Below are 69,163 nucleotides of genomic sequence, written 5' to 3'. Positions count from 1 at the left end.
ATTTCATTATATATATATATATAAATTTATTATTACCTTATTATATATATATGCATATACATATATACTCACACACATATATGTGTATCTGTTAAAAATTTTAAAATAAGGGAATATATGTATATTCCCTTATTTTATATATATATACGCATATATATATACTCATATACACATATATATGTGTGTGCATATATATATAATATAATATATATATATATATACACACACAAGTTATATACTACAACTATATACTGTAGTCATGGTTTCAGGAGTAGAATTTAGTGATTCATCACTTACATATAACAGCCAGTGCTCACCCCAACAAGTACCCTCCTTAATGCCCATCACTGATTTAGCCCATCCCCCCCCACCTCCATTCCAGCAACCCTGTTTGTTCTCTTAATTAAGAGTCTCTTTTTAAAAAATATTTATTTATTTGAGGGTGAGAGTGAGAGAGAGAAAGAGAGAGCAGGGGGAGGAACAGAGGCAAAGGAGGAGAGAATCTCCAGCAGACTCTGCACTGAGCACAGACCCAAGGCAGAGCTCGATCCCAGGACCCTGAGATCATGACCTGAGCCGAAACCAAGAGTCAGACACTTAACAGACTGAGCCACCCAGGCGCCCCGGTATTTAAGAGTCTCTTATAGTTTGCCTCCCTCTCTGCTTTTATCTCATCTTATTCTTCCTTCCCTTCCCCTATATGCATCTGTTTTGTTTCTTAAATTCCACATGTGAGTGAAATCATATATTTGTCTTTCTCTGACTGACTTATTTAGCTTACGATAATACACTCTAGTTCCATCCATGTTGTTGCATTGTGTATGTATGTGTGTGTGTATATGTATACAACACATCTTCTTTATCCATTCATCAGTTGATGGACATTTGGGTTCTTGCCATAATTTGGGTATTGTTGATAGTGCTGCCATAAACATTGGGGTGCATGTGTCCCCTAGAATCAGCATTTTTGTATCCTTTGGATAAGTATCTAGTAGCGCAATTGCCGGGTCATAGGGTAGTTCTATTTTTAACTTTCTGAAGAATCTCCAAACTGTTTTCCAGTGTGGCTGTACCAGTTTGCATTCCCACCAACAAGGCAAAAGTTTTCCCCCTTTCTCTGCATCCTCACCAATGTCTGTTGTTTCCTGAGTTGTTGATTTTAGCCATTCTGACAGGTATGAAGTGGTATCTCATTATGGTTTTGATTTGTATTTCCCTGATGATGAGTGACGTTGAACATCTTTTCATATGTCTGTTAGCCATCTAGATGTTTTTGTTGGGAAAGTGTCTATGCATGTCTTCTGCCCATTTCTTAAGTGGATTATTTGATTTTGGGGTGTTATACATTTTGGATACTAACCCTTTACCCGATATGTCATTTGCAAATATCTTCTCCCATTCCCTCCGTGGTCTTTTAGTTCTGTTGATTGTTTCCTTTGCTGTGCAGAAGCTTTTTATCTTGATGAAGCCCCAATAGTTCATTTTTGCTTTTGTTTCCCAAGCCTCTGGAGACATGCCTAGTAAGAAGTTGCTGCAAAGTGCATCCAAGGTGCTCACTTGGTTAAGCAGCTGCCTTCCTCTTGGGTCATGATCCCGGAGTCCTGGGATCAAGCCCTGCATTTGTCTCCTTGCTCAGAGGGGAGGCTGCTTCTCCCTCTGTACCTCCCCTGCTTATATGCTCTCTCTCTCTCTCAAATAAATAAATAAAATCTTTTTAAAAGAGAAGAAAAAGTGGCTGCAGCCTAGATCAAAGAGGTTGCTGCCTGTTTTCCCTTAGTCGAAACTCCTGAGGACAGAGATACTCTTTGTGCCATCAACATCAGCAGAGTTCCCTCAATTGCATGGGTCTCAGTCTAGAGATTCTAATTACTATGCTCTCTAATGTGCTGGCCTGAAGAGCTAAGGTGTTTTGCTTTTAGGGAAAGACCAGGCCATGCAGACTTACCTGGAGGCATTTCTTGTGTGGAGAGGCAGCCTGTGCTTCACGTTGCCATAGAAACCAGAAGTCAGCCTTGCAGTTGTGCTGACTTTTTGTGGAGACAGATGTGCTTGGCGAGGATTGCAGGGTCCAGCCTTCAGGTGTTTGGGTCTCAGCTGAGGGTGTGGGTCCCCAGGGCTCGGCTGAATCTCCCTGTGGTGTGGGGAGACAAAGGTATCCAGATCCAAGTTGCCTCTTTCCAGCTGTGGGGCTCAGTGTCCAGGCAGTCTTGTAGGTAAAGCCATCGGGGTCTTGCCCTGCCCTGGTGAGTGTGGATTCTCCTCCGGGGGTGTCCTGGAGCTGCTTTTGTCTAAAGGCAGGGCCCAGGAGGGAAGACAGGTAATGGCCTCTTCTGAGACCTAGTTAGCCCCCCTGTACAATGGGGGATGAGAATGCTTCATCACTGGATCGCTGAGAAGAGTCAGATACACAGAGCAAGCCCACGGTCCAGCGGTTAAGGTGGGATTGTGAATGTCTGCATGAATTCAGGCCACTTCTTACTCCTTTTCAACTTTGTTGTTTGAAGATACATGAGGCAAGGAGAAGAAAGGCGTCAGGTGAGAAGTCCATTATAACATGTGATTGTTATGATCTTGACCAGTTGTATCTGTGTCACCGTCACTGATTTAGTGCCCAGCATGGTTGCTGGGCATATAGCTACACCAGAAAAGGAGAGTGCCTTCTGGATCCGTCTGTCCTTTTGCAGCTCTTCATGCTAGTGGCCCGGCTCATATCAAGTACCTGAAAGAGGCAGGTTCTGAGGACCTGTGTCTTGCTGGCTCCTGAAACTTTGACTCCAGATTCAAGGGCAACCGTCCTCAGGAGCCTCCAGCGCCTCACATCCCTGGCTGGATATGAGTCCCGGCTCTAGTGAGTGCGTAGATCTGAACAAAAGCGTGATGTTGATGTGGAATAGCTCCTTCCAGGTTCATCAACTAGTCTAAAATTTAAAAAGCTGCTCTGATCTTGTCATGGGAGAAGAGGTTTGGCAGGTGGAATTTCATTCCATCAGCAGCTACATGCTGTGCAGTAGCCCTTAAGGCCCATTTTCGCGGTGCCTTTGATTGCTGGAATGTAATAAACTGTCCAGTTTGACCACGTAGTAGGTCTTTAATAGCCATTTGCATAAATAAACTTAAATTGTTCTCACTGTAGAGATAATAATCAGCGATTCCCATGTATCTCCTAGGTGGGTGTGGAAATGTGCGGTTGTTAGACCTTCCTAACAATTTGATATTACAAGGTAAGTTCTTCCCTGGTGCCCACGATTCTTTCCACAATATAATAAAAAACTTTAAGGGTCCAGAACCCCTCCAAATGTTAGTTTGAAATGACTAGAATTTAATATTTTGTTTTCAATGAAGTAGAGTTGACACACAAAGTTACATTAGTTTCTGGTGTACAGCATAGTGTTTGGAAAACTCTGTCTGCTGTGCTGTGCTCACAACAAGTGTAGCTGACATCTGTCAACACACAATGCTATTACCACACCATTGACTATATTCATTATACTGCACTTTTCATCCCTATGTCTCAGTCAGTCCACACCCGGAAGCCTGTACCTCCCACTCCCCTGAAAATTGAATATTTCAAAAAAAAAAATGAATACCCCAGGATTTGCTCAATTATAATGACACTCCGCCTCTTTCCACAAAATAACCAGGTCTCTTAAATATCATTAGGATTGTTTTTTTAAATATAATATTTTTATTTCTGTACTTCAGAAGGAAAGGAAAATCAACTTTCTCTAAATATTTGAATCCATTTAATTGGAAATGACAATTTCTACTTTGGTTCTATGTAGTGTGAACCAGTTGATTAGATATGGTGTGTGTCTGGTCATGCTATAAAAACATAATCATATGAATACTCCAGACAATTATGAATATATAAATGTCAAATACTTCACCGAGGTACAGTCGATATACAATACACTACCTATTTAAAGGATATGCTCTAAAGGCTTTGGTATGTGTGTGCTCCCGTCAATCCAGTACTACAGTCAAGATGATGAACATATCCATCCCCTGAAAAGCCTCTTTGTGCCCCTGCCTAATGGCCACAGCCCCCTCACTCCAGCCTCCCTCTCCACATCACCCGACCTCATTCTCAGGCAACCACTGATCTCTCACTATGGAGACGTTTTCTTCTCCTATAATTTTAGGTGAGTGGAAACCTACAATGTGTATTCCTTTTTTGTCAGTCTTCTTTCCTTCAACCTAATTATCTCTAGATTTACCCATTTGTTGCCTGTATGAATATTTCCTTTTTTTTTTTTAATCATTGACTAATATTCCAACATGTGGATGTGTCACTGGTCTTTCATTTGCCTGGTAATGGCTGTTTGGGTTGTTTCTAATTTGGGGCTCTTGTAAATTCAGGTGCGATGAACACTTAGGTGTAAGTTTTTGCTTGGACCTATGCTTTCTTTCTCTAATACTTAAGTGTATTTACTGAGAGGAATTATAAAATTAACTTTCTTAGAAACTGACTGTTTTCCTCAGCGGTCACACCATTATTCATTGCCACCAACAGCGTATGAGACTTCCATCCTCTACACCTTGCCACGACTTGGTATGGACAGTCTTTTTATTTTAGCTGTTCTCAGGGATACAGTGGTATTACATTTAATGACTGATGATGTTCAGTATCTTTTCTTGTGTATTTCACATTTGTATATCTTCTTTAGTGGACTATCTTTTCAAATACACTGCCCACTTATTTGTTGGAGTGTTGGTTTTCTTTTAATTGACCTTTGTGAGATTTTTTTATTCTGGGTACAAGTCCTTTATCAGATATATTATTTAGAAACATTTTCTCCAAGTCAGTGGCTTGTCTTTTAATTCCCTCAACAAGTCTATGGAAGAACAAAACGTTGTTCTGTTGTTGTTATTTTTAAATTTTGAGGAAATTGAGTTTTTGATTTGCTTATCATTTATGGTTTGATTTTGCATATCTACAAAATATTCAGGTAAGCTAGGGTCATAAGGATTTTTTCTGGTGTTTTCCTTTAGAAGTATACTTTTAGCTTTTCTATTTAGGTCCGTGATTCATATTTAGCTGACTTTTTAAATACGGTGTGATATGTGGATCCCAGTTGATGTTTGTGCATATGGAAACCTCCTTGCCCCAGCACCATTTGTTGAAAAGACCGTACTTTCTGCATTGAACTGCCTTTGTAGCTTTGTCAAAAATCAGTTGTCTGTATATGTGTGGGTCCATTTCTGGATTCTTCATGTCGTTCTTCTGATATACATTTCTACCTTCATCCCCATCCCACCCTGTCTTGGTTACTGTAAATTTATATTTAGTTTGGAAATAAGGCAGTGCTTATCCTCCAACTTTATTCTTCTTTTTCAAAGTTATTTTAATAGTGTAGGCCCTTTGCATTTTCAGGTGACTTTTACAATAAGCTTGTCAGATTCTTTTAAAATATGTGTGTGTCTATATATATATATATATATGCTAAAATTTTTACTGGGATGAGGTTGAATGTATAGATGGATTTGGGAAGAATAGTCTACGTAACAATACTGAGTCTTCTGACCTCTGAAGACAGTAGGTTCTGCCATTTATTTAGGCCTTATTTCCTTCAGTGATGTTTTGCAGTATTCAGAATACAGGCCTTGCACATCTGTGGGATACAGGCCTTGCACATCTGTGCATAGTTTACCTCTGTGTCATTCATACTTTTTATGCTGTTGTCAATGACAGGAATTTTTGTTACAGTTTTCGGGTATCATATTTTCACTGAAATGTCGGGAGCCAAATGTTGTTGGGGAATCTTTTTGTTTGAAAACGCAAGTTAGTCTAGTATAGTAAAGACGCTTGCTGCTTAATACCTGTATTAGTCAGTGTTCTCCAGAGAAACAGAACGAAGAAGATGTTGGCATATAGATAGAGATTAATTTTAAAAAATTGACTCAGGATTGTGGAGGGTTGGCAGTATCTGATGGGGGAGGCTGGCAGTTTGAAGACTCGGGAAAGAGTTACAGTTGGACTCTGAAAACTGTCTGCCAGAGAAACAAAAGGTGCAGATGTTGTCATGAAGTCAAAGGCACTCCACTTGAAAAATTCCCTTTGGCTCAAGGAAGATAATCTTTCCTTTCTAAGGAGAACTTCACCTGATGAGATGAGGCCCACCCACAGAGAGCTAACTGCTTTCCTCAGAGTTGACCCATTTCAGTGTAAGTTTCATTCGAAAACACACACAGAAACATCCAGAAAAGTATTTGTTTGAATATGTGGCCACCATGGCCTCACCAAGTTGACACCTGAAATTGTTGATCACAAGATTCATTTGCCAAGACTTTCATAGTAGCTTTTAGATATGATTAGCAACGTGCTGAATCTAGGGAGTAAAATGATCTACAGAAAATTCTACAGGTCATCCTCAGAAAATTATTCACTAGTATGAAATAGTTGAGTAGCTTTCCACTTTGTGTGATTAGAATGGAGTTATGGATTTTTCCTTAAACAAATGCACCAGGATGGATTCCAGAGTTTTTTGGTGTTAAGAAAAAGAGCAAGAGAGCATGCATGAGTGTGCGTGTGTGTGTGTGTGTGTGTGTGTGTGTGTGTGTGTGTCTGTGTCCCTGTGTGTGTGTCTGTGTTGGTGAAGCTGTGAGGAGTATTTCTTGTGAGGAATGTGTGAGGTGAATTACTGTGGGTTCTGTCTGTCCTCAGTTCCACGCACATGCTAGGAGACAAGGCAGGATGGTTGCTGTTTGTTTTCTCTCAGCTTTCCTGAGCCAGCATGATTACCATGGTGACTCCGTGACTGCTGTGAAACTTGGTACAAACTGAAAATTCATTTATGATTCTTGCCTGACTCACTCATTATTCTGATAATTGTTACATGTTGCCTTTATAATGCTGTCATTCCTTCTAGATTTAAAACCTGACATTCAAATATTGAGTAGAGCTTTTTGCTTCTCCCAGGTCATTTACTTATTTTTTCCTTTCAGTATTTATCTTATTGGTGTGATGCTTGGATTCCTATTTTGCTCAAAGATTTAGCATCTGACATTATGCTTATGTATTTTGATGCTCAAATTGTCCCAGAATTAGCCAGCATTAGCGCCTTCAGATTGGCATCTGTGTCTATTACCTCCCATGAATTCTCTATGCATGTACTTTGCTCTTTGAGCCTGAGTATCCCCCAATCTGTAGCAAGAAAGTACTGTTGCAAACTTCAGAGCAATGCTTTGAAGATTTAAAGAGGAGAAGTCTGAAAACAGCAATCTACACGGTGTGGCATACAGAAAGCCCTCAACAGGTTAGTTGCCCATTCCAGCTTTGGCTCCTTCATTGTCAATGTGCTGCCTTGGACATGAACATTCCACCATGACTGCTAGAGAGAATACCTGGACATGGAGCAACACGCAGGCATGATCCCACATTTCCGTGATGTGAGAGCTGCGGTGTCACTGCTGTGTGCGGGAGGGGGCTGTGTGATGGAGCTGGGGAAGAGCACAGCGTCACTGCCCAGCTTCCAGTGACCTGAGTGGGACAGGCAAGCACATGCTCGTCTTCCCCTGTGTTTCATGCGCTCTGGCTATCCCTTTCCTCTCTATCCCATGTGCTGGCTGACCCCCTGACTCTGACTTCTAGTGAAACAGCAGAGAGGGTGTGGACTCTGAGCCCCAGGAATTGGAGCTGATAGAGAAAAATCGAGTACGATGTCCAGTATGATGTGCTAGACAATTTCCTGGAGCGAGAGTGAGGATATCAGGGTCCCTTCACTGGGACACTTTTGTTACGTCATTGCCAGTTTTTTCCAGTGTCTTTTTTTACAACAGGATAACAATACACAATTCTGCAACAACACGGGGATATTGTGGAATTTAATTGTGAATCCGTGTGGGAACGCAATCTGTGGTCATAGTTGGGAGGAATATTTATACTAACAGACACACCCCATATATCACAGAATTCTGCATGGTAGACATTACATTAATGATACACAAATGCACGCCCGATGTTTAGGTCGTGAGTTTTACACGCGTGGTTCCTGGGCTACCTCATCATAATCAGCAGGAAGTGCACATCGAAATAGTGGCTACACGGGCCACCCTGGGTCTGCCATATCCCACACTGAGAAATCAGGTTGGCCGTGTCTACAGTTGGAATAATTTCTCCTTCGTGTTTTGGTGTTGATGCAAGTTTGAAAAGCACTGCTGTGAACTTGTAACAAGCTATTCTTAAAACTTTGAATCCTCTCATGTCTTCTAGTGGTGTCGGTTTCTCCTGTAACTCAGTTTTCACTACCTGTATCTGCTCCCAGAGGAGCCAAAAGGGAACAATTCTTACTCTTCAGTCATACTTACTCAGTGCTTGGTATGAGAAAGGGCTGAAGTAGCTTCCTAAGGTCCCATAACAAAGTACCACGAACTGCGTGGCTTAAACAATAGAAATTTATCATCTCACATTTCTGGAGGCTGAAAGCCCGAAATCCACGTATTGTTAAGGCTGTGCTCCCTCAGAATCCTTTCAGGGTATCTATCCCTGCTTTTCCGTAGCTCCTGGTGGTTTGCTGGCAATCTCTGCATTTCTGGCTTACAGCTGTGTGATTGCGACGTCTGCACTCGTCGTCACATTGCGTTACCCGTGTTCTGTCTTCACATGGCTGTCTTATAAGGACACTAGTCACATTGGTTTAGGGACTGACCCTACTCCAGGATGACCTTGTCTTAACTAATTACATCTGCCTTAACCATACTTCCAGTCAGGTTACTTTCTGCAGTACTAGGCTAAGACTTCAAGACATCTTTTTTGGGGTGATTCAGTTCAACCCGTAACAGCTGCTGAACTAGTTGCTGGAGCCACAACACAGCACACAAGACAAGGTATCGTCCCTGGTGCTTTGTTTCTAGCTGGGAAAACTGGCAGTAAGCAGGTGAGCCAGCCAGTAAGCGGGACAGTGTATATGGGAATGAGTACTTTACAGAAAGTAAATCAATCCGTTGAGTGGGAAATGATAGGGCCTGGGATTTTTATAAATGGGGTTGCCCGTGACACTCTTTCTCATGAAGTGACACTTGAGCTGAGTCCTGATGACCTAGAGAAAACCAGGCTTGGGCTGGCCTTTTGGCTTGTGATGTGCATGGTACCAGTCATTCCAGGAACAGACAACAAGCTGAAGTGGCTGGAGCCTGGTAAGACAAAATGCAGATGGTAGGGCATGATATTGCAGGACAGGCAGGAGCCACACCATTTGGGCCGTGTAAGGAGATGGGGTCCTTCTGAAGGTGGAGGGTTACAGTACGAGAGTGACGTGATCAGATTCACGTGCTCAGAAGGTGACTCTGGCCGCTGTGTGGAGACCAGACTGGACAGAGACAAGATGGCTGTGGGGATAAGCATTGGGAGAATCTTCCAGAAGTCAAGGGAGGGATGAGGGTGGGTTGTCTCAATACAGCAGCAGGGTGCGGGGGGCAAGGCTGGTCTTGGACTGAGCCTGCTGGAGATAGGACATGCAGGTCCGGCAGTGGCTGTGGCCAGGGGTTTGTGGGCACGAGGCTGAATCCCGGATGAGCCCTTGGATGTTGTTTACTCAAGTGCAGAGATGCTGGTGGTCTTTCCCAAGACTAGTTGTTCCAAGTGCTGCCGAGATGTTCTCATACTTAGTTAGGTATCCATCAGTGATTATAGTGGAAGTTAGTGATTTGAAATATGCCTCAGTTGATGAATAGGATTCAGTTGTAAAATTGTTAAGCCTTATTAAAGACACATGAAAATTGGGACACCTGGGTGGTGCTGTTGGTTGAGTGCTGAGGTTTTGGTTTTGGCTCAGGTCTGATCTCAGGGTCATGGGACCGAGCCCCGTGTTGGGCTCCACACTCAGCACAGAATCTGCTTGCATTTCTCTCTCCCTCTGCCCCTACCCTCCCCCAGCGTGCTCTCTCTCTCTAAAATAAGTAAATTTTATTTTTTATTTTTTTATTTTTTTTTTGTAAAGATTTTATTTATTTATTTGACAGAGATAAAGACAGGCAGCGAGAGAGGGAACACAAGCAGGGGGAATGGGAGAGGAAGAAGCAGGCTCATAGTGGAGGATCCTGATGTGGGGCTCGATCCCATAACGCTGTGATCATGCCCTGAGCCGAAGCCAGACGCTTAACTGCTGTGCCACCCAGGCGCCCCATAAGTAAATTTTAAAAACACATGAAAACATTTTATAAAACTATCAAAACTAAAAGAACCTGACCTTGCATATATCTATAAAAACATCTGACATTTATTTATTTTTTTATAGTTGAATTGGTAATTCTTTACTAAGCTACAGGTTTCCCCTCCTTGAGTAACAGAACTCAGTTTTTAGCTGAATACACAAACTCCCAGAATAATTATTTTCCAGCCTCCCCTGTAGTTATAGTACCAATGTGTTAATAGTCTCAATATTTGTGTCCTCCTGACACAAAAATTAATATATTGACATCCTTTTTTTTTCCAGTTTCTGTGCTCTTTCTTACAGACTGGTTTCCAGCCATTGCACTACTGGGTATTTACCCTAAAGATACAGACGTAGTGAAGAGAAGGGCCATATGCACCCCAATGTTCATAGCAGCATTGTCCACAATAGCTAAATCGTGGAAGGAGCCGAGATGCCCTTCAACAGATGACTGGATTAGGAAGATGTCGTCCATTTATACATGGAATATTACTCAGCTATCAGAAGGAACGAGTTCTCAACATTTGCTGCAACATGGACGGCACTGGAGGAGATAATGCTAAGTGAAATAAGTCAAGCAGAGAAAGACAATTATCCTATGGTTTCTCTCATCTATGGAATATAAGAACTAGGAAGATCGGTAGGAGATGAAAGGGATAAAGAAAGGGGGGGTAATCAGAAGGGGGAGTGAAGCATGAGAGACTATGGACTCTGAGAAACAAACTGAGGGCTTCAGAGGGGAGGGGGTGGGGGAATGGGATAGGCTGGTGATGGGTAGTAAGGAGGGCACGTATTTCATGGTGCACTGGGTGTTATACGCAACTAATGAATCATCGAACTTTACATCAAAAAAAATTAAAATTAAAAAAAAATAATGGATACTCCATGTAGTTGAAGAAAATTCATAACAACAAAAAAACATCTGACATTTATTGAGCCAGTACGGTGTGCCCTGCTGTGTTTTAAGCGTGTTCGTGTATTAATCCAATCGGTTCTCAAAACTGCAACCCAAGAAAAGGGTCCAGTCACTTTCCCTATTTTACTGAAGGAACTGAGGCACAGAGAAGTTCTTTCACTCTTCCAGGGTTCAGAGAGAGCCAGCTATCCCAATGTCTCTGCAGTAGCATTTTAAAAATGATGCAATTCCTCACCATTCATCCTTGTAAAAATCAAAACACAAGCATACGTTGTTTTTTCTTTTAAGATTTTATTTATTTATTTGACAGAGATAGAGACAGCCAGCGAGAGAGGGAACACAAGCAGGGGGAGTGGGAGAGGAAGAAGCAGGCTCATAGCGGAGGAGCCTGATGTGGGGCTCTCCCATAACGCTGGGATCACGCCCTGAGCCGAAGGCAGACGCTTAACCGCTGTGCCACCCAGGCGCCCCATACGTTTTTGTTTTAAACAGTTTTCTTCTGTAGTCATTACTGCGTAAGTGCAATTTTACAGTTTAGGCCATTGAGTTAGTGTAAGGGGAAAGAAAAGTTAAGCAAACTCACACCGTTTCCAAGTGGAGAACTAGGCTTTAGGCCTTGTCTGTCTACAGAGCTCCCACAAGTAAACAGTACACTTGAGAGGAAGAAGAACAAGACATTTGCTGAGCTGTGTCAGCCCATGGTGGGTGACATTAGGTCAGGGCCCTATTTCCTTCGGTGGTGTCAAAAAGAAAACCACAGGGCCAAAATGCAGTTGCTTATGCTGGGCCAAGTCACCAAACTGGGCCTTAATACCTCACATAATTACATTTTCAACCTCCTCCAGAAATGTTGTCTTAACTTGTCCGTCAGGAATTTTCTGGTCGGCACCAGTAAGGTAGGGCATTGGAAAACGGAGTTGGTCATTTCTACTGGGTTGGTCATTGTTTCTTGTGGTTTTCCGGGCATGGAGCCTGTGAATATGTATTATAATCGTTAAGAGAATATACATCATCTCCTTCCATCTTGGGCTGCCCTTCTGTCACCATGTAAGTGATCACTTTTGTCCTTTTTTTAAAAATATCATACCTGTGTGTGTTGAGCCCCTAAAATATGGTTACTGTGACTGAAGAACTAATTTTTTTCCATTTAACTGTCAGTAGTCCTGTGTGGCTTGGCTACCATATTGGACAGCAGCATCTCTACACATTTTTATCACCTTGCTTTTTTCACCAAATTTAAGCTGGAGATCAATCCACAGCAGTCCAGAGAGGGAGCCCTCATTACTTTTCTAGCTGCGTATTATGCTAGGAGGTCGGTGTGTCGTATCTTATTCATCCAGCCCCCTGTTGGGGACATCCGTCTCCTTTTTAGGTTTTGCTGTTAGAAATTTTTCTAAATACAGGAATCGCCCTGTATTTATGTCTTTTTTGTCTTTTCTGTTGTTTTGTTTTTGTTTTTGCGTTAGGATATATTTTTTATAAGAAAGCTTACTGGTTCCAAGAGGAAATTTGCATATAATTTTACTAGATAGCACAAATCCCATCTACAAGGTTTGTACCATTTTACATTACCTCCCATAATGCATGGGAATGCTGATTTCCTTAGAGACTATCATATTGTTCTCATATTGTTAAGAAGAGGTAATGAATTTTTTTTTTGGTCAAACGCTTGTTTTATATCTATTGCCTCTATTTCTCTTCTTGTATTCCTTGGGGGTATTTTTGCCTTTGCTTTTTCATGACTCCCTATATATTAAGGGATCAAACCTTCTGTGACATAAGTTGTAAATGTTTTTCAAAAGTGTAATTTTTCAATTTAGATTGCTTATGCTTTTGCTTTTGTCATGTAATTTTTAAATGAAATCAAGTACATCACCCTTTTCCCTAATTGCTTCAGGGTTGTTAGTCATAGTTGGAAAAGATTGCTGCACCACTAGGTTATAAAGGAATTTCGCTGGGCCTAGTTCTGTGAACAGGAAAGTGATGCGAGAGAGGAGAGAGAGAGAGGGAGAGGAGAGAGAGAGAGATGGATCATACTGGGGTGTCTGTTCTAAGAAGAAGAGTTGGGGAGGTGACTTTCTGTGAGAAATCTGTGGAAACCATGTTATTAAGTCAGGAGAATTTGATGTTGAATTCAGGGTCCTGGTTTCGTGCTTGTCTCTGAGACCCTCGTGTCTCCTCTTTCCCCTATGGATCTGAGTCCAGGCCCCCACAACAGGGAGATGTGGTCTTACATGAAGCAGTAACTCCATGTCACCTCAGATGGACCCGTCTCAGGACTAAATGGGAACATCAACACCCGAGGCATAAAACAGACACAAAATATTTCCCCAAATTTACCATACAACTTGACCATGGACTAAAAAGTAAGTCTTCTATTTCCCACCCCTGAGACAAGCAGACTGACACCACACAATATTACCTTGTCCTTCACTCTGTATCTGGTAGCGAGGTCTCCTCAGAAGAAGGTATAGCCTCTGAGTCTTATTCAGGAGGGTAAAAGTATGGGTTACAAGTTGCCTCACTTTCCCAAGGTACAGTCTAGCCACACTCAACTGCATTATTTCCCATTTAGCTGCTGGGTTTGCAGGTCTCACGGTTAAGCCCTGCCTTAACCAGCTTGGAATGGATTCCGTTTGAGGTCAAACCTCACCACCCTAAGTGGCGGATACTACCATCCATCTGGCTGCCTATGGATCTTTCCAGCTGTCCGGTCTAGATATCAAGAGAAGGAAGACACGGATGCGGGTGTGGAATGGGACTGACAGTGCCTGGCACACAGGAGACCTCTAATTCACATTTAATAACCGTGACGTGTAGATGTAGGTGTAAGCAGGATGTGAAACTTTGTGTATGTTCCTTCGTTCCTTTGATACACATGAAGTTTTCAAAGAGTATTGGGATCACCCTATAGCTATTGTTTCATGATCTGGTTTGAAGAAAAGTTTTTGTTGCTGCGTTTAAAATCACGTCTTTTCATTGGGAAAAAAATAATCTGTAGAAAATGAAAATGATGCCTTTACACAGATACGCGTGACCTTGTAATGGGCAATCTGTAAAGTAGGCGGGTTGATCCTTACTCCACAGAGTGCTGTGAAGAGAAATGAGCAAAGCAATAACAAGTATCTGACTTCTTTTTTTCATTTCTGGGTTGTATTTGTTTAATTTTTTAGTTTTTATTCTTTATATAAACTTATTTTTTCTTCAACATTTTGTTTTGGAATCTGTGGATTATCTTAAGTTTTTATTGAAATTCCAATTAGTTGATATACCAGGTAAACTTAGTTTCAGGTGTGCAATATAGTGATTTAACACTTCCATACTTGTAATGCTGTAAAATTTCAACAAATATACGTATTGTCACTCCTGTGTTCTCCACATGCCCCAACAAAAGAGAGGACTTAGCTATGAACATCTCGTAGAGATGATTGGGCTTTGACACAGAAGAAGTGGAAGTGGACACGTATTTATATGCTGGATTAGCTTTGGTGCCATTTCTTTGTAGATGAGTCACCTCATGACAGTGAGGAAGAGGAAGCAAATTATGATTACTTTTTACTTGCGTGTGTGGAACATCATAATATGATATTGACCTGTATATCCTGAAACGATCATCAGAGTAAGTCTAGTTAACATCCATCACCTTACATAGTTACAGATTGGGTGGGTGTGATGAGGACTCTCAAGATTTCCTCGCTGAGCAACTTTCACATTTGCAGCACAGTATTATTAACTACAGTCACCATGTTGTACCTTATATCCCCGTGACTTATTTATTTTATAACTAGAGTTTGTATGTTTTGACCCATTTCCCCATTTTGCCCACCGCTCAGCCACCACCTCAGGCAGCCATCAATCTATTCTAAGTATCTCTCCTCTTGGTTTTTCCGTTTGTTTTTGTTTGCTTGTTTCTTTCAATTCCACATGTAAGTAAGGACCTGTGGTATTTTTTTTTCCTCTGTGGGTTTTATTCCATTCAGCATAATGCCCTTAAAATCCATCTTTGTTGTTACAAATGGCAACATTTCATTCTTTTTATGGCTCAGTAATAGTCAATTGTGCCTCTGTGTGTGTGTGTGTGCGTGTGTGTGTATTATATTTCACATTTTGTGTATCCATTCACCCATCAATGTTTCCATGTCTTGGCTATTGTAAATCAATCTGCAATAAACGTGGGGTTCATATATATTTTCAAGTTAGTGTTTTTGTTTTCATCAGAGAAATCCAGAACCAGCATTGCCAGAAAATGTGGTAGCTCTCTTTTTAAGTTTTTGAGGAACCCTCATATTGTTTTCCATTGTAGCTGCACCCACTTACCACCAACAGTGTATGAGGGGTTTTTTCACCACATCGTCACCAACACTCCTTATATCTTGTCTTTTTCATAATCCCCATTCTAACATGCATGAGGTGATAACACACTGTGGCTTTGTGTTGCATTTTCCTGATGGCTATGATGTTGAGCATCTTGTCACGCAGTTTTGGCCATCTGTATCTTTTCTTTGTAGAAATTTCTATTCAGACCTACTGCCCTTTAAACACTGGGTTGTTTAGTTTATTTTTGTTATTGAGCTGCATGAGTTGCTTCTATATTTTGGATCTTAACCCTTTAGCAGATATTGCTTTCCATTTGATGTGATTTCTGTCTTTTTTCACTTTTTACATTTTATTTTTTTAAGGTTTATTTAATTATTTTAGAGAGAGAGAGAGAGCGTGAGCAGGGGGAGGGGCAAAGGGAGCGGGAGAGAAGCAGATTCCCCACTGATCACGGAGCCCAATGCAGGGCTCCATCCCAAGACCCCAAAATCATGACCTTGAGATCATGATCTGAGCTGAAATCAAGGGTCAGACGTTCAACTGACTGAGCGGACCAGGTGCCCTGTTTCATCATCTTTTATTTTGACACTAAAATATCATCCTCTGGGGCGCCTGGGCTGCTCAGTCAGTTAAGCATCTCCCTTGGGTTCAGGTCATGATCCCAGGGTCCTGGGATCGAGCCCCACGTTGGGCTCTCTGCTCAGCCAGAGCCTGCTTCTCCCTCTCCCTGCCACTCCCCCAGCTTGTGCTCTCTCTCTGTCGAATAAATAAATAAAATCTTAAAAAAAAAGAAATTTCACTGTGCAAATGTAACTATAAGGACAGAAATGAAATAATACGCCACTTACCGTGTTTTTGTTTTTGAGCAAAAGAGAGTGAGTATGAGTGGGGTGGGAGGGGCAGAGGGAGAGAGAGAGAATCTTAAGCAGGTTCTCTTTAATCTCACAATTCCATCTCACGACCCTGAGATCATGACCTGAGTCAAAACCAAGAGTCTGACACTTCCCTGACTGAGCCACCCAGGAGCCTCCAATTTGTAGCTTTTAAAACTGCTTTTTGATGATAAATATTATATTATGAAGGTCACTCAACACCACACAATATGAATACACAAAATAATAAAAATGGCTCTCAAAATGTTAAAGGTCCATTCTGACCTAATGATCACATAATTAATATTTATTGTTACCTTCCCTTTGTGCGATACTGTTACATGAGAAACCTATACTCACTCATTAATCCTCACCACAACCTATGAGGGGAAGCGACTGTTGCCTGACTTTCAACATCACGGAACTAAGGTGCAATGAGGGCAGGGCTAGTAAGTTTCAAGGCTTAGCTGTGAACACAGGCAGTGTGGCTTCTGGGTGAATATATCTGACCAGTATATGCTACTGTTCCCCACATCATAAAATACAGCCTTATGGTTTATCTTAGCAAAGCAACCAATCCAACCAGAAAAGAAACAAAACTAAGGTTCTGTTGTTGTTTCCATTAACTGCTGTAGTCAACTATACAAATTAGTGGCTCAAAAAAACAAGGATTGATTTTCTCACCATTCTGGATGATAAAAGACCAAAATCAAGGTGTCACTAGTGCCTTGCACATTGGGACACCATGGAGAATTCTCCTTGCCTCTTCCTAGCCTCTGGTGGCAACATCAATCCTTGATGTTCCTTGCTTAAAGCAACGTCACTCCAGTCTCTGCCTCTGTTGTCACACGTTCTCCCTTAGTGTCCCTGTCTTCAAAGACATTTTCACTTCTTATAACGCCATATGTAATATAGGATTAGGGCCCACCCTAAAACCTCATTGTAACCTGATACATCAGCAAATAGGCAATTTCCAAATAAGGTCCTCTTCATAGGTACCCAGGTTTAGAGCCCCAACATACTTTTGATGGGACAGTACAACCAAATAACAGGCACAGCGATGTTTCCCATGCAACTAGGCAGAAAATATTACATCAACAAGTCAGAGGATGGATTTTTAAAAACAAGTGAAAGGAAGGTAGTGCCTATTTTCCTCTGACTCATTCCATTATGCTCACAGACATGATGAAAGGCATCGTAACAAGGGCCCTTCCAAATCAAAGAGGGAGTCAAACCATGAGAGACTCTGGACTCTGGGAACCAAAATGAGGATTAGAGAAGGGAGGGGGTAGGGGTGGGTAGCCGGGTGATGGGGATTAAGGGGGCACGTGTTGAGATGAGCACTGGCTGGTTGTACGCAACTGGAACTGCCAAGGCTATGCCTGCAGACACCAGTAATGATTGCAAGACAGAGTGGGATGCTTCGGAGCTGTCAGATCACCCAGTGGGTACTAGTGATGTGGAAGAGGAGCTCGTGGCTACAGACTGGTAATTCCAGTAGTGAAAATCATGAAAGGGAAAAAGACCTGAAGCTAGTGACGACGTTCAAAACTTAGCAAAATTTTGGTGCATGGGAAAAGCATTGTCAATTATGCCTCCTTATTATGTTCACTTAGTCTGACTTCCATCCACAGTAAACTCTTGATTTTATGGGATACAAAGTTCTTGCATTTTACCTTTCATTTTTTGTTAGTTTTTCTTATAATAGTTTCTTTGTACAAATAATGTGTTTTCGTTTCTGAACATGTGGCAGCTGTGCATGAGCAAAAGGAAGCTCCCTGTGTTGTTTGTTTTGAGCCTAGGGAATGACAGACAGAGCAAACGTGTCGAAGCCTCATTCAAGTAAACAGTTTTCCGAGTAAATACACGGAGCCAGAGCAGACTTGGTAAACATGCTGTATATCTTATTACTGTCCGGCAGAAATCAGCGACCCTGAGGCCCTGCTGGATTCTAAAGCGCCTTTGGGATCACTAAAGACAGGTTAGTTAATGCAAGTTTCTGATCTGGTATTCGGAATAATCCAAACGTCCTGAAAAATCAATGGTTTGTACTGCGTATGGATACGGAGTTGAGGAAAAGATCTCAGGTCCCAGTCATTCTGCATGAGCGAGAGTTTACGTATGTATGTAAGAAGGTAGTGAGAACAGTTGCTGGCAGACACATAGGTGAGGGTGGCCCGGAAACAACTTCATCTGGATCAACTGTACCAAGAAAGAGGCAGGCGGCCATTTCTATACCAACATGTGAATGTAATTTTCTACTGAACGCTGTAATAGAGAACACACAACTCTTGACTCTACAACTTAAACTAACCCGTTTTCTCTTTAGTTTTTGTTTGAATTGACTCTGTGTGGGTGGGTATTTCTCTGTCCCCGCCAGCTCTACCACCCCCATACACGCTCACATTTCATTTTTACTCTCAGTTCAGACCAGAGTTGGACTTCCAATCTCAAGTTTCAGCATCCCCCAAAATGTCTTTCTTTATGTTCTAGAAAAGTGATGGATACAGAGGAATTGTTCCAGTTATGTGAAAATCCAGATATTGGGGCTTGATCGCATGAGGTCAAGCTCCTAACCTCCATCTTCCTTTCTCCTTGTGGAGCCCCCTGGTCTGGGACTCTTTGAGCTGCCATCCTGAATCTGACCACCAGGTAGCATCACATTTCTCTGCATTTTTGTTGTTCTCTTTTCACTGAAAGGAGTACATGTCACAAAGAGTTAAAGAGTCATGAAACAGTTTGTTTCCTGTGATACCAATTCTGCTCAGAAATTCCTGAGTGTGTTAAAGCAGTTCCATTTTCTCTTGAGCCTAAATTTCATATTCACTTTCTCTCTTCCCTCATCACCGTCAGCTGACGTGCGGTGTGGACTGTACACTGGGTCGTTGCCAGAGAACAGGGCATTCGCCCTCCATTACCCCACTTCTGTACCTGCTGTCCAGACCTTCTCCCACCCCGTCTGTCATCCCCTGTCCATGACACAGGACACGGCTACGCAGACCCCACTCTGATGGCCTAACCTGTCTCAGGCACCTGCCCCCTGTTCTGACCTGCATGGTCCTTCACACACTTACCTCGGCCGCCAAAGCGTGCAACTGACACTGGTTGTTTGATCATCAGCAGACCCTGGGATATATGTTTCCACGGTCTTTTATTTACACCCAACAGTTTTTGAGACAGAATTATAATATTGTGCATACGTTCAAATCTTGGTTTTTAAGGGAGATTTATTTTTTTAAATCAATCAATCAATTAATTTTACACGTCGTAGACCATACTCCAGGGTGGAGTTTGAGGATGGCGGTACTTTGGAGCTACCTGGTGGCAACAACCTGAACTGCTGCTTGAACACTAAGGAACCCAAAATGGGAGGGATGGTCTGTGATACAACACCCCAGACAGAACTTTCTGGAGGTCAGCATGGAAACTGGGGAATTCCTTGACTAAACCATATCAGTGAGCTCTCTCTGGACACTGCATATAAGTGGAATCATTTTTACAGACAAATATAGACCAATTTGTGGTCTTCTGTATTTTTGACTCTTTTCACTTAGCTTTATATTTTCAAGGATCAACCATTCTATTTATCTACTTACTTACTAATTAATTTACTTAGTTATTTAATAATTTTACACCTTGCAGACAATACTTAAGAGCGGAGTTTGATGATGATGGTAATTTGGAGCCGCCTTGTGGCAACAGCCTGAACTGCAGCTTGAACACTAAGAAACAGGAAAATGGGAGGGATGGTCTGGGACACAAACCCAGCAGACAGAACTTTCTGGAGGTCAGCATAGAAAGTGGGGAATTCCTCGACTGAAACCATATCGGTGGGTCTCTCTGGACACTACATATAAGTGGAATCATTTTTATAGGCAAATATAGACATATTTGTGTCCTTTTCCTTTTTTGACTCCTTTCACTTAGCTTAACAGTTTCAAGATTTATCCGTTTTATTAATTTATTTACATACATACTTATTTATTTACTTACCTGCTTATTCATTTATTAATTTACACCTTGCAGACAATACCTGAGAGGGAGTTTGATGATGGTGGTACTGTGGAGCCGCCTTGTGGCAAAATCCCAAACTGCTGCTTGAACACTAAGGAACAGGAAAATGGGAGGCATGGTCTAAGACACAAACCCAGCTGACAGAACTCTCTGAAGGTCAGCATGAAAAGTGGGGAATTCTGGGACTAAACCATATCGGTGGGCTCCCTCTGGACACTGAATATAAATGGAATCATACAACGTGTGGTCTTTTGCATTTTTGACTCCTTTCACTTAGCTTAATATTTTCAAGGCTCATCCACTTATTTATTTATTTTCTTAATTACTTATTTACTTATTTTTATTAATTGTACACCTTGCAGATAATACTTGAGCATGGACTTTGATGAAGATGGTACTGTGGAGCCGCCTTGTGGCAAAAGCCTGAACTGCAGCTTGAACACTAAAGAACAGGAAAATGGAAGGGATGGTCTGTGACACAAACCCAGCAGACAGAACTTTCTGAAGGGCAGAAAGGAAAGTGGGGAATTCCTGGACTAACCATGTCGGTGGGCTCTCTCTGGACACTACATATAAATGGAGTCATTTTTATAGGCAAATATAGACATATTTGTGTCCTTTTCCTTTTTAGACTCCTTTCACTTAGCTTAGTATTTTGAAGCTTCATCCATTTTATTCATCTGCCTTCAGACAGAGTGGGAAGCTTCCCAGCTGACAAATCACCAGTAGCCATTCTATGATGTGGAAGAAGAGCTTATGGCTGAAGACTAGTCATTCCAGGAGTAAATCAGAGAAATGGAGAAAAGTGAAGCTAATGATAATATACAAAACTTAGCAAAACTTGTCTGTGAAGGTGCACCTGGATGGCTCCATTGGTGGACATGTGACTCTTGATCTTGGGGTTGTGATTTAGAGCTCCACATTGGGTGTAGAGATTACTTAAAAATACAATCCTTTTGAAAAGATGAAGTTTCTGGAAAAACCATTGTCAGTGATACCTGTTATGTGCAATCAACCTGACATCTAACCACAGGAAACTCTTGTTTTCTTGGGATCCAAACACTCTGCATTCTACCTTTAATTTTTTGTTGATGTTTTTATAACTTTCTTTACATGAATCGTTCATTTTTATTACTCCGTATGTAGCAAGTATGGAGGAGCAAAGTGAAGCTCTATGTTGTTCATTTTGAATTACTGAATGACACAGAGGAAATGTGTCAAAACCTTCTTCAAATAAACACTTTTCAGAGTAAATACCCAGAGCCAGGACAGACTTAGCCAACCATCCTTTTGGCTTACCATGCCTTTGGGATCGTGAAAGACAGGTTAAATGATGCAAGGTCTTGATCTGAGAATATATCAAAGTTCATTGACAAATCAATGACGTTGCACTATATATAGATACTCAGTTGAAGAAAACACCTCAGTTCCCAGGTGTTCTAGGTAAGAGATAGTTGCCATATCTACGTAAGAGGGTAGAGGGGGCAGTTGCTGGCAGACACTTAGGTAAGGGTTTTCCAGAAATAATTCCATGTGGATCAACTGTCCCAAGTAAGTGGCAGGCTGCCATTTCTGTATCAAGATGTGAATGTAATTTGCCTATTGAATGCTGTAATCAAGAGCAGACAACACTCAACTCTACAAATTAAACCATCCTGTTTTCTCTTTTTAAAAAATTGAGATGTGCTTCGGTGGCTCAGTTGGTTAAGCAACCGGTTAAGCTTCTGGCTCTTGGGTTCAGCTCAGGTCATGATCTCATGGGTCTTGAGATCAAGCCCTGCATCAGGCTTGACCCGCAGTGGGGAGTCTACTTGAAGATTCTCTCCTTCTGCCCCTCCTCCCGTGCTCATTCTCTCTCTCTCAAATAAACAAATCTTTAAAAAAATAAAAAAAATCGAGTTGACTCTGGTGTGTGCGTGTGTTTCTGTATTCCCTCTAGCTCTACCGTTTGGATACATGCTCACAGTTGCAGATTAACTCTCTCCGCTCAGACAGGACCGGCACCTCCAGTCTCAGGTTTAGATATCCAAGAAAATGATTTATTGTATCCTGGAAAAGTGATGGCTCCAGAGGGATATTTCCGGGTAAGTGATTCCAGAAAGCTAGCTGATGCTCTGAAGTCAAGCTCTCAACCTGCATCCTCCCTCCCCTGGTCTGGGACGCTCAGAGCTGCCATCCTGGATCTGACCACTAGGCGGCATCCCATTTATCGTCATTTTTGATGTTCTTTTTTTGGGATTTTTTTTTTAATATGTAATGACTATAGTAATCAGTTTATTACACAGATTCATCATTCTTGAACGTACAAGCTCCAGAGGAGCAATTGGGTCTTTAAGTATACACAAGCATTTCCATCAAATGCATTTTCACCCTTACATCCAGATAGCCATAAGCAGTTAAAAACACAAGAAAAATAAGAGCGATTAGCTATGTATTAACTGAGAAACCACATACAAACCAAAGAACGTGGAAGGGAGAAAGGAGCTGAAAGGACAAAGGTTGAAAGGTGGGGAGATGCAAAAGGTGTGAGACCAAAGGCCATCACACTTTATGTACTCATAGCTCCAATCCGTTTAAATGTTGACCAGTTAAATTTAGACCTTAAAATACAGGATGTGGGTAGAGTTTAATCTGGTTGGTCATAACTTTCGCCTAAGAGGTAGGTCCTTCGGAATAAAATGAATACAGAAACAACTTCGTGTCTTCGCCTTGCCTTTCATAACAGTTCTGAGTTTCAAAGGATCCCGCTTAAAAACAATGTCCTACAGGTCACTGGAGCTTTCTTCCCCACCAGAACACACAGCATACCCACCACCCCTCACCTTGCCATTATCCAAATGTAAGTCAATAAGGAAAACTTTCAGTCTCACACCTAGGCTATGCCTGGAGAACTGGCTTGTCACGCACACACACTTCTATGCTAAGAGGCAATGTTGGTACAGAAGTACAGAATTTCTAGTTTGTCGTTCCAAGTTTGTACAACACGCAGCACTGCTGTAGCAGGTAAACATGTGCACAGGGGAAGATGAGGCGTGGGCTCGTAGAAAGCAGGCAAATGAAAATCAAAAAGGACTTTCTCTCTCACAGTTCCCCTATCTTTATCTGTGGAGGTTAGTTTCTTTAATTGCATCGCATACTTCTGAGTCCATTCCCGGGCTAGTTTGTTGTACTTTTCTCTGTTTTGTAGATTGGAGCAATCTCAGGCACTAAAGCATCATCGGGATTGGGATCTCACGACAGAGAACAGATGGACAAAAGTACTTTGGAAATAGTGCTGGAGACCATTGCGACCGGCGAATATCAAGACAAATGCTGACATTACTGTTAATATTTGGATGATAAATTCTTGTTGTAAATGCAACCTGAGGTGGCTTGAAGGGCTAATCTGTTAGGAAATGAATTGTCAAGAAAAATACTGCACCCTGATAGGGACTGTCATTTGACCCCATTATTGCAGCTTGCCAACGGAACGTATCTCCAACAGTGCCTGCTGAACACTTTGCTAGGGGCTCCCGTGCCAAGTAATTCAATTCCTTGTGGATTCTCTTCAAAGCCATCAAGGCAGGCGGGTGGCGGAGCCCCCAGGACAGGGACGGGTCAGGGGAGGGTCGGGTAAGGGGCGAGAGGGCGGAAGGCCGCCTCGGTAATCGCGGGTCAGCGGGAGAAGATGGGGAGTTTGGGAGCGCAGGTCCGCCAGGACAGACTGACGGCCAGCGCCTACTTGGCTCCTGAGCCTGCCGCAGCGGCCACCGCAGCACCCGGCGGCGGTCCCTTCATATGCCGCCGCCTGAGCCGCCGCCGCCACCACCACCACCTCTTTTACGGAATCTCAGCGCCGCCTCCTCCGCCGCCAAGGGTCCCTCCTCCAGGAAGCGAGAGCCCAGGCGTCCTGCTCGGGCGGCGCCGCGCGGTCCGACAGCCAGAAGGACGCTTCTCGGATGTTTTTTAATGAAAAGGGGTACATATTGCAAAATACATAAAAAATATGATATGGTTTGTTGACTATTTTAACAATTCTGCTTAGAACACTCTTATGTATATTAAAGCAAATCCATGTGCTGTTGACCAGAAACGAAATGGTGTTCAGTGATTTCAGCTGCTGTCCAGTGTGGACTGTACAGAGGGTCCCTGCCAGAGAACAGGGTGTTCCCCATCCATTACCTTAACGTTGTGAAGGTTGCCCAGACCTCACCCCGTCTGTCATCCCCTGTCCGTGACACAGGACGCAGCCGCCCGGACCTAGATGTGACATTGCGTCCTAGATGTGACATTGGGTCACCTACCACCCTGTTCCGCCCTTCACTGTCTTTTGCACCAGCGGCAGCAGGTTTTTTTTTTTTTGTAGGCCCCCAGGGTATGTGGTTTCACAGTCTTTATTGACACCTACCAGGTTTCCAGACGCAATTGGAATCCTTCTATAGAGATTTAAATCCTGAGTTTTTGGTAGAATGCTGTTTTTACTCCCTGTGGACCCTTCTTAGGAGAGAAGTTGAATGGTGGTGGTACTTTGGTGCCAGTTTTTTTTTTTTTTTGACAAAACCCTGAACTGCTGCTTGAACTTACCTGGGAAGTAAAAGGGGATGGGCTGTGACCCTAACCCATCAGACAGAGCTTCCTGAAAGTCATAGTGGAAGGCAGAGAATTCCTAGCTGCAGCATATGGATGGGCCCTCTCTGGACATTGCATATAAGTGGAATCATGCCACGTGTGGCTTTTTGCATATTCTGCTTCTTTCACTTAACATTTTCAAGGTTTATGCATGTTGTAGGTAGCGCGTATCAGTACTTCATTCCTTTTTATGGCCAAATAATATTCCGGATTTTTCCCATTCATTGAATGGTAAACACTGGGGGTGTTTTCACTGTTGGCTGTCACGAACAACCATACAACGTGCGTTCGTGTACTAGGTTTTATGTAGCCATTTCTCCTGGCTGTGTACATAGCAGTGGATTTTCTGGGTCACATGGTAACTCTTTGTTGAAGTGTTTGACGAGCTGCCAGACCATTCTTATGACCCTGACAGTGTTGAGGAGTGCAGGCATAGGCTGTTAATTTTCTCCTGATTAGACCATGCTTCTGGGTTTTGAGAAAAAAACAACAACACAGAGTTGAATTGCCCTTGTCACATCACATTTATGAGCACGTGATACCCATGTGACATCATGGGATCCCTGGAGCTGCTGACCCTCATCACAGAGGGAAGGTGGTGTTTTTTCTAGTCTTTCCAGTACAGTAACTGTTCTGCATTCACTTCCCTTATACTTTAGAAATGAGCCACTAAGCGTACACTGTGTGAATGTCAGTGAGGATGGGCTGGCCGGATGTTGATATTAAACATCTATGCTTGGCTTGATGTTAAACATCTGTTAAAATGGGTATGGATAGTATTTATGATAAAAACTATCCCTTAAAAAATCGACTACTTACGAAATATTTTTAGTTAAAAAGCATGGTGAGCTATGAAATTAATCTAGGTTAATGAAAATCTTTACACTTTTTTCTTTTTCCTCTACAAATAATCACTGTCCAGAATGACATGATTATCATTCCCACATATTCCTTTATCCTTTTATCCAAATGAGAGCTTCCCTAAACAAAATATAGTATTGTTTTGCATTTTTTCGCTACACGAAGACACACATGTACAGACCTACAGACAAACACAGCAGTGTAGTCATCCTCCAACTTGCTCATTTAACATTGCGTGTGCATACACGTATGCGTACGTGTGTGAGTAACGCATATGTGTATAGAGTGTGTGTGTGTATAGTATCCTCATTCATATTCCTTCATATATATATACACATACGGTATATTGCAGTGCGCATGTGCACACACACAAACACACACATACACAGGAAAACCTGATTTTTACCCTCAGGGCGGTGCTGTGAGTTCAAGGGGAAACCGGAATTCCCCCAGATCCCAGCAGAGTATTTGCTGCATCAGCCGCAATGTCGAGTTTTGCTGCTTTTCCATCCCAACTGCTCTGAGCCTTAACAGGGATATTATTTCTCAACCCATTCATTTCTGCTTTTACCTTTCTTCTTTCCATCTCGCTCTGCTTGAGGTCGTGATTCTTTATCACGATTTCTTGTACTCATTTATTTTTATTTCTATTTCTATACATTTTGTGCTTTAGTTGTTCTCTGGTTTTAATAAGACATAATTGACATATAACATTGTATAAGTTTAAGGAGTACAACGTAATGACTTGATATATGTATATATTGCCAAAAGCTTACTATAATAACTTTGGTTAATATCCCTCGCCTCACATAGTTAATGATTTTTGTTTCTTGTGAGAAAACCTTTTAAGATCTACTCTCTTAGCAACTTTCGAATACACAACATGCCATTGTTAACTATAATCACCATAACTGGAAGTCTGTAGCTTTCAACCACCTCTACCCATTTCTCTTTACTTTATTGAGGTATAATTGACATTATATTAGTTTCAAGGGTACAACATAATGATTCTATATCTGTATATTTTGCAAAATAATTACTGCAATAAGTCTAGTTAATGTCTGTCACCATATATAGCTACGAAATTATTTTTTGTGATGAAAATTTTAAGTTTCACTCTTCCTAACTTCCAAATATGTAGCAGTATTTGAGCACGCAGTGATGTCCAGAATTGCTGAATCACGGCGTCGTACACCTGAAACTAACATTAATACTGCATGTTAACTATACTGGAATTAAAACAAAACCTTAATAAAAAGAAATCTGTAATGCCACAAGGCCAAATAAGGAAATAGATAAAACCTAAAAAGACCCAATTATGCAGCACTATGATTACTTATAGTCACCATGCCCAATGTTCCATCCCCGTGACTTATTTTATAGCTGCAAGTTTATACCTTTTGTCCCCCTTCATTCACTGTGTCCATTTCCCTCCCCTTGTGTGGGTGTTTCATGGTTCAGAATATCCTCTGACATCCACTCTAGCTAGATTCTGATATGTTGTGTTTTCATTATCATTATCCACATGAAATTCAGCAATTTTCATCTGTATTTCCATTTGGGCTCAAGATTTGCTTAACAGCCTCTGATGGAATCAATTTATGTGAAGATTCCATGCCCTGGTGAAAGGTAAGTGTCTTGTCTAATAGGGATCACCATTCTGTATCTCTATCTCTAAGATCTGTGATGGGTATTATGTTGTTCAGGTCTTCTTTACAATCATTATTTCTCCACTTGGCCATTTTTGGATTAAGGGAAATGTGTTAGAATCATCTATTATTAGTGTGTTTCTTCCTTTTTCCTTTTACACCTAATGTAGGTTTTTGGTCTATGAATTCTTTTGCTGTGCAATTAGCTATGTAAGTATTCATATCTCACATCTTCCTTGTGAATTTTAGCTGTTAACATTAGAAACTACGCTTTTTTGTTTATTTAAATCCATTTTGATTTCACTTCTACTCTACTAGCAAGATTATAACCCCTCATTTTTATTGGCAATTGCCTGATAGATATTATCTTATTTTTAATTTTCTAACCTAATTGAATTTCTTTATGTTAAGTAAATCTCTGGATAAAGCAAAGTTTTGGATTTTCCTACAATAGGAAAGACCAGCACAGATCATTGTCTTTGATCATTAGAGCTCAGTTAGGTCTCATTGTTTATACATTCATGAGCTGTTTTATATTAGACAGTGTGTTTTATTTCCTATCTCTTTCCATTTAGTATTTAAATGGTTGCTGTTTTGTTCTAGTGGTACTTTTACATGAAATCCTTAAGTACCCTACTTAATATTCTTGATACAGAATGAAGTCTAACTTATTAAGAGAGAAATGGTCAATTGATATGAACAGATAAGTCACAGAATGAGCTACATACATATGCATTAAACTTTAAAACATATGCCGAGTTACAATACAGAAAGAAATGCATATTAGTATTCTGGGCGACCATGCAGAGTGAAGACAAGTTAAAATACGTATAATGTAATAATTTTGGGAAAGAATATATGTAAACGAACGTATTTTGTAGAACTGTGTTCTTGCCTCCAAAGATGTGTGTGACACTGGAATACGGAGTTACCCTTTCTGAGCTTGAACTTGCTCACCTATAAAACACCACAGCTTTAGACAGATGCATGGACAGCTCTGCCCTGAAACATACAAACCCAAGACTTTCTGGGGCATGTTTGAAACTTCCTGCATCGACCCACCCATCCACCCATCCATCCATCCATCCATCCATCCATCCATCCATCCATCCGTCCATCCATCCAGTTAACAGGCATTACGACCAAACTCTACACCATAACTTTGGTTAAGTTTTGGGCTTCTCCAAAACAGAAAAAAGGACATAACGTGTGGATAGGGTGATGTGGTAAATCCGGATGTTAAATCTAAGCAGAGATGGCTCTTGCCCGTGAAGATTTCCATCTGCTCAAGTCTCTTATAATTGGTGATTTAAAAATATGGTGCAAAGCCCCGGGTTTCTCTCTACATCTTTAGTGATTGTCCTCTTTACAAATATTCTCACTTCTGCACAAAAACACTAAGAATAATTCTGGATATTCAATTCACATCTCCCTGTGCCTTCCCTCCCACTCAGTGTTCCCCTTTCACCGAAGGAGACCATGTTCCCCATGCTTCAGTGAAAATTATGCTTGACAGCTCAACGACCAATTTTTTTGTCACAGGTACAGATCAGAAATATTGAAATGATGATTCAAATGAAGACAAACAAGTATTTACACACATGCACACAGACACACACACAGAATTCCCTTCCCCCAGAAGAGAATTCAATGCTTGAGAATAGATAAGGATTGTATTGCAGGGAGATGACTTACACAAAAAGCTAGAGTTGTAAAATACCTTCCACAGAGTCAGAGTCTCCCAGCTGGAAGGCTGTGCTTTAGACGATGGGCTTTGAAATGAAGCACACATGTTCTCCAACATATCTCATACTTTTGCTTCAGTGAAAAGGATTTTATAAATATGTTTTGTTCATGTTAGCAATAATTTTTTATGGTTACTTCAATAACACTTGTGTTACTTATTTTTGTTCTTCGTTCTCAAAGGACTACCAAGTATGGAATAAGATCATGTAAAATGATAACGTTGTTCCAAACTCTGACACGATTAAATACATTAACTACAGGCATTTTCTAACACACCATAGTTTGACAATGCAATGATGGTGATATATAATGGTGGGGATAGAAAACTCTTTTCTGAGTGTTCAGTTAAAATTCTTTTTCTGCACCACAAAAGCCATGATGCTAGATCGTCTTGTGGCATGTTTCCATGAAAAAAAAATCTAAAGAACAGCAAATGATTCCAAATACATAAATATAAATGTAAAAATAGATGTTTAAATTAATAAAATGGGTAAGAGATCAAAATGTCCTTATCAAGTAACTCCAAATAATATATCTACATACCATGACTCCTCTATGAAATCACCCTTAATTCCACCGCCCACACATCTAAGCACAGGGAAGACTTGGTGATTCACTCCAAAAAAACAGACTGGGTGAATGGGAAAGAGTTACTGGACACTGGCGAATCTAGGCAACCACTTTAACCCTGTGACGAAGGTCAATATCTCCACTGACCAAGCCAGGAATGTCACATGGGTACCTCGACCTCCCAGATACCAGGTGAGAAGAGCACCTCAACTCTGTGGGTTTACTTTTTTCTCAAAACCCATAAGCACAGTCTAATCAAGAGAAAAATAACAGGCAATGCCTGAATTCCTCAGCACTGTCAGGGTCATGAACGCAGGCTGGTAGCTCCTCAAATGCTTCAACAGAGAGTTAGCAAGTGACCCAGCAAGTCTACGCCTACGTACACAGCCAGGAGAAATGACAACATACGTCTACAAAGAAACATGTACACAATTGTATGTAGCATCATTATCCATAATAGCCAAAAGTGGGAAAAGCCCAGATTTCCACCAACTAATAAATGGAAAAATGAAATGTGGTCTATTATTTGGCAATAAAAAGGAATGAGGAACTGATATCTGCCACAACATGGATGAACCTTGAAAACATTAAGCTAAGTGAAAGGAGTCAAAAATGAAAAAGGACCACATATTTCATGCTTCTGGTTATATGCAGTGTCCAGAGAAAGCCCACCGATATTATTTAGTCAAGGAATTCCCCACTTTCCATGCTGACCTCCAGAAAGTTCTGTCAGCTGGGTTTGTGTCACAGACCATCCCTCCCATCTTCCTGTGTCTTAGTGTTCAAGCAGCAGTTCAGTCTTTTGCCACAAGGCAGCCCCACAGTACCACCATCATCAAACTCCACTCTCAAGTACTGTTTGCAAGGTGTAAAATAAATAGTTAACTAAGTAACTAACTAAATAAGTAAGTAAAAATAAATAAATAAATAAAATGGATTAACCTTCAAAATATTAAGCTAACTGAAATGAGTCAAAAATGCAAAAGACCACATATTGTATGATTCCATTTATATGTAGAATCCAGAGAGAGTCCACCGATATGGTCTAGCCAAGAAATTCCCCACTTTCCATTTCTGACCTCCAGAAAGTTCTGTCTGGTGGGTTTGTCTCACAGACCATCCTTCCCATTTTCCTGTCCCTTAGTGTTCAAGCAACAATTCAGGTTTTTGCCACAAGGGGACTCCACAGTGCCACCATCATCAAATTCCACTCTCAAGTATTACCTGCAAGGTGTAAAATTAATAAAAATAAGTAAATAAATAAATAAGTAAGTAAATAAATAAATAAATAAAATGGATGAGCCTTGAAAATATTAAGCTAAGTGAAATGAGTCAACATTGCAAAAGAACACAAATACGTCTGTATTTGTCTATAGAAATGATTCCATTTATATGCAGTGTCCAGAGAGAGCCTACCGATATGGTTAGTCAAGGAATTCCCCACTTTCCATGATGACCTCCAGAAAGTTCTGTCTGGTGGTTTTGTGTCACAGACCATCCCTCCCATTTTCCTGTCCTTTAGCGTTCAAGCAGCAGTTCAGGCTTTTGCCACAAGGTGGTTCCGCATTACCACCATCATCAAACTCCACTCTCAAGTATTGTCTGCAAGGTGTAAAATAAATAAGTAACTAAATAAATAAGTAAACAAGTTAAAAAATCAATCAACTAATTAATTAATTAAATGGATGCACCCTGAAAATATTTCGCTAAGGGAAAGGAGTCAAAAGTGCAAAAGAACACAGATGTGCCTGTATTTGTGTATAAAAATGATTCCATTTAAATGTAGAGTCCAGAGAGGGCCCACCGATATGGTTTCGTCAAGGAATTCCCCACTTTCCGTTCTGACCTCCAGAAAATTCTGTCTGTTAGGTTTGTGTCACAGAACACCCTCCCATTTTCCTGTTCCTTAGCGTTTAAGCAGCAGTTCAAACTTTTGACACAACGAGGCTCCACAGTACCACCATCATCAAACTCCACTCTCAAGTACGGCCTGTAAGGTGTAAAATTAATAAAAAGTAAATAAATAATTAAATAAATATATAAATAAAGTGGATGAATCTTGAGAATATTAAGTTTAGTGAAAGGAATAAAAAATGCAATAGACCACAGATATGTCTATATGGTCTTTAATATGCATTAGAAATAATGTATATTGTTCTCACTGTATAAATAAAACTCAGCAATTCCCATGTATCTCCTAGATGGGTGTGGGAATGTGAGGTTGTGACATCTTCCTCGCAATTTCACTTTGTAAGGTAGATTCTTCCCTGCTGTCCATGGTTCCCCCCATTATATAAAGAAATTCTTTAAAGAGCCAGAAAATTCCCACAAGGTAGTTTAAGATTTCAGGGACTAGAATTTAATATTTTAAATAATACTTATTGCACTGGAGTTAACATGCTGTAAGCAGCTACTTTTAAATCTCATTATAATTATATTCTAATACATAATATTTGTATTTCTGCACTTCAGAAGGAAATGGACATTAACCTTTTCTAAATATTTAGGTAACTTCCATTGCAAATGTTTGTTTCTATTTTGATTATATGTAGTATGGACAAATTTGTTAAGACATAGTGTGAGTCTGTTAACACTGTAAGAATATAATCATGGAAATCTTTCACCTGATTAAATTGCATCAGAGAATTATGACTATGTAAATATAAACAAATACTTCATTGAGGTATGGTTGACATACAATACCCTGTACATATTTAAAGTATAAGCTCTAGTATGTTTTTATATCTGTATACACTTGTGAATCCAATGCTATGGTCAAGATAAGGAACACATCCATCACGTCAAAAAGCTTCTTCATGCCCCTTTGTAACGGCCCATCTACCTCTCTCCAGCCCCCCTCTCCACGTCACCTTATCCCATTGCTAGGAAACCACTGATCCTCTGCCACTATGGATATGTTTTCTTATTCTATAATTTTATGTGAACGCACTAGTACGCTCATGTGTATTCTTTGTTGCTAGTCTTTTTTCTTTCAACCTATTTCCAGATGCATATCCCTTAAAAGCTCTGCTACTTATGAAATATTTCAGTTAAAAAGCATTGTGAGCTATAAAATTAATCCAAATTAAGAAAAATTTCTACCCTTCCTTCTTTCTATCTGCCTAGAGATTATCATTACCCAAATGAGATGATTATCATTCGTCTGCATTCTTTCATCCTGTTGCTCCAAATGAGAGCCTCCTCACAGGAAATATGGTATCGCTGTGTATGTTTTCCCTACACACACACACACACACACACACACGAACACAGCGTGCTCATCCTTCTCCTTTCTAATTTCACATTGTGTGTGCATACATATATTCATGTATGTGCAATATATGTGTATTATAATGCGCACACACACACACACACAGAGATAAAAATCTGATTCTTATCCTCAAGGGAGTGTTGCGAGGAGTTCAAGGGGAAACCTCGCTCGAGACCCCAGCACAGTATTGGGTGCATCAGACACAATGCCAAGTTTTGCTGCCTTTCCATCCCAACTGCTCTGAGCCTTAACAGGGGTGTTGTTTCTTGATTCATTCATTTCTGCTTTCCCTTTAACTATTCTTCCCATCTCATTCTTACAGTTTAGGTTGTGATTCTTTATCATGCTTTTTAATTGAATGTTAATTCATTGGTTTTCATTTCTATTTTTATAGGTTTTTTCACTTTATTTTCTCCTCTTTCATTTTATTAAGATAAAATTGACATATAACATTGTGTAAATTTAAAAACTACAGCATAATGATTTGATGTATATGTATATATCGCAAAATGATTACTACCATAACTTTAGTTAATACCATCACCTTGCATAGGGATTATTTTTGTTTCTTGTGGTAAGAACTTTTTAAAAAAGATTTTATTTATTTATTTATTTATTTATTTATTTATTTATTTATTTATTTTAGAGAAAGAGAGAGTATGCAAGTGGGGAGAGGAGATGTGAGGGGGGACCAGCAGACTCCCCACTGAGCATGGAGCCTCACACAGGGCTCCCTCCCACAACCCTGAGATCATGACCTGAGCCAAAATCAAAAGTCAGGTGCTTAGCCAACTGAGCCACCCAGGCCTCCCTGTGATAAGAACTTTTAAGATCGACTCTCTTAGCAACTTTCAAATGTATAATACACTATTGTTAGCTATAATCACCATGCTATACATGACAACTGCGTAACTGATTTTTTTTTAATGGAGGTTTGTACATTTTGACCACACTTACCATTTCCTTTTTCTTCATTGAGGTATAATTGACATATAACCTTATATTAGTTTCCAGTGCACCATAATGATTTTGTATTTGTATATTTTGCCAAATGATCAGTGTAATAAGTCAAATTAACATCTGTCGCCACACATAGGTACAAAATTTATTTTGTGATGAGAATTTTAAGATTCACTCTCTGAGTAATTTTCAAATATGCAATACAGTGTTATAAAATGTGTTCCCCATGCTAAACTTTACCTCCCCATGACTTATTTATTTTATAACCAGATGTTTGTGATTTCTGACCCCCTTCAGCCATTTTGCCCACCCCCCCACTCCTCATAGAGATATTTAATGCTTCAAAATGTCTTCTGGCAGCTGCTTTAGCTAGCTGCTTCTTTGACTTGTTTCTCCCTTAACAATGAAGTTGAAAAGGAATAAGACATGGCCTGAATTCATATAGGCATCCATGATCACACAGTAACCAAACACAAGGCCATGGGTTTGCTCATGTGTATCACTGATTGTTCAGCGGTCCTGGGGGTGAAGCATTGTCAACCCCATTGTACAGAGGGGGAAGCTGGGGCTCAGTCTTTACCTGTCTTCCCTCCCACGCCCCAGCCTTTAAAGGAAAGCAACTCCAGGACACCCCTGGAACAGGACCCACACACACTGTGGCCTGGAAAAACCCTAATGGCCTTATCTAGGAGACAGCTTAAGCACCAAGTCTTAAAGAGGGAAAGAGATGACTTGAATCTGGGTTCCTTCTCTCACACCCCAGGACGGATCACCTCCCCTCCCACTGCATGGACCCAGAACCACAGCTCAGTCCCAAACACCTGAAGGTGGGACCTGCTGTTCATGCCAGGCTACAATGTCTCTATTAATGTCACGTACCTATCAATTATGTCAGGTTTCTATAGCAACTAAGATGTTCAGGTGGGTCCTCCACACAGGAAATGCCTCCCATCTTGCAAACATCAGTTGCAGAGTTCTGAGAAGCTGCATCCTCTTAGCCACCTGCACTGCAGGTTCATCAGCTGCACTAAAAACTCTGTCCTGAAACATAAAAATCCGTGACTTACCAGCACATGTTTGACACCTTCTTTTTTTTTTTTAAGATTATTTATTTATTTATTCGACAGAGATAGAGACAGCCAACGAGAGAGGGAACACAAGCAGGGGGAGTGGGAGAGGAAGAAGCAGGCTCATAGCAGAGGAGCCTGATGTGGGGCTCGATCCCAGATCGCCGAGATCTCACGCCCTGAGCCGAAGGCAGACGCTTAACCGCTGTGCCACCCAGGCGCCCCCAAGGATTCCCTTTTGTCCACATTCTCCAACACTTGTTATCTCTTGACTTTTTGATGACAGTTGTTCTAACACGTGGAAAATGGTATCTCTGTGTGGTTTTGTTTCGCATTTCCCAGATGATTAGCGATGTTGAGTACCTTTTCATGTATTGATTGCTATGTGTATGTCTTCCTTGGAAAATTATCTATTCAAATCTACTGCCTATTTTAATTTTTTTATTTCTTTTTTTAAAAGATTTTATTATTTATTTGACAGAGAGAGACAGCGAGAGAGGGAACACAAGCCAGGGCAGTGTGAGAGGGAGAAGCAGGCTTCCCGCCAAGCAGGGAGCCTGACGTGGAGCTTCATCCCAGGACCCTGGGATCACGCCCTGAGCCGAAGGCAGATGCTTAACCGCTGTGCCATCCAGGCGCCCCGACACCTTCTGCATCCATCCATCCATCCATCCATCCGTCCATCCATCCAATTAGTAGGCATTAAGACCAAAGTTGTTACGCTATCCCTTTGGATACGTTTTAGGCTTCTTCAGAATGCAAACAAGGAAGTAAAGTGCAGAAAGGTTAATGTGGTAAATTCACTTGTTAAATCTAAGAAGAGATGCCTTCTTCCCATTAAGATTTCAGTCTGCCCAAGTCTTTCATAACTGATTATTTAAAAATATATGCTTTAATGCCCTGGGCCCCTCTCCACATCTTTAGTGACTCTCCCCTTTACATATATGCTTGTCTTTGCATCAATATTGTAAGATTTCTTGATACTCAGTTCACATCCCCCTGCACCTCCCCTCCAACTCAGTCTTCATCCCTCATATAATGAGGCCGTTTACCTCCACGTTTGCACTTGAAATTACACTTGCCAACTCAACAACAATTTCCATGTCATATGCACACATCACAAATGTTGAAGTGATTGTCCAAATGGAGGCAAACAAGTATTTCCCCAAAGGGAAAGGACTTTCTTTTCCTAGGAAAGAATTCAATTGCTTGGGTAAGACAAGGATTGTATTTTGGTGCCATCAGTTACTTAAAAGAATTGTAACATAACTTCCATATAGTCAGGGTCAGAAAACTGGAAGGCTGTCCTTCAGACAATGGACTTTCAAACAAAAGACACATTTTCTATGACATACTTTATACTTTTTCTTCATTGAAAAGGATTTTTCAAATACGTTTTCTGCATTTACCAATAATTTGATATCATCATTCCAATAACCTCTGAGCTGTTTTATTTCTTTCTCAAGAAAACCAAGTATGTAATAAAATCATCTGAAATTAAAATGTGGTTCCAAATTCTGCCATGGTTAAATATATTGTGTACAAGCATTGTCTAATATACCACACTTAGACAATACAATGCTGGTGATAGAAAATGGTGGATGTAGGGAACTCTTTAGTAGTGTTTCGAGTATTAGATTATTTTTCTGTGCCATCAAAATCATGATGTTAAACTTCTTTTGAAATATGTGTATTAAAAATAACCTACAAAATCAGTATACATGAGTAAATACTGATATAAATTATGCTTGGATTAATAAAAATAGGTGAGAAGAGACAAACTGTTTTTTTTTTTAAAGATTTTATTTATTTATTTGACAGAGACAGACAGCCAGCGAGAGAGGGAACACAAGCAGGGGGAGTGGGAGAGGAAAGAAGCAGGCTCAGCAGAGGAGCCCGATGTGGGGCTCGATCCCACAACGCCGGGATCATGCCCTGAGCTGAAGGCAGACGCTCAACCGCTGTGCCACCCAGGCGCCCCGAGACAAACTGTTTTTATCAAATTATACAAATAATACATGTAGATAACCTGCCTCCATGAGGTGACTTTAATTCCACCTCTCACCCATGAGGGCAGTGTAGACTTAGTGATTGAACTTATAAAGTGTAGGGTAGGTGATGGAAGATAGTTACTATACACTGGAGAAACTAGGCAAACTCCACCATAACCCTGATGATGGTCACCATCCTTAGTGACCCAGTGATTTATGTGGGGATCATGTCTTCACAGATATGATGTGACAAGAAGAGCACATTAAGTCTGTGATGTTCTTTCTCAAAACTCATAATCACAGTCTAATCAGGAGAAAAATGACAAACTACATCTGCACTCCTCAAGAATGTCAGGGTCATGAAAACATTCTGGCAGTTCTTTTTTTTAAGTTTTTATTTTTATTCCTGTTCGTTAACATAAGTGTGATATTAGTTTCAGGTGTTCAATATAGTGATTCAACAATTCCATACATCACCTAGTGCTCATCACCACAAGTGCACTCCTTAATCACCATGACCTATTTCACCCACTTCCCCCTCCCTTCTGGTAACCATTCCTTTGTTTTCATTCTTGCAGTACTTGAAATGCTTCAACAGAGGGTTACCATAGGACCCAGTAATTCCACTCCTAGGTACACAGTCAGGAGAAATGACAACATATGTTTACAGTAAAACTTGGACAAGAGTATATGTAGCATCATTCATTATAGCCCAAAGTGGAAAACCCCAAATGTCCACCAATTAATGAATGCATAATTAAAATCTGGTATATATTTTGGCAATAAAAATATATGCAGTACTGAGAAATAGACTCTTGACTATAGAGAACAAACAGATGGTTGGGAGGGGAGGTGGATGGGGGAAATGGGTGTAATAGGTGATAAGCACACTTATGATAAACACTGTGTAATGTATAGAATTGTTGAATCACTATATTGTACACCTGAAACTATTATAACACTGTATGTTAACTATACTGGAATTAAACTTTAAAAACCTTTAAAAAAAAAGATAGGAGTACTGATACATACTGCAACCTGAATTAAGCTCAGGAACGTTAAGCTGAGCAAAAGAAGCCAAACATGTAAAAGAACACATATTGCCTGATTCCATGTGTATAAAGTGTCCAGAGAGAGCCCATCAATATGCTATATCCAAGGAGTTTCCTTTTCCGTTCTGACTTTCAGAAAGCTCTGTATGGTTATTGAGAGTCACAGCCCTCTTTCCTGCTCAATGGTATTTACGCTACAGTTCAGGCTTTTGTCACAAGGTGGCACCAACGTATCACCATCCTGAAACTTCCAAGTGTGCAAAGATTTAAAAGAATAACAATAATCTCAAAAAAAACCCCCAAACAAAACAGGTTTTTAATGTATACACAATGATTCTAATTCAGTCTGAAAAAAACTGATAGTTGTAAAGGAAGAAGATAAAAACATACTTCGGGGCCTGCGGAAGATGAAACACCTTGGTGGCAGTGGCCTGACTTGGCAGTCAGTGTCAGGTATGCAAAGGGCAGTGCAGGGCAAGAAGAGGGTAGGTGACTGAGAGGATAGGGTGTCAGAGTGGGATCTGGGCAGTTGTGCCCTGTGTCATGGACAGGGAATGACAGACAAAGAGTGGGAGAAAGTCTGAGCAGCATGTACAAGGTTGGGGCAATGGAAGATGAACACCTTGTTCTGTAGTAGGGACCCTCTATACAGTACACACTGCACATCAATTGACAGTGATGAGGAAAGAGATAAAATGGATTACATTTAATATACACAGAAATTTCCCAAGCAGATTTGGTCATAGTAAACAAACCATTTCATGATTATTATTTTTTTTTCTCTTTGCAAAAGGTACTTTTTCATTTAACCAGAACCACAACAATTGAGATAAATGTGATGTCAGCTGGTGGTTAGATCCAGGTTGGCAGCTCTATAGTCTCCACCAGGGGTCTCTGAAAGGGGGTGGGAGGATAAAGGTTCAGAGCTTGACTTCATGGGATCAGTCAGCTTTCCGAATTTTCACATAACTCAAACAATCCCTCTACAACCATCAATTTTCTAGGATATAAAAAAGCCACATGATCTGGCTATCTACACCTGAGACTGGAAGTCAGCTCTGGTCTGAATTGGGAGTGAGCTACAACTATGAAGGTGTACTGTAGGTGATAGAGCTGGAGAGAACATAGAAGCACGTAAACACACCCATATTTCAATATTTTTATGAGAAAAAGGGATGGTTTAATTTGTACAGTCAGGAGCTGTTCTTGATTACAGCATTCAACAGGGAAATTACATTCACATCTTGGTACAGAAATGGCACCCTGCCACTCCCTTGGGAAATTAATCCAGATGGAAATATTCCTGGGTAACCCTTAACTATGTGTCTGCTAACAATTGCCCTCTCTCCCTTCTTCCATAGATATGTAAATTCTCTCTGATCCAGAATAACTAGGAAATTAGGTCTTTCTTCAACTGAGTAGCCAGATACATTAGAGCACCACTGATTTGTTAATGGTTTTGATATATTCTGAACTCCAGATCAAAGCCTCACATTAAACATGTTTTTGATGACTCCAAGGGCACTTGAGAACCCGGCTGTGTCTCAGGGTCATTGATTTCCATTGGACAGTATTAGGAAATATGGAAGGATGCTAAGTCTGTCCTGGCTCTGGATATTCACTCTAAAAAGAGCTAATCTGAATAAAGCTTTGACACATTTGCTCAATATCATTTTGTAGGCTCAAAATAAACAACACAGGGAATTTCACTTTGCTCATCCATAGCTGCTACATTTTTGGTAATGAAAATGCATTATTTGTGTAAAGGGAGTTTAAAAACAATAACAAAAGGTTAAAGGTAAAATGCGAGGTGGTTGGATCTCAAAAAAACAAACGTTTACTGTAATTAGAAGTCAGTCTGACTACACATAATATTGAGGAATAATTGACAATGCCTCTTGCACAGACTGATTTTTTGCTAAGCTTTATATATTATCAGTGGCTTCAGTTTTCCTTCTTTCTCCGATTTTCATTACTGGAATCACCAGAAGGAAAATTTAAAACATTTCAAAAATAGGTATTTCTGGGTAAGTCACTCAGCACAATCCTCATATTTCCTCTAGTTCCAAACATAAAAGGGGATCCCAGCTCAGATAAAAACAATAATGATACTCAGCATCTTTCCATAAAATAAGCAGTTACTCTTAAATATTATTATAATTATTGTCCTAATATATAATATTTTTATTTTTGTACTTCAAATAGAAATGAACATCAACTTTCTATAAGTACTTGGATAAATTTCTTTGCAAATGATGGTTTCTACTTGGTTATATGTAGTGTGGGCCAATTTTATAAGATATATTGTGGGTCTGTTAATGCTGTGAGAACATTATTGTGGAATATTTCACCAAATTCATTTAATTGCATCAGAGAATTATAAATATATAAATATATAAATATATATCAGATACTTCAATGAAGCATGTTTGGCATATAATACACTGTAAATAGCTAAATCATATGCTCTGATCAGTTTTTATATACATATACACCTGTGAATCCAATCCTACAGTCAAGATAAAGAACATATCTATCAACCTCAAAAAGCTTCTTTGTAGACCTTTGTAATGCCCCTATCTACCTCTCTTCAGCCTCTCTCCACATCATCCATCTCCATTCCCAAGCAACCACTGATCTTCTGTCACTATGGTTTAGTTTTATTTTCCTACAATTTTATGTGATTGGAATCATACAATGTACATTTTTTCTTCTTTCCTTCAACCTCATTATTTCTAGATTGATATTGATCAGTATTTCCTTCCTTTTAATTGTTGACTAATGTTCCGCTAATGTTCCACTAACCCACTAATGTGGATATACCACAATTAGTTCTATCCATTCAACTGGTCACGGATATTGTTGCTTTTTTTCAATTTGGGGCTTTTGTAGATAAAGGTGCTATAAACATTTGTGTATAATCTTTGTTGGATATATATTTTCATTCTCTTGGATAAATACATTTGGAGTGCAACAGCAGTATCATATGGTGGGTGTAGGATTAATGTTGTAAGAAACTGACAAACTGTTTTCCAAAGTGTTGGCACCATTACAAACTAACAGTCAAAAATTTTAGGTGCTTAAAAAAATTTCATTGTAAAATGGTTAAACCATGGTTCCCAGGAAAGAATCCCATGTTACAATCTTAAATTGCTAAGAAACCTTCTAACTAATGGCATATTTTCACATTCTTCTTAGGGAACGTAGAACTCATTTATTATTACTTATATGGTCAGAAAAATAAATGTATATTTATCGCAAGTACATGTTAAAAATCAAGTGTTTGTCAAACTGGTTCATTCATTGCTTTCAGACAAAAGAGAACTTCTCTTAGATGGGCCTCAAGGGCCACTACACAGCATGTAGCTGCTAATGGAAATTCCACCTGCTAAACCTCTTCTCCCGTGATGTGGTCAAAGTAGCTTCTCTACTTTTAGGATAACTTTTGAACCTCAGAAAAGCTATTGCACAACATACTTTTGTTCAGGTCTGTGAACTCACATGTGCCAGGTATCATACGCCACCAGGGATGTGAGGGGGCGGGGTCTCCTGAGGACTGTTGTCCTTGAATCTGGAGTAGAAGCTTCAGCAGCCATCAGGACTCAGATCTTCACAACCTGCTTCCTTCAGGCACCTGGTATGAGCGGGGCCACTGGTATGAAGAGCTGCACAGGAAGAGACAGATCCAGAAATCATTATGTTTTGCTGGTATAACCATATGCCCCGTACCATGCTAGGCACTAGGTTACTGACAGTGACACTGATACAACTGAGTCGTGGTCATAACAACATGTTTAAATGGACTTCTCACCAAGGACTTTTTCTTCTCCTTTCCTTGTCCATCCCCTAACAATAAAGTTGAAAAGGAATAAGAAGTAGCCTGAATTCATACAGGCATTCATAACCCTGCAGTAACCACAGAGCCAGGGGCTTGCTCCTGTGGATCACTGACTTTTCTCAGCAATCCTGTGGGTGAGGCATTCTCATCCCCATTGTACAGAGGGGGAAGCTGGGGCTCAGAGTCCTTACCTGTCTTCCCTCCTACACCTCTGCCTTTAGAGGAAAGCAGCTCCAGGACACCCCTGGAGCAGGACTCACACTCATTGTGGTCAGGCTTTACTTAGAAGGCAGCAGGGGGCACCAAGCCCCAAAGCAGGAAACAGACAACTTGTATCTGGATTCTTTTGTCTCCCCACACCCCAGTGCAGTTCAGCCCCCACCGCCGGGACCTCAATGGCTTTACATAAGAGACAGGCCAGGGCACTGAGCCCCAAAGTGGGAAAGAGGCTACATGGATCTGGATTCTGTTGTCTTCCCACAACCCAGGACAGATCTGCCCCCACTGCAAGGATGTACTCTCCCAACCCAGTTCCAGGCATCCGAAGGTGGGACATGCTCTGGACATTGCCAGGACACATCTGTCTCTATTAAAGAGTCATCATGGTCACCAAAAATACAGCTTTGCCCTAAGGCATAAAAATCTGTGAGTTTCTGGCACATTTCACACTTCCTGCATTCATCTATCCATCAATTCATCCATTTATCCAGTTAACAGATATTAAGACCAAACCAGTTCATTGGTTAAGATTTAGCCTTCTCCAGAATGGAAAGAAAAGCATAAAGTGTGGATAGGGTGGTATGGTAAATTCAGATGTTAAATCTAAGAAGAGATGGCTCCTTCCCATTAAGATTTACCTGCTCCAATGTCTTATAATTGATTATTTTAAAGTATGCTTTAATGTCACGGGCCCTTCACATCTCTAGTGACTTTTTTCTTTACATATGTTTTTTGCCTTTGCATCAAAATTCTAAGATCAATTCTCCATACTCAATTCACATCCCCCGGCAACTCCCCTCCAACTCAGTCTTCACACATTAGCTAACAGGTTGGTGGTCCCCCATGCTTCCACAGAAATTACACTTGACAATTCAACACCATGTCTTTGTCACATGTACAGATCAGGAACGTTGAAGTGATTGTTCAAATGGAGACAAACAAATATTATTCCAAGGGGAAAGGAAATCCAATGCAATTGCTTGACTAAGACGAGAAATGTATTGCAGTGAGATCAGTTACTTAAAACTTGAGTTGTAAAATACCTTCCATAGAGCCAGGGTCAGATAACTGGAAGGCTATGCTTTAGACAATGGACTTTCAAGCAAAGGACACATTTTCTATTATTGAAAAGGATTTTTCAGATATGTTTCTTGTGTGTTAGCAATAATTTGTTATCATTATTTCAATAACCTCTGTCTGAACCTCTGTTTTTTATTTCTTCTTCAAAAATTTGTTTCTTATTTCTTCCTCAAGAAACCACATATGCGGGGCGCCTGGGTGGCACAGCGGTTAAGCATCTGCCTTCGGCTCAGGGTGTGATCCTGGCGTTATGGGATCGAGCCCCACATCACGCTCCTCCACTATGAGCCTGCTTCTTCCTCTCCCACTCCCCCTGCTTGTGTTCCCTCTCTTCTCGCTGGCTGTCTCTATCTCTGTCAAATAAATAAATAAAATCTTAAAAAAAAAAAAGAAACCACATATGCAATAAAATCATGTAAAATTATAATATTTTTCAAACTTTGCCATGGTTAAATATATTGTCTGAAAGCACTGAGTGCTACACCATATTTACACAATACAATGATGGCAATCTATAATGGTGGAGTTAGAGAACTCCTGCAGTTTCCTGAGTGTTCAGTCAAAATTCATTTTCTGCATCCTAGAATAATGTTAGACTTTGTTTTGTGATGTATACATATTTTTAAAAACCTACAAAATAACTATACATGAATCCATATTAATATATATATAATGTTTCAATTAATAAAAAAAATTGGTCACAAGATATAAACTTTTAAAAATTCCAAATAATATATGTAAATACCTTGCTTCCATGAGGTAGACTTTCCTTCTGACTCTCATAGCTGAGGACAGGGCAGACCTAGTGACTCACTTCTAAAGAACAGAGTGAGTGAATGGAAAATAGTCACTGTACACTGGAGAAACTAGACAAACGCTACCCTAACCCTGTGATGAGGGCCAACATCTTCAGTGACCCAGTGATGTCACGTGGGTATCACCTCCTCTAAATATGAGGTGATGAGAAGGGCACTTCAGCTCTGTGGTTTGCTTTCTCAAAACCCATAACCACAGACTAATCAGGAGAAAAATAACAGCCTAGGCCTACACTTCTCAACACTGTCAGGGTCATGTAAAGAGTTTGGCAGTTACTCGAACAGTTCAACGGAGAGTTACTATATGACTCAGCAATTCCACTCCTAGGTACAAAGCCAGGAAAAGTGAAAACATATGTCTACATAAATATTAGTATAATAATGTACATAGTATCATTATTCATAATGCCAAATGGAAACAACCCAAATGTTTACCTATTAATGCATGAATAAATAAAATGCAGTGTATTATTTGAAAACAAAAAGGAATAGAATACTAATACATGATACAATATGGATGAACTTTGAAAACATTAGTCCAAGTAAAAGAAGCCAAATGTGCAAATGACATATTCTATAATTCCATTCATATAAAGCATACGGAGAACGCCCATCAATAAGCCATCACATCTCTTCCCTTCCACTTTCCTGGAGATGTTCAAGCTGCAGTTCACGCTTTTGTCACAAGGTGGCACCAAAGGATCACCATCTTCAAAGTTCTTTTCCTAAGACGAGTCTGCAAAGAGTACAAACATAAAAAATAACAAGAATCTCTCCCAAAACCTGTGGTTGAACCTATACATAATTATTCTAATTCTGTATGAAAAACTAGTAGGTATAAAAAATTATGAAAGCACATACTCCAGGGCCTAGATACACCAAAACACCTGATGTGGTGGTAACCCTTGGCCAACTGTGGCAAGTATTTCAATAGTGATGCGGGGCAGAATAGGGGTAGGTGACTAAAAGAGGCTGGGACATCAAAGAATGGTGTGTCCTGTGTCATGGACAGGGGATGAAAAGACAGCGGGTGGGTGAAGATGTGTGCAGCTTGTACAGGGGTGAGGTAATGAAGGGTGAATGCCCTGTTCTCTGATGGGGATCTTGCGTACAGTCCATACTGCACAGCAGCTGACAGTGAGGGGACACTGAAGGACAGTGAAGAGAGAAATCAATGAGTGCAATGCAGTTTGTGGTCAACAGCAAATGGTTCTGCTTTAATTTTTCCAAGCCAAATTTGTAAAATAGTAATCAAACCATTTCATATTTTTATACTCTTTGCAAAATGTACTCCTTTCCATTTAAAAAGAACTACAAAAATGGAGACAAATGCGATGTTACCTGGTGGTGAGATCCTGGATGGCAGCTCTGAGAGTCTCAGACCAGGGGCCTCCACTAAAGGGAGGGAAGTTGGAGGTAGGGAGTATGACTTCATGGGATCAGCCTGCTTTCTGCATTTTCAATAGCATGGAACATCCCATCTGTATCTATCACTTTTCTAATATATATTTTTAAAAAATTCTCTGGGATATCTAAACTGAAGGTTGGAAGTCCAGCTCTGGTCTGAACTGAGAGTAAGTTGTGACTGTAAGCATGTACTAGAGGTTGTAGAGCTGGAAGAGACATAGAAATACACACACATAATCAATCAAAAATGTTTAAAGAAATAAGTGGATGGTTTAATTTGTTAAGTCAAGAGCTGTTTCTTCTTGATTACAGCATCCAACATGCAAATTTCATTCACATTTTGGTACAGAAATGGCAGCTTGCCTCTTCCTTCGGACACCTGATCCAGATGGAATTATCCTTGACAAACTGCTAATTGTGTGTTTGCCAGCAATTGCCTTCTTCCCTTTCTCATGTAGATATGTTAACCATCTCTTATACAGAGTAACTTAGAAAGCGGGTCATATCTTCAACTGAGTAGCCATATACAGTACAGCAACACTGATTTGTCAATGAATTTGATATATTCTGAACTCCAGATTAAGACCTCACATTATTTATTTTTTTTTTAAAGATTTTATTTATTTATTCGAGAAAGAGAGAGCATAAGCAGGGGGAGCAGTAAGCAGAGAGGTAGCAGTATCCCTGCTGAGCAGGAAGCCCAGTGCGGGTCTGGATCCCAAGAGCCTGGGATCGTGACCTGAGCCGAGGGCAGACGCTTAACTGACTGAGCCACCCAGGTGACCCAAGAGCTCGCATTATTTAACCTGTGTTTCATGATTCCAAAGGCACTTGAAAATCTGGCATATCTCAGTATCACTGATTTTAGCTGAACATTATTAAGCAATATAGAGGGCTTGCTAAGGCTAAGGGTTTGTTGACTCTAGGCATTCTCTCTGAAAAGTTTATTTGAATAAAGTTTTGACATATTTTCTCTGTAGGTTCCAAATGATCAAAACAAGAGCTTCACTTTGCTCATCCATAGTTGCTACATTTACAGAAATGAAAATACATTATTTGTGTAAAAAAAGTATACAAACACTAACAAAAAATTAAGGGCAAAATGCAGGGTGTTTGGATTTCAGGAAATCAAGAGTGTATGGTGGTTAGAAGTGAGACTGACAGCACATAATAATTAGGTATAATTGACAATGTTTTTCTACAGACTGAAGTTTTGCTAAACTTTGTGTATTATCACTAGCTTCACTTTTTCCCTTTTCTCTGATTTTCATTACTAGATTCGCCAGAAGGAAAATTTAAAACATTTCAAAAATAGCTATCTCCAGGTGAGTCACCCAGCACCAGTTCTCATGTTTCCTTTAGTTTCAAACATCAGCAGGATCCCGGCTCAAAGTAGAATGATCCTTCCTGCACACCTGCCAGCTCATGCATCCTCCTTTTTATTCTGAGAGGCTTCAGCTCACAGAAAATGTACAAAGTTAAGCATGACTCTGAGTTTCCAACATAGTTAATCTCTCCTTGGTCTTCACAAAATAGAGGCATGTAATATTTTTTTAACAGGTTTTCAAAGTGGAAATCTTTCACCATGAGCTACTCTTCAACATCATCTAGTGCCCACTAGTGATCTGTCAACTCCAAAGGTTCCCATTCTGTCTTGAAGGCGTTCTTGTGTCTATGGGCATGGCCATGAAGCCTCCAGTTATCTGCTCCTGCATCATTCATGATTAGTCAGAGTTTTATCTTGGCCCAGAATCAGATTAAATGTTCTGAAGCACAAAGACATTGAAGAAGTTCAAGGATGCAGAATTCACACAGGATACATCTAATGTGAACAGTTCAATTTCTTGTAACATAGGCTTAAAAGGTAGGGTCAATGGAAATGGGACCTTGTTTGTAACAAACCTGAAAATGTCATATTGATCCATTCACCAATAACAATCATTGGCAGGACATTTGCTGCATTGCCTTTCATTGTGTCTATGGGTATAGTGGGATGACTCAGAGGAGAAGTAGGCACTACCCTCCTTTTAGTTTTCTTTAATCCATCCTCTTTGCTTTTGAAGTAATATTTTCTTTCTAGTCAACTGGGAAAAATCAAGGTACCTGTTTTCAGTTCTATTATCCCAGAAAACTATGTTGAGTTTCTAAGTCTAGTTACCTATGAATGGGACCTTATTTGGAAATAAGGTCTTTGCAGATGTAATCAGGTTAAGATGAGGTCATTAAGGCAGGCTTTGATCCATATGACATGTGGCATTATACGAAGTTGAAAATGCCTTTGAAGAGTGGGACAGTCATGGAGAACATGTGATGACAGAGGCAGAAACTTGGAGAGTGATGTTGCTGCAAGCAAGAAATATCAGAAATTGATGGTCACCACCAAAGGCCAGGAAAAGGCAAGGAGGATTCTCCCTAGTATCTAAATGTGCATGGTACTACACCTTGGTTTTAGACTTGTAGCATCCAGAACTGTGAGAAACTCAATTTCTGTTGTTTTAAGCCACTGGTTTGTGGTATTTATTACAACAGCCCATGAAACAAATCAAGTACATTCATTTTGTTTCTTTCTTTCTTGGATTTGTTGCTTTGCTGTGATTAACAATGTGCTTTATGTTATATTATGAGCTGAAGTAGTATATACTAGTTACATATATTTACTCAGGAGCCATACAGTCTTTGTTCAAATCTAAGCCTTGAAACTGTTATCCCTGACCACCCTGTGCCTCAGTTCCCTGATGTTGAAAGTTGGTCAACAATAGCTGCTTCTCATAAATTGTGGTGAAGAATAATGAGTAAGTATAGGTTTAGCACTTATGTTATAGTATTGGGCAAAAGGAAGGAAATAATAAATAATTATCATTGTTATATTAATATATCAGAACAGATCATTCAAAGTTCAACTGCCATTTTTATTATTATGTGCGTTCATATTGTATTGTATCGAATGGCCTTCACAATATATTTTCAGTTTGTTTTCAGTATGTTCTACAGTAGGCCCATCTTTAAAATCTGTTATTCTCTGTCGTCTCCTTACTGGGGATCAGTGGGAGGGTACTATTCCAATGTCAAACAGGAGGGTAAAAAAGATCAGAAATCACATCAAACAAAAAAATAATGATAACTGGTAAGGGGTTAATATCCAAAATAGATAAACAACTCATACGATTCACTTCAAAAAATATTATTTAAAAATGGGCAGAGGACCTGAATAGACATTTTTCCAAAGAAGACATACAGATGGCAAACAGGATAAAATCATATGATTATCTCAATAGATGAAGAAAAAGGGATTGACAAAATTCAACATTCATTCATGATAAAAACTCTCAACAAAGTGGGGTTAGAGTGAATACACCTCAACACACTATAGGCCATATATGAAAAACAGACAGGTAATATTACACTCAATGGTATAATAAACAGAGCTTTTTGCCTAAAATCAGGAACAAGACAAGGATGTCCACTCTTGCCACTTTCATTCAACATAATACTGTAAGTCCTAGCCACAGCAATCAGACAAAAAAAAATGAGTTCTCTACATTGGTAAGGAAGAAGTTAAACTGTCACTATTTGCAGAAAACATAATACTATACATAGAAAACCCCAAAGACTCCACCAAAAATCCTCTAGAAGTAATAAATTCAGTAAAGCTACAGGATACAAAATTAATACCCAGAAATCAGTAGCATTTCTATACACTAATAATGAAGTAGCAGAAAGAGAAGTGAGAAAACAATTCCATTTAAAATTGCACCAAAAAGAATAAAACATGTAAGAATGAACTTAACCAAGGAAATAAAAGACCTATACTCTGAAAACTACAAAACATTGGTGAAAGAAATTGAAGACAAATCAAATGGAAAGATATTCCATGCACATGGATTGGAAGAATTAATACTGTCAAAATGTCCATACTACCTAAAGCAATCTACAGATTCAAGGCAATCCTTATTGAAATACCAACAGCATGTTTTACAGAACTAGAGCAAATAATCTTAAAATGTGCATAGACCCAGAGAAGTCCTTGAATAGCCAAAGCAATTTTGAGAAACAAGAACATAGCTGGAGGTATTACAATCCCAGGTTTCAGGATATATTACAAAACTGCAGTAATCAAAAGAGTACAGCACTGGCACAAAAACAGACACATAGATTAATAGAACAGAATAGAAAACCCAGAAATAAACCCATGCTTACACGGTCAATTAACAGATGACAAAGGAGTCAAGACAATACAACGCAGAAAAAAGACAGTCTCTTCAATACATCATGCTAGAAGAAGTGGACAGCTACATGCAAAAGAATGAAACTAAACCACTTTGTAACAACATACACAAAAATAAACTCAAAATGGATTAAGGACTAGATGTGAGAACTGAAACGAATTCAGATGTGAGACCTGAAACCATAAATTTTCCAGAAGAGAACATAAGCAATAATTTCTCTGACATCAGCCATAGTAACATTTTTCTGGACACGTCTCCTAAGGCAAGGGAAACAAAAGCGATAATTAACTATTGGGACTACATCAAAATAATAAGCATTTGCACAGTGAAGAAACCATCAACAAAACAATAAGGCAACCTACTGAATGGGAGAAGATATTTTCAAATGATATGTCCAATAAGGGTTTACGATCCAAAATAAACAAAGAACTTATGCAACTCAACACCAAAAACACCAAAGAATCTAATTAAGAAAGAAATGGGAAGAAAAGCAGAGTAGACATTTTTTCTCAAAGATAAACACAGCCAAAAGACACATAAGAAGATGCTGAACATCACTAATTATCAGGTAAATGCAAATAAAAACTACAATGAGATAGCATTTCACACCTGTCAGAATGACTAAAATCAAAAAGACAAGAAATAACAAGTGTTGGGGAGGATGTGGAATAAAAGGAACTCTCATGCACTGTTGTTGGTAATGTAAATTGTTACAGCCATTGTAGAAAACAGTATGGAAGTTCCTCAAAAAATTAAAACAGTACTATTATGTGATCCAATAATTCAACTATTGGGTATTTACCCAAAGAAGACAAAACACTAATTCAAAAAGATACATGTACCTCTGCCCTTATTGCAGCATTATTTACAATAGCCAAGATATGGAAGTAACTTAAGTGTCCATCAATACACAAATGGATAAAAGATGTGATACATATATATATAACATATATATATGTGAATGTACACACACACATACACACACACACACATATATACGAATAATACTTAGCCATAACAAAGGATGAGATCTATCATTTATGAAAAAATGGATGGAACTAGAGGGTATTATGCTAAGTGAAACAAGTCAGACTGAGAAAGATAAATACCGTATGACTTCACTCATATGTGTAATCTAAATATAAAACAATAAATAAACAAAAAACAGAATTAGACCTATGAATACAGAAAACAAACTGATGGTTGCCAGAGTCAAGGAGGGTGCGGGGGTGGGCAAAATGGGTGAAGGGGAGTGAGAGATACAGGCTCCCAGTTATGAAATGAGTAAGTCACAGAGATGAAAGTTACAGCATAGGAAATACAGCGAATGGCATTATAATAGTGCTGTATGGTGACTGATGGTACCTACACATGTGGTAAGCATAGCATAAAGCATACACTTGTCAAATTATTATGTTGTAGACCTGAAACTAATGTAACATTGTGTGTCAACTACACTCAAAAAGTTTTAATTAAACATTTAAAAAATTATACACCAAAAACAAAAGCCACAGCAAGGTAAAATGAACTATCAAAATTTAGAAAAAATATTTACAACCTGCATTACAAACAAAGGTTATATCCTTAATATATAGTCATGAAAAAGTGAAGGCAAAAACACTACCAAAAACACAACCAGAAAGAAAAAGGGGCAACAGATACAAACAGGAATTTCACCAAAATAAAAGGTGCTTAAATATGTAAAAATTGTTTAACCTAACTCATAATCAGGCATACAAAGAAAAAAGTTCACTACCTTTTCTCACCAATTAGATAATCTGTGAGGAATAGGTATTCCCATGCATCACTGAAAGAAATATAAAATGGTACAAACCCTCGGGATGGGCTTTAATGCTATCTAGTAAAATTATATATGTATTTTCCTCTTGGAACCAGTAGCCTTTTTCTAATAATCTGTCTTAACGAAACAATGCAAAAGATAAAAATGCATAAGTACAAGGCCATTCCTTACAGAAAAAATTGTAACAGCAGAAGACTGTAAACAACTCAGATGTCCACCAATAGGGGGCTGGATGAAGAAGTTATGGCACATGTACACCCCAATGTACCATGCAGCTAGAAACGCAATGAGGACTCCTTCTCTGTACTGCTATGGAGTATCTCCAGGATACTTTGAGTGAAAAATGAAAGGTGCATTTCACACCTGTCAGAATGACTAAAATCAAAAAGACAAGAAATAACAAGTGTTGGGGAGGATGTGGAATAAAAGGAACTCTCATGCACTGTTGTTGGTAATGTAAATTGTTACAGAGTTGTGTGTAGAGTTGTTGCTAATATGGTAAAATGTGTAGAAAATGTGTAGAGTTGTTGCTAATATGGTAGCCATAGCCACACAGGGCTACTTAAATTTAAATGAATTAAAAAATTAGTTCCTCAGGGGCCATAGCCATATTTTAGGTCCTCAACACCCACAGGTAGTTAGTGGCTACAATGTTGGACATCACAGAAACAGAACAATTTCATTTCTGCTGAAATGTCTTGCACAACACTGGTGTAATATATGTTACCTTTTACCTATGAACAGGGAAGAAAACTAATATACATATTACAGTTGGTTATATTTTTTAAAGCTGGAAAGTTAAAAAACACCCTGCCAGTGATCATCTATCAGATGACAGAGGATAAGGGGCACTTGGGTGGCTCAGTCAGTTAAGCATCTGCCTTCAACTCAGGTCATGATCTCAGGATCCTGGGATCAAGCCCTACATCTGGGCTTTGCGCTCAATGGGGAGTCTGCTTCTCCCTCTCTCCCTCTGCCCCTCGCACCCAGGCCCTTGCTCATTCTCTCTCTCTCTCAAAAAAATAAATAAAATCTATTAAAAAAAGATGACAGAGTATAAGCCCAGGATGGAAAAAGATGATGTATATGCTCATAAAAATGTGATATATATTTACAGGCTCCATGCACAGAAAAGGATAAGAAACAATGACCAAACCAGTAGCAATAAATGTGTCTAGTTCCCCAGAGACAAATTACCTTACTGGCAGTGATCAGAAAATTTCTGACTGTCTAGTTAAGACTACATTTCTTCGGGAGGCTGAAAATGTAATTAAGTTAGTGTTAAGGACCTGTTTGCTGACTTGGCTTAGCGTCAGTGACTTCACTTTTCTATGTTTTGGTTTTTACAAGGACGAATGATCAGGAATCACATCATTTTAAAATTCTACTGCACAGGCACTGGAACAGCTGGCTGTCTCTGAATGCTGGAAGAGTGAAAACACTTCTCTGTGCGTCAGTTTTCTCTTCTATAAAATGGGGGAAAAATCAACCCTCCCTCATGGGTTGTTGTTTTGAGAACTGAGTTAACATGTGAACATGCTTAGAATAGTGCAAGGAACACAGTAACAGCTCAATAAATATTAGAAGTTTTAAAAAATATATGCAAGTTCAGATTCTTACACTGTTGATAGTTTTACAAAAGGTTTTCATGTGTCTTTATTAAAAGTTAATATTCTTAGTGCATCTGAGTGGCTCAGTCAGTTAAGTGGTCAACTCTTGAGTTTGGCTCAGGTCATGATCTCAGGGTGCGGGGATGAGCCCCATTTTGGCCTCCACACTCATCGGGGAGTCTGCTTCAGGATTCTCTCTCTCCCTCTGCCCCTCCCCCTGCTCACTCACTCTCTCAAATAAATAAATAAATAAAATCTTAAAATAAATAAAGTTAATATTCTTACAACTGAATCCTGTTCTTCAACTGATGCATGTTTTAAATCAGTAACCTGCACTATAATCATTGTTGGATACCTAACTAATTATGAGGATGACTCAAAAGACGTGGAACAACAAATCTCAGGAAACAGCACCACCATTTCTGCATGTAGTCAAAGAAAAAGCCAAGAGCTCATCTAGAATCCTGCCTTGTCCTCACATACCCCCACCACAGCCACTTTAGGTCCTGCCTCTCCTACCTACAGCACACCCTATCCAGAGCCAGCTCCTCCCACTGCACACTGCTGCAGCACTAGAACAATCCACTGTCATCCCTCCTCTGGACATCTGCAAGACTCACCTACAAGTTATTCCCACAGCCATCTTGTCCCTGTCCAGTCCATTCTCCTCATAGTAGGAGAGTCACCTTAAGAGTAAATGAATTAGGTCACGTCACTCCCATACTGTAACTCTCCACCCCTAGAATGACTCCAATCCCTTAGACAGTGCAAATGATGTGGCTCCTGTCTGCCCTTCTACCTCATCTTTTATGATCTGCATGCTATGTGCCAGGCTCCAGCCATTTGAGCTTGTCATCTGTTCCTGGAACAACTTGTGGCATGCACATTGCAAACCAAAGGGTTAGCCCAGGCCTGGTTTCCTCTTGTTCAAAACTCAGCTCAAATGTCACTTTCTGAGAAAGAGCTTGACTGACAACCCCATCTATAATAATCCCTGTTCCCATCATTTCCTACTCAATGGTTTCATTTATTTTCTGTAAAGCACCTATTCCCATATGAAATTGTCCTATTGATTTGCTTACCTGCTTATTGCCAGTTTACCAAGTTGTGTTGCTTCTACATGGCTACTTCTTTTTTTTTTTAAGATTTTATTTATTTACTTGACAGAGAGAGAGACAGCCAGCAAGAGAGGGAACACAAGCAGGGGGAGTGGGAGAGTAAGAAGCAGGCTCCCAGCAGAGGAGCCTGATGTGGGGCTCAATCCCAGAATGCCGGGATCACGCCCTGAGCCAAAGGCAGATGCTTAATGACTGAGCCACCCAGGCACCCCTATATGGCTACTTCTAAATCTTATTGTAAGTCATGTGAAAATGCAAAGAGCCTACACTATTAAAATAACTTGAAAAAGAAGAATAAAGTTGGAAGCTAAGCAGTACCCTATTTCAAGACTCGTTATAAATCCACAGTAAACAAGACAGTGTAGTATTGGGATGAAGGTAGAAATGTCTATCAAAGTAACAACATGAAGAGTCCAAAAATAGACTCACACATATATGGACAACTGACTTTTGACAAAACCATGACGGCAATTCAATGGAGAAAAAAGTCTTTTCAGCAAATGGTGCTAGGACAAATGGGCCTCCATACAAACATCAACTGTGATCCATGTTTTACACCATATACAAAAGTCAACTCAAAATGAATCACAGACTTAATTATAAATGCTAAATGTATAAAACTTCTAGATGAAAAACAGAAAAAAAATCTTGTGATCCTAGGTTAGCTGAAAATTTTCTAGATATGACATCAGAGGGAAAATCAAAATCAGAAATGAACAAATTGAAAAACTAGGTTTCTTCAAAATTAAAAAAGTTGTTCTGGGGGAAAGAGTTAAGATGGTAGAGTAGTGGGGGGACCTTAAGCTCGTCTCACCCCTTGAGCACAGCTAGATGAATATCAAATAATTCTGAACACCCAAGAAATGGATCTGAGGACTGAGAGGACAAAAATTCGCATCTGTAGGTAGAAAAATGACCACCTTGTGGAAGGTAAGACCTATGCAGGGTTGATTGAGGGGAGAAAAGAACTGCAGGTGCTGCAAAGGGAAGGTAGCCTTGATCACAGAGAGAGAAGAGAAAGAGAGAGAGAGACACAAAGACAGAGAGAGAGAAGGCAGGGGATTGGACAAGAAAAACTTCCCCCAAAACCACTGACTGGGGAAAGGAGAGAAGTTATCATAAGCAATGGATTGCAAAGGCTGAAGTTTTAGAAGTCCACACCATCATGGGGTCATGCCTGGTGGGCTTAGCGGTGCTCCTGTGGGGAAGGAGGGTAGAGTTCCAGGATTGGGCAACATAGTCTGAAAATCCCCTGGGTCCCACAGGGAGAAACAGTTCCCCTTTTTGGAGTGCATCTGGGGGTGGTGGCATGGCCTCTCCTGGGACAAAAGAACTGGCGGCACCAACATGCTGCCCTGTTCCCTAGCATAGGAACAAAGACACCAGCTGAGGGCAGCAAACCTTGATGCCAGCTTTTTGCTGCACTTTACCATAAATTCTGAACTACTGTGTGCAGTAGGACCGCTTTTCTGGGACGAGCCAGCAAACAGCAAAAACGCAGTGAGACCCCCACCCAGAGGATTAGCACAGGACCAGATACATGGGTCCCAGAAATTTGAAGTTTGAAACTCAGCTGCATGCCTGAGATAAAACACAGGGGTACTGTGCAGCCTGGCAGGCAGAGAGCTTGGACACAGACACTGTGAAAGCGGGGAGCTGAGGATCTGATGGAAGCCAAGGACACAAGAGGGGTGATCGTTTGCTCTTCTGTAAGGGCTTCCTGAAGAGCGGTGGGCACAAACTCCCTGTTCTGGGGATGAGAGAATGGGGTGATGCCATTTCCACCACCACCACCCCACCCCGCTGACCATCAACACTGACCAACTTCAGTGACCAACAGAGCACTCCCCTCCCCACCATGGATACCCGAGCCGCTACACCAAGCCCCACCCACTTATGCTCTGCAGGTGCATTTTCACTAGGGCAAGTCCATCTGAGAATTGGTGCAGTAGGCCCCTCCTCCAGAAGACCAGCACAAACCCCTTGCCCACACCAAGTCTACTGACCATAGAGTGCTGCAAAGCTTTAGCTCTAGGAGAAATGGGATCTAGCTGCTGCTGCTTCTTCTTCTTCTTCTCCTTCTTCTTCTTCTTCTTCCGATCTAGGTCCTTTTATTTTTTCTTTATTTTGAGCTTTATTTATTTATTTATTTTAATTTCATTATTATATTATGTTAGTCACCATACAGTACATCCCCGGATTCCGATGCAAAGTTCGATGCTACATTAGTTGCGTATAACACCCAGTGCAACCATGCAATACGTGCCCTCCTTACTACCCATCACCAGTCTATCCCATTCCCCCACCCCCCTCCCCTCTGAAGTCTTCAGTTTGCTTCTCATAGTCCATAGTCTCTCATGTTTCATTCCCCCTTCTGATTACCCCCCCTTTCTTTATCCCTTTCTTCCCCTACCGATCATCCTAGTTCTTATGTTCCATAGATGAGAGAAACCATATGATAATTGTCTTTCTCTGCTTGACTTATTTCACTTAGCATTATCTCCTCCAGTGCCGTATATTGCAGCAAATGTTGAGAATTCGTTCTTTCTGATAGCTGAGTAATATTCCATTGTATATATGGACCACAGCTTTTAATAAGCACACCAAAACACACCTAATTAAAACTTGCCACATAGTGGACAAGGTCTAAACACCCCTCCCCACTGCAGGCAAGGAGAAACGCTGCAGAAGACTGACCAGAGGGCAGGAGCAGACAAAACACATCAGAAGAGTGCATGTAGGACCTCCTCTGTTTTTTTGGACCTCTTCTTAATTTAGCCACTACTCTCAGGAGCAGGAATATAAGAGGCTTTCCTAACAATCACACACACACACAAAAACAGTGACCTGGACAAAATGACAAGACAGAGAAATTCACCCCAAAAGAAAGAACAAGAAGTAACAACCAAGGATTAATCAACACAGATATAAGTATGATGTCTGAACTAGAATTTAAAACAATTATAAGGATACTAGCTGGACTTGAAAAAAGCATAGAAGACACTAGATAATCCCTTACTGCAGAGATAAAAAAAAAAAAACTAGTCAGGCAGAAATTTAAAATGCTATAACTGATATATAAACCCGACTAGATGCCATAACAATGAGGATGGACAAAGCAGATGATTGAATCAGTGATACAGATGATAAAATTATGGAAAATAATGAAGCTGAAAAGAAAAGGGAAACAGAGGTATTGAGTCACGAATATAGACTTAGGGAACTGAACTACTCCTTAAAGCATAATAACATTTGCATCATAGGAGTCCCAGAAGAAGAAAAGAGAGAAGGTTTATTTGAGCAAATTATAACTGAAAACTTTTCTAAACTGGGGAAGGAAACAGACATTGAAATCCAAGAAGCACAGAGAACTCCCATTAAATACAACAAACGCCAGCCATATCATAGTCAAATTCACAAAATACACAGAGAAAGAAAGAATCCTGAAAGCAGCAAGGGGGAAATAAAGTCCTTAACCTACAAGAGAAGACAAATCAGGTTCATGGTAGATCTGTCCGCATAAACTTGACAGGCCAGAAGAGAGTGGCATGATATATTCAACATGCTGAATGGGAAAAATATGCCACCAAGAACATTCTATCCAGCAAGGCTGTCATTCAGAGTAGGAGAAATAATGAATTTCCCAGGCAAACAAAAACTAAAGAAGTTCATGACCACTAAACCAGCCTTGCAAGAAATATTAATGGGGACTCTTTGATTGGAAGAGAAAGAACGAAAGTGACAAAAGACAAGAAAGGAACAGAGAAAATCTCCAGAAAATACAGAGAATATAATCAATGGTATTGTAATAGCATTGTATGGTGACAGATGGTTGCTATACTTGTAATGAGCATAACATATCTTATAGACATGTTGAATCACTATGCTATAAATCTGAAACTAATGAAACATTGTTTGTCAACTATACTTCAATTAAAAAATGTTACATTCTAGTACCTGACATTTCAAAATAACGTTTGGAAAATCTCTGGCTCTTTAAAAAATTTATTATGTAATGGAAAAAACTGTGAGCATCTGGGCATCTACATTACAATGTTCAATTGCTAGAATGATCTAACAACTGCACATCCACACCCAACTATGAGATACATGGGAAATTCAATTACTATTTATATGGTAAGAACGATTTAGGTTACTTTATTACACATGCATATTAAAGACCAACTTCCATCTCCTACTGGATAATTTCTTGCTTTAAAAAAAATCCCTGAGATGGACCTCAAGGACTACTACACAGAAAGCAGATAACTGATGAAATGGCATTCCACTTGCTATACCTCTTCTCTCATGATGAGATCAAAGCATACTGTTGAATATTAGGTTAGTTTGTTAACCTCAAAGGAGCTACTCCGCAACATGCTTTTGTTCAGACCAATGAACTCACTTGAGTCAGGATTCATATCCCATCCAGGATGTGAAGTTTTGGGGTCTCCTGAGGATGGATACCCTTGAATTTGGAGTAGAAGCCTCAGCAGCCCTCAGGACACAGACACTCAGAACCTGCCCCCTTCAGGCACCTGATTTGAGCTTGACCACTGGCATGAAGAGCTGCACAGGGAGAGACAGATCAGCTATCACTGTGTTTTACTGGTATAACTATGTGCCCAGCACCATGCTAAGCACTAAGTTAGTGACAATGATACTGATACAGTTGGGTTATGATCATAACAACCACATGTTATAATGGACTTCTTACAGAGCCTTTTTCTCCTTTCCTTGTCTATCCCCTAACAACAAAGTAGAAAAGAAAGAAGTGGCCTGAATTCATAAAGACATTCATGATTCCACAGTAACCACAGGGCCATGGGCTTACTCATGTGTATCACTGAATCTCCTCAGTGATCCCATGGTGAAGCACTATCATCCCCAATTTACAGAGGGGAAATCTGGGACTCAGAGTCCTTACCTGTCTACCATGCTCACTGGGGCTGGGCAGGACCCCAGTGGATTTACCTAGGAGATAACTGGCACACCAAGCCCCAAATCAAGAAAGAAGCCACTTGGATCTGGATCCCCTTGCCTCCTCACACCCCTGGATGGCTCAGCCTCCACCATAAGGACCCACACCCTCATCTGCAACCCAAACATCTGAACGCAGGACCTTGCAATCCCAGATAAGGCATGAGTGTCTCTATAAAAAGTCATCACAATTAACAAATTGATAATTTCTCTCAGGTATCAATGGCAATGAGATGCTTAGGCTGGTACTTCACATGGGAAATGCCTCCCCACCTCATCCATCCCTGTCCTCTTACTGAAAGCAAAACAGCTAAACTCTACAGGTCACTACATGAGAAAACATAGTAATAGAGGCTCTAGACTAGGACCCTGGCAATTGACAAAACTCTGCCCATGTTAATGGAACAAAGAATGTCCTTGTAGTCAGAAATTTTTGTTTCCTTTAAAGACACAGTAGGGGAGATTATCAGTACAAAGAGCCCCAGGGAAATATCTTAGGGTTCCTGGAGATGAGCTGCCCTCAGAAGGTGAACATGTAAAATCAAGGTGATGCTAAGCAGTTAGCCATCTGTGGCAGAAAACTAAGAGACTGTCTATAATCATGTGACTGAAACATCTAGATACACACATACACAGAAAATGTCATTTAAGAAGTCTCAGAGTTATTTCAGGGAAGCAGGCCTAAACTACTACAGTCAATTAGTTAGTAGGCAGAAACTTAGTCAGTTGAACCATACATTGGTTTTATCCTGGGGAATTCTTGTCCTCCATTCCCAATATGTTCTTCCAGGTAGGCACATCCATGACCAAACACATCTAACCTCTCTGTACACTCCTTCCTCTACCTAGAGAATCACTTATCTGATTAGTGAGATTGGAAGGACAAATGGGTTGCACAGCCCAGGCCTCTCCCTTCAAAACTGTAACCAACTATCCTTATGGAGTCAATTCTATTCCTTTAAGAGAAAACAAGATGGTTTAATTTGTACAGTGCAGAGTTGTTTGTTCTTGATTACAGCATTCAAAATGCAAATTACATTCATCATTTGGTACAGAAATGGCACCCTGACATTTTTCTAGGAAAGTTAAAGCAGATGGAAATATTCCTGGGCAATGTTTAACTATATATCTACCAGCAATTGCCCTCTCTTCCTTTACACATAGAACCATAAATTACCTGTCATCCTGAATAACCGGAAAATGAGGTCTTTTCTTTTAACAGAACAGCCATATACAACACAGCACTATAGTTTTCTATATGGATTTGACATATTTTGAAATCCCAAAAAAAACTCACATTATTAAGAAGTTGTGGTCCATATATACAATGGAATATTACTCAGCTATCAGAAAGAACGAGTTCTCAACATTTGCTTGCAACATGGACGGCACTGGAAGAGATAATGCTAAGTGAAATAAGTCAAGCAGAGAAAGACAATTATCATATGATTTATCTCATCTATGGAACATAAGAACTAGGAAGATCGGTAGGGGAAGAAAGGGATAAAGAAAGGGGGGTAATCAGAAGGGGAATGAAGCACGAGAGACTATGGACTCTGAGAAACAAACTGAGGGCTTCAGAGGGGAGGGGGGTGGGGGAATGGGATAGACTGGTGATGGGTAGTAAGGAGGGCATGTATAGCATGGTGCACTGGGTGTTATACGCAACTAATGAATCATCGAACTTTACACCAGAAACCAAGGATGTACTGTATGGTGACTAACATAATATAATAAAAAAACATTAAAATTAAAAAAAATTCACATTATTTAAACCTGTCTCCCCTGATCCCAAAGGCATTTGAGAATCCAGAAGTGTTTCAGAAAAATTGATTTTTGCCAGATAGTATTAAGCGATACAGAAGGTTTGCTAAGTTTGTGCTGGCTCTGGGTATTGATTCTGAAAACAGTCTGAGTAAGGTAGGTTTCACATATGATTAAACATTTGCTAAAGATCATGAAACCAGTTAGTAAATTTTTCCAAGTTGACAAGCAACTCCATTGAGATTCCAAAGTCCCCATATCTAATCACTGAGAAATACAAACTTTTTTTGTGTTAGGGATGAGGCCAACACGTGGGAAGTGACTACCCATAGTACAATGGGTAAGGAATGATCTGGTCTTTGGGACCCAGGTCTCCTGATTTTACTCTGTTGTACAGCACAACCATCTTGATACTCTATGTTTCTATGCTGCCTCCATTCTGCCACTGAAAGGAAAGCTGCTAATCTACTGTCAAAATGGGAGGTTAAAAAGATCAGAAAGAAACAAAGTGATGGCGACTTGCTTCTTCATTTCCACCATCTTCAGGCAATTTATCCTATAAAGAAATATCACCAAAGCTTATCTATAAAAAGTCGTCACAATTAACAAATTGATAATTTCTTTCAGGTAATATAAATACGCCATATAAATACGCATACATTTCCTTTCCCTTTGCTCAATCAGAAGGATCTCTGTGAGATGTTCATTTGCAAGACATCTCTTTTATGAGTTTGAAGAATACAGCAAAGACCACACATACATTTGCTGAAATATTATGTATCAGATGCCTTCTAAATGTTTGCTCATTTCTCATAACAGCTCTCTGAGCTTAATATCATTTTGCCCACTTTAAAGATAAGCAAGTTTAGATGGGAAGAGTTAAGATGGCGGAGGAGTAGGGGACCCCTTTTTCAGCCGGTCCCCTGAGTCGAGTTGGATAGGTACCAGACCAGCCTGAACATCCACGGAATCAGCCTGAGATGCAGGAAGATATATCTGGATCTCTACAAATGAACATCTCCAGTGCCAAGTATCGAGGTACTAAGTGGGGAGCCGTGAAACCACACAAGATATCGGAAGATAAATGGAAGGGGGAGGGAACCGCTGCATTCGGGCGCCGGGAAGCGGTAGCCACCTACATGGGGGAGCGGGCGTAATCGCAGACCAGCACCCGCAAGAGAGCAGACTGAGACCGTGAGCCGGGGAACGTGTGTGACCAGACTGAGGGCCGAAGCTTTGGAGCGCGCGGGGGCGGCCGGTGGCTGGCGGTATTAGAAACACAAAGGACAGTGACGCGCCGGCCCTGGAAGTGAGGGCTGGGACGCCGGATGTGGGGTGCACATCCAGGGATGCTGCAGGGTTCAACAGCACCAACAGTAACAGAGTTAAAGTAGCCAGAACATCAGTGGAGAACGGTCCACGATCCCTCTGTTCTGAGACAGAGGCTGAGATTCGGCCACTGCTGCTCTGACTCTCAGAAGAGGCACAGTAAACCACCAGGGAAAGGTGCCACAGAACAAAAGCCTGGAAATATCGGCTCACAGTGTGCCCATCCCCATCCCCCCTCGCAGGGGACATGGACACTCTACCCAAACAGGGTTGCCTGAGTATTGGTGCGGCAGGCCCCTCCTCCAGAAGGCAGGCTGAAAAATCAAGAAGCCCACATCCCTAAGATCCCGATAAAACAAGGGCACACGGCCTGGGTCCCGGTCAGTAATTTGGGCTCTGGACAACCCCACAACCTCTCCTCATCAGAATGACGAGAAGGAGAAGTCCCCCCAAGCAAAGAAATTACAATGAGTCTGTGGCCTCTGCCACAGAACTAATGGATATAGATATAACCAAATTATCAGAAATGGAATTCAGAGTAACAATGGTCAAGATGATCTGTAGACTTGAAAAAACTACTAATGAAAATGTTAATGAGAATATAGAATCTCTAAGGGTGGAAATGAGAGCGAATCTGGCAGAAATTAAAAGTTCTATGAGCCAAATGCAGTCAAAACTAGAGGCTCTGACGGCCAGGGTCACCGAGGCAGAGGAACGCATTAGCGAATTGGAGGATGGGTTAGTAGAAGAAAAAGCTAAAATAGAATCTGGACTCAAAAAAATCCACGCTCAGGAATGTAGGTTACGGGAGATTACTGACTTGATGAAACAATCCAATGTCAGAATCATCGGCATCCCCGAGGGGGTGGAGAAAAACAGAGGTCTAGAAGAGATATTTGAACAAATTGTAGCTGAAAACTTCCCTAATCTAGCAAGGGAAACAAGCATTCGTGTCCAAGAGGCAGAGAGGACCCCATCCAAGCTCAACCAGGACAAACCTACGCCACGGCATGTCATAGTGCAATTCGCAAATATTAGATCCAAGGATACAGTATTGAAAGCGGCCAGGGCAAANGACAGTATTGAAAGTGGCCAGGGCAACGAAATCGCTCACGTACCAAGGCAAAGGTATCAGAATTACATCAGACCTGTCTACACAGACCTGGAATCATTAAAACCATATCTCTCAATAATCAGTCTCAATGTAAATGGCCTAAATGCTCCCATAAAAAGCCACAGGGTTGCAAATTGGATAAAAAGACATGACCCATCCATTTGCTGTCTACAAGAGACTCATTTTGAACCCAAAGATGCATTCAGACTTAGAGTAAGGGGATGGAGTACCATCTTCCACGCAAATGGACCTCAAAAGAAAGCTGGAGTAGCAATTCTCATATCAGATAGACTGGATTTTAAACTAGAGGCCATAGAGAGAGATACAGAAGGGCACTATATTATTCTTAAAGGAAGTATTCAACAAGTGGATATGACAATTATTAATATATATGCCCCCAACAGGGGAGCAGCAAGATACACAAGCCAACTCTTAACCAAAATAAAGAGACATATAGATAAGAACACAGTAATAGTAGGGGACCTCAACACCCCACTATCAGAAATAGACAGAACACCCTGGCAAAAACTAAGCAAAGAATCAAAGGCTTTGAATGCCATACTCGACGAGTTGGACCTCATAGATATATATAGAACACTACACCCCAGAACCAAAGAATACTCATTCTATTCAAATGCCCATGGAACATTCTCAAGAATAGATCATGCTCTGGGACACAAAACAGGTCTCAGCCAATACCAAAAGATTGAAATTATCCCCTGCATATTCTCAGACCACAACGCTCTGAAATTGGAACTCAACCACAAGGAAAAACCTGGAAGAAACTCAAACACTTGGAGGCTAAGAACCATCCTGCTCAAGAATGACTCGATAAACCAGGAAATCAAAAAACAAATTAAACAATTTATGGAGACCAACGAGAATGAATACACAACGGTCCAAAACCTATGGGATACTGCAAAGGCAGTCCTAAGGGGGAAATACATAGCCATCCAAGCCTCACTCAAAAGAATAGAAAAATCTAAAATGCAGTTTCTATATTCTCACCTCAAGAAACTGGAACAGCAACAGAGGGACAGGCCTAACCCACTGACAAGGAAGGAGTTGACCAAGATTAGAGCAGAAATCAATGAATTAGAGACCAGAACCACAGTAGAGCAGATCAACAGGACTAGAAGCTGGTTCTTTGAGAGAATCCATAAAATTGATAGACCACTGGCAAAACTTGTCCAAAAACAAAGAGAAAGGACTGAGATTATTAAAATTATGACTGAAAAGGGAGAGGTCACGACCAGCACCATTGAAATTGCAAGGATTATTAGAAACTTTTATCAACAGCTATATGCCAAAAAACTAAACAATCTGGAAGAGATGGAGGCCTTCCTGGAAACCTATAAACTACCAAGACTGAAACAGGAAGAAATAGATTTCTTAAATAGGCCAATTAACTATGAAGAAATTGAGTCAGTGATAAACAACCTTCCAAATAATAAAACTCCAGGCCCAGACGGTTTTCCTGGGGAATTCTACCAAACATTCAAAGAAGAAATAATACCTATTCTCCTAAAGCTATTTCAAAAAATAGAAACAGAAGGAAAGCTACCAAACTCATTCTATGAGGCTAATATTACCTTGATCCCCAAACCAGGCAAAGACCCCCTCAAAAAGGAGAATTACAGACCGATTTCTCTAATGAATATGGATGCCAAAATCCTCAACAAGATCCTTGCTAATAGAATCCAACAGTACATTAAAAGGATTATCCATCATGACCAAGTGGGATTCATACCTGGGATGCAAGCATGGTTCAACACTCGCAAATCAATCAATGTGATACATCATATCAACAAGAAAAGACTCAAGAACCATATGATCCTCTCAATTGATGCAGAAAAAGCATTTGACAAAATACAGCATCCTTTCCTGATTAAAACCCTTCAGAGTGTAGGAATAGAGGGTACATTTCTCAATCTCATAAAAGCCATCTATGAAAAGCCTACTGCAAGCATTATTCTCAATGGGGAAAAGCTGGAAGCCTTTCCCTTAAGATCAGGAACACGACAAGGATGCCCACTCTCGCCACTATTATTCAACATAGTACTAGAAGTCCTTGCAACAGCAATCAGAAGACAAAAAGGGATCAAAGGTATCCAAATCGGCAAAGAAGAAGTCAAACTGTCTCTCTTTGCAGATGACATGATACTCTATATGGAAAACCCAAAGGAATCCACTCCCAAACTATTAGAAGTTATAGAACAATTCAGTAAGGTGGCAGGATACAAAATCAATGCCCAGAAATCAGTTGCATTTCTATACACGAATAACGAGACTGAAGAAAGAGAAATTAGGGAATCCATCCCATTTACAATAACACCAAAAACCATACGTTACCTTGGAATTAACTTAACCAGAGACGTAAAGGACCTATATGCTAGAAACTATAGATCACTTTTGAAAGATATTGAGGAAGACATAAAAAGATGGAAAAATATTCCATGCTCATGGATTGGAAGAATTAACATAGTTAAAATGTCCATACTACCCAGAGCAATCTACACTTTCAATGCTATCCCGATCAAAACACCGATGACGTTTTTCAAAGAACTGGAACAAGTAGTCCTTAAATTTGTATGGAACCAGAAAAGGCCCCGAATTGCCAAGGAACCTTTGAAAAGGAAAAACAAAGCTGGGGGCATCACAATGCCGGATTTCAAGCTGTACTACAAAGCTGTGATCACAAAGACAGCATGGTACTGGCACAAAAACAGACACATCGACCAATGGAACAGAATAGAGAACCCAGAAATGGACCCTCGGCTCTTTGGGCAACTAATCTTTGATAAAGCAGGAAAAAACATCCGGTGGAAAAAAGACAGTCTCTTCAATAAATGGTGCTGGGAAAATTGGACAGCTACATGCAAAAGAATGAAACTTGACCACTCTCTCACACCATACACAAAGATAAACTCCAAATGGTTGAAAGACCTCGATGTGAGACAGGAATCCATCAAAATCCTAGAGGAGAGCATAGCAGCAACCTCTACGACATCGGACAAAGCAAACTTTTTCATGACACATCTGCAAAGGCAAGAGAAACAAAAGATAAAATGAACTTATGGGACTTTATCAAGATAAAAAGCTTCTGCACAGCCAAGGAAACANCACAGCCAAGGAAACAGTCAAAAAAACTAAGAGACAGCCCACGGAATGGGAGAATATATTTGCAAAGGACACCACAGATAAAGGACTGGTATCCAAGATCTACAAAGAACTTCTCAAACTCAATACACGAGAAACAAATAAACAAATCATAAAATGGGCAGAAGATATGAACAGCAGACACTTTTTCAATGACATACAAATGGTCAACAGACACATGAAAAAGTGTTCAAAATCATTAGCCATCAGGGAAATTCAAATCCAAATCACACTAAGATACCGCCTTACACCAGTTAGAATGGCAAAAATTGACAAGGCAAGAAACAACAATTGCTGGAGAGGATGTGGAGAAAGGGGATCCCTCCTACATTGTTGGTGGGAATGCAAGTTGGTACAGCCACTCTGGAAAACAGTGTGGAGGTCCCTTAAAAAGTTAAAAATTGAACTACCCTATGACCCAGCTATTGCATTACTCAGTATTTACCCCAGAGATACAGACGTAGTGAAGAGAAGGACCATATACACCCCAATGTTCATAGCAGCATTGTCCACAATAGCCAAATCGTGGAAGGAACCGAGATGCCCTTCAACAGATGAATGGATTACGAAGTTGTGGTCCATATATACAATGGAATATTACTCAGCTATCAGAAAGAACGAGTTCTCAACATTTGCTGCAACACGGATGGCACTGGAGGAGTTAATGCTAAGTGAAATAAGTCAAGCAGAGAAAGACAATTATCATATGATTTCTCTCATCTATGGAAGATAAGAACTAGGAAGATCGGTAGGGGAAGAAAGGGATAAAGAAAGCAGGGGTAATCAGAAGGGGGAATGAAGCATAAGAGACTATGGACTCTGAGAAACACTGAGGGCTTCAGAGGGGAGGGGGGTGGGGGAATGGGATAGACCGGTGATGGGTAGTAAGAGGGTACATATTGCATGGTGCACTGGGTGTTATATGCAACTAATGAATCATCGAACTTTACATCAGAAACCAGGGATGTACTGTATGGTGACTAACATAATATAATAAAAAAACATTAAAATAAAAAAATTAAAAAAATAAAGGAAAGATGAGCAAGTTCAAGCTCATAAAGGGTAATTCACAACTCCATCTTTGGAGGCAGGAATGCAGTTCTACAAAATATGTTCATTTTTCATATATTCTTTCCACAAATTAGTATGTACATATTTTTAAGTAACTTGTCTTTCTCACTCAGCAGGATAGCCCTGGACATTAATTTGCATTGCTTTTTATATTATACTTTGGCATACTTTTTAAAGTTTAATGAGTATAGTGGTAGTTACATGAATTATCTATTCATATCATTGACATTATCCTATTCATTTGTAAGACTTCATTCCACATCAAAGATATTAAGTAGGGTACTTAAGGGCTTAGTATAAAAGTACCACTAGAACAGGGGCGCCTGGGTTAAGCGTCTGTCTTCGGCTCAGGGCATGATCCCGGCATTATGGGATCGAGCCCCACATCAGGCTCCTCCGCTATGAGCCTGCTTCTTCCTCTCCCACTCCCCCTGCTTGTGTTCCCTCTCTCACTGGCTGTCTCTCTCTCTGTCGAATAAATAAATAAAGTCTTTTAAAAAAATACCACTAGAACAAAACAGCCATTCTAAATCCTAAATAAAAAGAGATAGGAAGTGAAAAACATTGTCTCATGTAAGAGTATCATTTCATGAGTTTATAAACAATGTGACAGAACTGAGCACAAATGATCAAAGACAATGATCATATTGGTGAATGTAAATGCACAAAACTCCCCTCATATAATAAAAGCATTTTTTCAAATTGTCTATTGTAGAAAAATCCAAAAGTGTATTTTTTTCACTGGTAAACTTAAAGGAATTCCATAGGTTAATTTTTTCAATTACTTAATTTAAATTCAATTAGCCAATATATAGTACATCATTAGTCTCAGATGTACTCTTCAAAAATTTATCACTTGCACATAACACCCAGTGCTCATCACATCATGTGCCTTACTTAATACCCATCACCCAGTTCCCCCAGTCCCCAACCCACCTCCCACAAAAAATTTGTTTGTTTCCTCAGTTTGATTCCTATAGTTAAGAGCTTCTCATGGCTTTTCTCCCTGTGTGATGACTTCCTAATCAGTTTTCCCTCCCTTCTCCTATAATCTCCAGAAGCTGGTACAGACACTCCGGAAACAGTATGGAGATTCCTCAAAAAGGTAAAAATAGACTTACCCTATGACCCAGCAAGTGCACAACTAGGTATTTACCCCAAAGACAAAAATGGTGTGATCCTAAGGGGCACCTGAACACCAATGTTTTTAGCAACAATGTACACAATAGCCAAACTGTGGAAAGAACCGAGATGTCCACCAATAGATAAAATGGATCAAAAAGATGTGGTCCATATATACAACGGAATATTACTCAGCCACCAGAAAGGATGAATACCTAGCATTTGCGTTGACATGGATGGAACTGGAGGGTATCATGCTGAGTGAAATAAGTCAATCAGGGAAAGACAATTATCATATGGTTTCATTCATATGTGGAATACAGGAAACAGCACAGAGGTTAAATTTTTTAAACAAGGAAATATACATCAGGCAATTGCCAATAACAAGATATGAGGGGTTATAATATTGCTGTTAGAGAGAGTAAAATTGAGACCAAAATGGACTTCCAATGACAAAAAACCAGG

At 40.2% G+C, this 69,163-nt stretch overlaps 1 long non-coding RNA gene and 2 pseudogenes across 2 annotated transcripts; all 3 read right to left on the bottom strand.

The window, feature by feature from the left end:
* Positions 1-23,190: 23,190 nt before the first annotated feature.
* On the bottom strand, positions 23,191-23,827 carry LOC105240556 (annotated as a pseudogene).
* Positions 23,828-36,976: 13,149 nt separating this feature from the next.
* On the bottom strand, positions 36,977-45,987 carry LOC105240554. Of its 2 annotated transcripts, XR_004622404.1 has the most exons (4): positions 45,339-45,987; positions 43,928-44,733; positions 41,547-41,710; positions 36,977-38,939 (listed from the first exon to the last, which is right to left on the bottom strand). It is a non-coding gene; the product is annotated as an uncharacterized LOC105240554 (long non-coding RNA). The 2 variants fall into 2 exon arrangements; XR_002144009.2 differs by lacking the exon at positions 45,339-45,987 and having other exon boundaries at positions 43,928-45,325.
* A 140-nt stretch (positions 45,988-46,127) lies between these two features.
* Positions 46,128-60,323, bottom strand: LOC100471955 (annotated as a pseudogene).
* Positions 60,324-69,163: the final 8,840 nt, after the last annotated feature.

This window comes from Ailuropoda melanoleuca, chromosome X (genome assembly GCF_002007445.2).
Source record: "Ailuropoda melanoleuca isolate Jingjing chromosome X, ASM200744v2, whole genome shotgun sequence".
In the NCBI taxonomy this organism is placed as follows: Eukaryota; Metazoa; Chordata; class Mammalia; order Carnivora; family Ursidae; genus Ailuropoda; species Ailuropoda melanoleuca.
Note: the sequence above shows the minus strand (reverse complement) of the source record. Positions and strands in the feature narration are given on the sequence as shown.